Source organism: Mauremys mutica, chromosome 1 (genome assembly GCF_020497125.1).
Source record: "Mauremys mutica isolate MM-2020 ecotype Southern chromosome 1, ASM2049712v1, whole genome shotgun sequence".
Lineage (NCBI taxonomy): Eukaryota > Metazoa > Chordata > Testudines > Geoemydidae > Mauremys > Mauremys mutica.
The window spans coordinates 135,407,214-135,479,302 of record NC_059072.1 but is presented as its reverse complement, the minus strand read 5'-3'; the positions used below and the strand labels follow the sequence as shown (position 1 = coordinate 135,479,302).

Here is a 72,089-nt window from a genome sequence, read left to right as displayed (position 1 = left end):
TAAGGGTTCCTAACATTGTTAGCTTTTTCTGACTGCCACTGCATGTTGAGAGAGAACTCCCTATAATTTTGTAAGGTTGTTCATTTCTGTCCTTCCTCCTTCCCACTGTGCCCCGGAAGTGGCCCACCACCTTCCTCTGTAGTCTCAGACCCTCACCTCCCTCCTGTCCCAGGAACCTAGCCTTCCCTACCCAAGGCTCAGACTCCATGAGCAGTAGCCTCTCTTGACCCAAAGTCACTTCTCTTTGGAAGAGCCTTTGAATTCTTCATGCTGCCTGCTGCAGTGTTCCACACTCCATCCAGACTTCTGTTACCCCTTCCCACTCTGTCTCTCCCTTTGTTTCCTCTTCCCACCTCAGCCTCCTCTTCAGCTATTACTCCTACTCCCCTTCCCCACCCAATTCTTCATTCTCTCCATGCCTCCCTGCTTCACCCACCATCCTATTCTCCTTTATCCCTCATTTTGTTGCTTCCACTCCTGTCTTACCCTCCATTTCTCCCACCGCCCCATCTCTTGTCCAATCCTCATATCTGCTGCTACCTCAAACTAAACCTCATCACCCTTTCCGCCCTCCTTGTTGTCTTCCACCAGAGTGGATCCCCTGCACCTTCAGACATTTTCCAATCTCCTCTCCATGGCTGCTGAATCACCCACCATCCCATCACATTCAGCTCCTGTCAAACTGGCATGATTCATCATCTACTCAGTGGCAAATCCTACTTTGCCCATGACATTATCACAGACACTGCCACTGACACCTCCTGCCTCAGTGACATCTGGCACTCTCCCATGGTCCCCTCACTTATGGAAGCTACCTCCCCAGGGCACCTCTGACCTGATCAGTCCCCTTGTTTGGGCTGAGGAGGTGATGTCACTAACAACCACAGCCAAGACTGAATTCACATTTTATCTTCCCACCCACCCCTTAATCTGAATAGCTCACTCTACACCTCTGCAATCTCAAGCTCTCTGTGGTGTTTCATCACCCCCTCACTGAGTGCAGTTCATCCTTCCAACCAGTGATGAGCTGCTAAAATCTTAACAACCGGTTCCCTATAAAAAGTTCTGATTTAAGGGATGTGCCACAGCATGTATTTTTTGTACCAATAGGGTTACCATACGTCCATATTTTCCTGGGAGGAATTTTTAAGAACTGAAAAGCGATTTAAGAACTGAAAAGCCTGACATACAGGGCCGGCTCCAGACCCCAGCGCGCCAAGCAGGCACGTGGGGCGGCATTGTCCTGGCAGGGCGGCATTTGGCTCCGGCGGACCTTCCACAGTCATGCCTGCGGGAGGTCCACCGGAGCCCCGGGATGAGCGGACCTGCCGCAGGCATGACTGCGGAGGGTCCCCTCTTCCCGCGAATCCGCTTGAGCTCCCGCAGGCATGACTGCGGCGGGTGTGCTGGTCCTGTGGCTCGGACGGAGCTCCCGCAGGCATGCCTGCGGATGCTCCACCGGAGCCGCGGGACCACGAGACGGTCCGCAGGCACTTCTGCTCCGGCCGCGGGACCGGGGAAGGGCGGCGCAGCGCGCCGCCCTGCTTGGGGCGGTGGAATTTCTAGAGCCGCCCCTGCTGACATATCCAGGAAAATACAGATGTATGTTAACCCTACCTAAAGTTCTTTTTAAAAAAGATGGGCCTGAACTAGAAATGAGCTCCTTTTCACATGTGTGGGTCCCTGCCACTCCCTTGGGGTGTTCTAGGGTGACCAGATGTCCCAATTATATAGGGACAGTCTCAATTTTGGGGTCTTTTTTTTATATAGGCTCCTATTACCCCTCACCCCATCCTGATTTTTCACACTTGCTGTCTGGTCACCCTAGAGAGTGCACGTGTGGGTCCCAGCTGCTCCCTGCCCTCCCTCATTGAAACAGGTGTGCAGGGTTAGTGCCCTGAGAACTGCAGGGCACCAGTGGACATGGGGCTGGCTGCAGACAGGGGCGTGGGGCAGGGCTAGCTGGAGGCAGGGAGTGTGACATGGGCTGGCTGCAACGGGCTGGCTGTGGGCAGGTGATGCAGACAGGGGCTGGCTGTGGGCAGGTGGTGCAGACAGGGGCTGGCTGCGGGTGGCTGTAGGCAGGGGGTGGGCAGGGGCTGGCTGCAGGCAGGGGGTGGCTGTGGGCAGGGGCTGCAGGCAGGGGCTGGCTGGGGGGGGGGCGGTACTCACACGGGGGTAGCGGCTGTGAGCAGCCTGAGCAGCAGGTGGCAGCCGGCGACTCACCAGGCAACAGCAGGAGCCCCAGGGCCAGAGGTCCAAGGAGCAGCAGCAACAGGGCCAGGAGGCAGACCATATGGCTCCTGCAGCGCAGCGCCCCCCGGCAGCCTGGAGGAGGAATTACAGGCTTCTTGGCCAGAGCCCATCAAAGCTTCCCTTGCAGGGAAGCCAGTTAACAAGCGGTTCTAAAACCGCTTCTAAATTTAACCGGTTCGTGCGAACTGGTGCGAATCGGCTCCAGCTCACCCCTGCTTCCAACCACTAAATGGTTGATGACTTCCTGCCTCTCCTTTCATTGCTTCAGCCATACTCCAATATGAATCCATGGCTAAGATCTTGAGCTGAACAGAACCCACTCCCTCTCCTTTCCTGCTCACGCCTAAACCAGCCATGCTCCCTCAACACCTTCTAAGAATAACTCAGTGGACAAAGTTACTATATTTTTGCTCCTTCAGCCAGCTGGATCCCCAGACTGATTTGTTCTCTCAGTCTTTGATTTGCTGGTCCTTCCTCCACCGCCCCTTATGCTGACACCTACAGTGCTCTTTTGCCCACTGCCTTTAAGTAAGTTTCTCCAATTAAAATATATACCATTCCTCTTGTTATACAGACCAGTTATGGCTCCTAAAGTGCACAAATTAGTGTCTTTTGTGAAACAGTAAAAACATGTCCCATTTCCATATTTGCCACCATTCGCCTCTTCAGATATTTTATAGAGACTCCCTCTGCAATCCAATGTCTAATTCCTACTTTTTCCTCTTTTGCAAAGCTCCTCTTCCATACCCTTCTCCATCCACCGATCTTGGCGTCTCCTTCCTGTCTTTTCCTAGCTAGGTGTGAAACCTTTGCTTTCCTATTTCACCCTAAGATGATCCTAATTCACAACAGTATCTTCTCCACAACACTTTCCCCCATCACATCCCATGCCTACTTTCTCCTTTTCATTTGCCATCCCTTGCCCATTCTGTGCCTTGTTGACTTGGACCCAGTCCCATAAAAATGGACACCTCTCTTGACCCTCTCTCTTCCAACATTTGGTCCTGCCATGCTAACTCGTCCTCCCTCTGTCGCTTCAGTTCTAAACTCACTTCATTTCTAAAGTCTGCCACTGTCCAGCGTAACAGAGCCAGCACAGCACATAGTAGGATGTGTAGGAGCAGAAAAGTCTGTAGCAGTGGTGTGAAAAATTCTATATCTCATAGACTCATAGACTTTAAGGTCAGAAGGGACCATTATGATCATCTAGTCTGACCTCCTGCACAACGCAGGCCACAGAATCTCACCCATCCACTTCTATAACAAACCCCTAACCTATGTCTGAGTTATTGAAGTCCTCAAATTGTGGTTTGAAGACCTAAAAGCCAATCTTCACTGAAATGAATAATAAAAGTTGAGAAAGCAAAATATTTCTAATATCATGCAGCCAATTTCCGTACTTCACAGGTGGTGAAGTGCATGAGACAAGGTTCTCCCAAAAACTACCAACTCTGCTGCTTCATTATTGGTTCTATCTGGGAGTCTGAACTCAGTTCAGTGGCCTTGGTAAAACATTAAACAAGGTGATAAGACCATTAAACAACAAAAGTTTCCTTTAAGCCTGAATAACTCGCTCAGGCTAAATACAACTATTTCCAAGCCTGAGCATCAGCCAGTATAGGAGAAGGCAAAGTGGAGGACCTATTTATATTGGATTTCTTTGAGGGATTACTAGGAAATGAAAGGATCTGGCAGAGCCGAGAGGCTAAGCTTTAGGGGTCTAATCATGCTCTGAAATGCAGTAAGAGAAATTAAGTGACATTATGTGTATCTTATACAGTAGGCGCCCTTAAAGTTGCCATTTTACCTTTTTATCATTATGAAAGGTATTTACGGTACTTGCAGCATTCCCTATACATGATATAGAGAATATTATAAATATCTTAACTGTAAAAAGAAGAATGGCAGCTCATCGTATCAGCACTTATTTACGATTGTTAGGTGCCTTAAAAATACAAACTAGGGCTGTCGATTAATTGCAGTTAACTCACACGATTAACTAAAAAACATTAATCACGATTTAAAAAATTAATCAAGATTAATTGCAGTTTTAATCCCACTGTTAAACAATAGAATGCCAACTGAAATGTATTAAATATTTTTGGATGTTTTTCTACATTTTCAAATATATTGATTTCAATTACAGAGAATACAAAGTGTACAGTGCTCACTTATATATATAAGAACAAATATTTGCACTGTAAAAATGATAAACAAAAGAAATAGTATTTTTCAATTCACCTCATACAAGTACTGTATTGCAAGTTCTTTATCATGGAAGTGAAACTTACAAATGTAGAATTATTATTTTCTGTACTCAAAACTGTACTCAAAAACAATACAATACAAAACATTAGAGCCTTTAAGTCCACTCAGTCCTACTTCTTGTTCAGCCAATCTCTAAGACAAACAAGTTTATTTACATTTACAGGAGATAATGTTGCCCACTTCTTATTTATAATATCACCATAAAGTGAAAACAGGCATTCACATGGGACTTTTGTAGCTGGCATTGCAAGGTATTTACATGCCAGATATGCTAAACATTTGTATGTCCCTTCATGCTTCAGCCACCATTCCAGAGGACATGCTTCCATGCTGATGACACTCGTTAAAAAAATTTATTTAAATTTGTGACTGAACTCCTGGGGGGAGAATTGTATGTCTCCTGCTCTGTGTTTTACCCGCATTTTGCCATATATTTCCTGTTATAGCAGTCTCGGATGATGACCAGCACATGTTGTTCGTTTTAAGTACACTTTCAATGCAGATCTGACAAAATGCAAAGAAGGTACCAATGTGAGATTTCTAAAGATAGCTACAGCACTCGACCCAAAGTTTAAGAATCTGAAGTGCCTTCCAAAATCTGAGAGGGATGAGGTGTGGAGCATGCTTTCGGAAGTCTTAAACGAGCAACACTCTGATGTGGAAACTACAGCACCTGAACCACCAAAAAAGAAAATCAAACTTCTGCTGTTGGCATCAGACTCAGATGATGAAAATGAACATGTGTCGGTCTGCACTGCTTAGGATCATTATTGAGCAGAACCAACACATGCAGGGACGGCTCTAGGTTTTTTGCCGCCTCAAGCAAAAAAAAATTTTGCTGCCCCCTACCCCAGTCTTGGGCTCTCCCCCGCACCTCCCTGCTGCCCCAGCCCTGCCCACCCCCGCACACACACACACACATCCTGCTGCCCCAGCTCTTGGCCCCCCCACCCGCACCGCCCCGCCGCCCCAGCCCTGGGCTCTCCCCCCACAACTGCACCCTCCTGCCGCCCCAGCCCTGGGTCACTGGTAACTCGCTCCCAAGGCAAGTCATTCAACAGGGATTTTGGATGTGCACAGAACACAGACAGGATTGGTTCCCATATGGTTACAGAACTGCAGTAAAGTGGAACAATTTTCAGCTTGTGTGACTGAAGGATATCTGGATGCATATTATAAGACTGTCCTACATAAATGAGGAAAAGTTGAGGTGCCTTTATTATTCTTTTGTTCCACTCTTTGTTTCTATGTGGAATTTACCAATGCAATATCACTGTCTTCCTTTTAAACAAATAAAACTTAAAAGGCAATGGCTGTTGAAAATAGCAATTCCAGTCCTAATAACCATTGGGAAGCATTTCTTGCTCAATTTTATCCTACTTTTTCTGCAGTAAGTTACACTGGATCAGTATATTTGATTTGGGAGAAATGAAGTAACAGCTGCCCAAATTGAGCTTGAGCACTCCTGAATTTTGAGGGTGTTCAAATCTGGAAGGCAGGTGCTAGATTCCCTTTCTGAATATTAGCTAAATCTGGAAAGGAAAGGTCAATTTCTGCTTCCATGGCTCAGAAGTGGAAATCCTACGTGCCTGGTACTGTATCTAAAGCTGCCCAGGTCCTCTAGCAGAGCCTCCCCTCCCTCACTTTTCATTTTAAATTCTAGTGGGATCCATGTACCTCCCTTGCTAGGCTTCAGATAGAGAGGTGCACTGTCCATTTAGTCCACCCAATTCTTTCTTTGGGGCTGCAAGGTGATGTCACACCAGTATCCCTTGTCTTCTCAAGGAGATATCTGGGCCAAAGCCTTCTACTCCTTGGGCATACTTGTTCCCCCATTCACAGTGCCACCCCATTCTAGCAGTGAGCTCTCCATTCATAGCAAGCTGCAGCATGAGGTCTCAGCTACCTCACTTCCTCCCCTCTCCCTTTCCTGTTGATCGCTGCCAAGGGAATGCTGGGAAATGTTCTTTCCCTGCTCCAGGGCTGGCTCTATAGGCAGGGAGCTAACCAAGGAACTACAGCTCCCATGCTGGATCCCTGCCGCCCCTGCAAATGTGCCACCCCAAGCACCTGCTTGCTTTGCTGGTGCCTAGCGCTGGCCCTGGACGCATGTCCCCTGGAATGGTGGTTGAAGCATGAAGGGACATATGAATCTTTAGCGAATCTGACAAGTAAATATCTTGTGACGCCAGCTACAATAGTGCCATGCGAACACCTATTCTCACTTTCAGGTGACATTGTGAACAAGAAGCTGTCAGCATTATCTCCTGCAAAAGTAAACAAACTTGTTTTTCTAAGTGATTGGCTGAACAAGAAATAAGACTGAGTGGACTTGTAGACTTTAAAATTTGACATTGTTTTATTTTTGGATGCAGTTGTTTTTTGTACATAATTCTACATTTGTAAGTTCAGCTTTCATGATAAAGAGATTGCACTACAGTACTTGTATTAGGTGAATTGAAAAATAAAATTTCTTTTGTTTTTTTACAGTGCAAATGTTTGTAATGATAAAATGAGTACTGTACACTTTGTATTCTGTGTTGTAATTGAAATCAATATATTTGAAAATGTAGAAAACATCCAAAATATTTAAATAAATGGTATTCTATTATTGTTTAACAGTGCAATTAATCATGCGATCATGATTAATTTTTTTAGTCATGTGATTAATCGTGAATAATTCTTTTAATCGCTTGACAGCCCTAAATACATGTATGTATCCTATAAATTCCTCTGTCTCCTACAGTCAGAGTGGATAAAAATTGATGTTTTCAAAAAATTAAAAAAATCTGATTTTTTTACATTAAATACAGGTTTATTTTTAAAAATGAAACTATTTAAAATTATATTTGAAACTGACACCATGTTAAGGTAAATTTTAATAGGTTACAATCATGTAAATTAAAAACAAAAATTATTAAGCAGTATGTTTGCTGCCAAGTTTTAGAGAATGACCACTGAACTGATGAAAGTCAAGCTGAGCACTTTGTTGAAGTGATAAGCCAGCTTTTGACAGCAGTAGCACCTTCTGCAAGTGTAGAGGGAATATTTTCTTACTTTCCATTTATTCAGCTAGCTCAGTTCAATGACTGGCATTAGGAATCATCAACCACACAAGAGAGTCGAAGCTACTAGTGCAGTATAAGTGAATGTAGGAACAAAATGGAGATCTGGGAGGCAGAAGGATGAATCATGTTCTACAATGAGATGAGGGATGGCCTCATTCTCTAGTTCTTTATAGCCTTTCATTTTAATGTTTCTACTTCTGTGTAGTACAAATAGGGTGACCAGATGTCCCAATTCTGTAGGGACAATCCCAATATTTTTTCTTTTTCTTATATATATCTGTCCTGATATTTCACACTTTCAATCAGGTCACTCTAAGTACAAATCAGGGCTGCAATGAAGCAAAAAGCTAGGGGGCATCCATACCTTCATCTTAGCAGAAATAGGAGCGGTCCAGAGAAGTGCAATGAAAATTATTAGCAACATGGAGAGATTTCTGTATAAGAAATTGAATTGATTGGAACTGTTTAGTTTAGAGAGGAGAAAAATTAAAAGGAGACCTAATAGATTTATAGAAAAATAGTTAATGAGATAGAGAAGGTCAGTCATGACACTATTTACCTTCCCAGCAAGAACAAGAGGACACCCAATGAAATTAAACAGCAACATGTTTAGAACTTAAAGGAGGGGTGGGGATAAAAAACAAGATATATCATTTAGCCATGAAACTCACTGGCAGAAGATACTGAGTCTCAAGACAATGGGAGCTACAGATAGCTCAGCACGTGTGAAAATTCAGGCTACTTAAAGTTAGGCATCCAAATATCGGCCCCCTCCAGTCTGAACACTTTTGGCATTATTGTTTTAGGATCTGATCCAGCTCCCACTGAAATCACATGGGAGTTTTGTTAATGACTCCAGCAGGAGCAGGACCAAGGCGCTTCCTGACAACTGGTCAGCACAACACACCACTGCATCACAAATATGTGATTGAGGGATTTACCGTAAGGGCTGGTTGATTTGTTATCTATTTCCCCTCTCATCCAGTACATGGCTGGTGGTGTTCCTTTTTTTCGTGGGATTTTGAAAGTCCATGGGTTTTAAAACCGCTGGTGAAAAGTTTTGCCTTTGAAACAACCAAGCAGAACAGAAAGTTCATGCAACCGCTCCCGCTGACACTGACCCCTTGACATTAAAAGAAAAGACGAATAATGCTCAGGAAGCCCACACATCCTGCATTGTGCAGGCAAAACGTGTCAAACTGCCTTTTCCCAGCAAAGCGTACTGTCTGTCTGACCTGGCTCACCCAGCTGATTTACAATTTTTGAAGCTAAAAATTGCATTCCAAGACTTTCACTGTTGTTACAAGTCCATGGTCGAGGGGAAAAGGGGGAACTAAGATTCAAGATAATGCCTTTGGCACCCACATCACAGAAATTACTGGTACATGCTGCAGTCCTAAGTCTAGTGGGCTGTGCTTACTTGATTTGCTTCACGTAGGTGAGCCTAGCCAGGATGTTTGCTTTAGTCGTGGGCTGTGTGACAAAGATGGGTCATCCAAATAAGGTCAGTACAGGATGTGTTTAACAACACTTTGGCTAAAATCTGTGGCAAGAGAGTACGCGTGTACACACACAATATTGTTGAGTTGGCATGTCATTATTCCTGGAATAACTGCTATAGAAACACCTAACCCTTCTATTTCCACCATCTAACACATGATCTCCCCAGAAGCAGCTATTATAAACATTCTATAGGAAGGGGAGGGAGGAAGATTAAAAAAAAAGGCTGGAGTCTCTGAACTCTTGGAAGACACACAGTGCAGTGGGGATTATTAAAAGGGACTTTTAAGCGCACACTTTTCTGAGATGATCCCAAATCAGCAACAGAGCATGGGCTCTCCTGTGGCTACGTCTCATATATAAGAGCTTGAAGAGCATATATATGAAGAGGGTGCCCCTTCTCCACCAAGGGGATGCAGATAATGCTGTTCCCAGAACACAAGGGCACCAGCAAAAACTTAACTAGCACCGCCACTGATGCAATGCCCGTGGCTCCATCCTTCTGCCTCCCAGCTAGGAAGGCACTTGGGAGAGCAAATACTACACCCATTTTACAGATATAGCTCAGCACACTCACCACACGGCCCAGGAGTGCCACATGCTGCTTTGCACTATGGCCTTTGTTTCTCATTAAACAACAACAGTGCAGGTGCTTCTAAACTTTCAAAGGTAGTCAACATTACCTGGATTTGCAAGTATATTTTTACTTACAGATAGATTTCTGGAAGATGATCTCATTATATACCCTAAAGAGATCTTCTTATGCTCACTTTAATCAGTCTGTTATGTGCACAAACCCAGGCAGACAGGACAAATTGCAGCTTCTTATAGTTGTCTGTTAAAAAGCATAAGAGACCTTTTAATCTTCCAAGACCTGAGTTCAGGGTTGATCTTGACAAAGTTGATTGAAGTTACTAACAATGACAGAAGGGAGCTGCTTGCACTAGTGGTGGCAGCAATCACATCAAGGAGAAACCACAAACTGAGGTTCTGGCAGGTAACAAGTAATTTTAAACTATATACTGCATCCAAAAAACTACCTTAAAAGAATATTAAGATTGCAAATCCAAACATTCAAAAGTTAAAGAAATGCCAGATTAAAGATGCCTGGGCAATCTTAAATCACCCTTGTGTATGCGCACTATGATACAGTCTTTAATTTTACATGACGACATTGTTTTCTCCCCAGGACCCCTGCCTCATTCAGTGCACAGGATGCTGGTGCTCACTTACTGAGCAGCTATTCAATATTTTGTTTTCTCCTTGTTGCTCAATGTGTGGCCATAGGCCTTATTTACGGCACACTGTTTAAACCCTCCTTAGAATATAGAATTATTAGTTTGCTTGTGGGCTTCTCTGCCATGCTCATTACTATAGTATCTAAGTGTTTCACAAACAATTATCTTCACTGAGATGACTGGGTGTTATCCCCATTTTACAGCTGGGGAATGGAGGCACAGAAAGATTAAGCTAGAAAGTGTTCATTAATTTGGGAGGCCCAATTTGAAATATCTAGGCGCTGGTTTTCAGAATAGTTAGCAATATATAGCTCTTGTGTTCAAAGCACAGCTCCCATTGACTTCAGTTGCAAGTGCTCAGCACTTCTGCAAATCAAATATCAGGGTCTCAGAGTGGACACTGAAAAAATGAGGAACATACAACTAGTGACTTCCTGTGAAAAGTTTGGTTTAAGTGACTTTCCCAGCATTACATAGGAACTCTGTGGCAATGACAAGGATAGAATATGATTCTCCAGGGTAGCATTCAACTGACTTAACCATGCAGCCATCTTTTCTCTTCCTGCAATCCCATCTCATTCCTGAGACACCTTCCAGCTTCTGCAACAAATAAAGCAGCAGTCCCATAGACAGTCTTCTTCACTACACAACCCTATTTCATTCTCATCGTGCAGAAACTTTTCATAAATATTCAACCCATGGCAGATACCTGGCATGGGTGGTTTCAGTCTGAACAGTTAAAGTTTGGCAAAGTTATAAGCAACTGAAAACAGGGGCTTATAATGGGAACTCTCGGAGAACCTTATGTTTATGTAGCACTACCACCTCAGACTATAATACTGATTTGTTGATTTGCATTTGAAGTAATCAAACATTAACTTTAGACACTCTACATTAAAAAAAATTAAAAGTTTGGACAGCACCTAGCACAATAGAATACTATCTTGGTTGGCTTCTAGCTACTATCACAACATGAATGTTAAATAATAAAAAGCTGACCTTAACAATACAGCTGTAATAGCAGCCTGCCATAAGAACAATAATAATCCCATCTCTGACCATTCCGTCCCTCAACTCTACCCCCTTTATAAACACTTAAGAAAAATACTGTTGCTCGCAAAATCTTACTTGAAATTTTTAATTTAATGGCTTAGAGGGGCCCTGCCCTATGTACTGTTACTTGGCTGAAAGACAGCAAATGATGGGCAAGAGACTGTTAGGGGTTTGTGCTTAGTTAGGAGGAAGATGTCCAGAATCAGAATTGGGTCCATTCTTATTTAAGAACTTCATTAATGAGTTACAAGACGGAGTAAATGGCACAGTATGACATTTGCAGATGATCTACCTTAAGATGGTTGCAAATACTAGCAAAAGCTAAAGAAAAAATACAAAGACGCACAAACATGGATGGAAAATATCAGAGAAAGGGAAAGTGATGCAGCAATCTGATCACGCAATTAAAGTAAAGGTCACTCAGCAATGTAGGAGAAGATCTGGTCATCTTTCAGAGAGAAAAGCACCATCACATGTGCCACTTGAGGAAGCACGCAAAGGTTAGAGTGGATATCAAGATGGGTTTCTTCTCCCAGAAAGTGACTGAGATATAGAACAGCTGGCTAAAGTAAGGTGATATAAAAAGTATTCCTGATGGAGACATGTTCATCTCCCAACAGTAGAATGGAGTTTGTAGAGCTGATCGGTCTCTTCATCCTAACAATTCTACATAATGTATTTTTGTAACAAGCAGCCTAATAATGAGTAGGACATTTTAGATGTATAGTGTAAGTAAAGTTTCAATAAAGGGTTTTCCCCCCTATATTTGAATGTTTATTCTTTGCCTCTTTCATCTGCAATATTGAAGTGTAACAGGCTCCAGAGTAACAGGCTCTGCCTCCTGTTAGTTTGTAAACACCACAAGAATGGCGTTTCTCAGAACACTTAGAGTATGTCTACACTTGGAGCTGGGGCTGTGAGTCATCGAGCTAGCATGCTAAACATAGTAGGGTAGCTAGGGTAGCACAGGCAGCAGTGAGTGGCAGCACAGAGTAGCTTTTATTCAACTTTATATAATTGTCATTGCTACAAACAAAGTCAGTTTAAAGGGTCCAGGGCAGTAGTGGCAGCCGGAGCCCCAAGCCCTATAAATCACTGCCCGAGACCCCAGCTGCCGCTGCTACCCCAGAGCTCCAGCAGCGTGGCTCGGGTGGTGATGTAAAGAGCTCGGGGCTCCCACTGCTGCTACCCTCCAGGGCCCGTTAAATCGCCACATGAGCCCTGCTGCTGGATCCCTGGGGTAGCAGTGGCGGGGCTCTGGAGGTGATTTAAAGGGCCAGGGGCTCCCGGCTGCCACTACTGCAGCGGAGCCCCGGGCCCTTTAAACAGGGGCAGCTCCAGGCACCAGCACTCCAAGCGCGTGCCTGGGGCAACAAGCCACTGGGGGTGCTCTGCCGGTCGCCGCGAGGGCGGCAGGCAGGCTGCCTTCGGCGGCATGCCTGCGGAGGGTCCGCAGGCTGCCGCCGAATCCTCGGGACCAGGGACCTCCCGCAGGCAAGCCGCCAAAGGCAGCCTGCCTGCTGTGCAAAATACCTAGAGCCGCCCCTGCCTTTAAAGCTCTGCCAGAGGCCGGGCCCCCCTCCAATGGTGATTTAAAGGGCCCGGGGCCCCGCTGCAGTAGCAGCAGCTGGAGCCCCGAGCCCTTTAAATCACCCCTGGGGCTCCCAGCCACCTCTGCAGCTGGTAGCTCCGGGGGTGATTTAAAGGGCCCAGGGCTCCCAGCTGCCGCTACTGCAGCGGAGCCCCGGGCCCTTTAAATCCTGATTTAAAGCACCCGGGGATTTAAAAGCCCGCCTCTTCTGGTAGAGGCTATGCCTCTTGCTGTTGAGGCCCCGCCCGCCCTCAAGGACTCTGGAGTACTGGTAAGTCCTCTCAGTTACTTTCACCCCTGCATATTGTCCTCAGTGTCATTTTCTTCAGCCACCTTCTGTCTGTGAATTTGAAAGCCATCATTCCTCTCTTGAATCCTTTTCTTCTTTAGCTGTATCATCATGGTTCTCTTTTGGGGACCCCCAGCTTGCTCTTAGAGGCATCTTCTTCAAACCATCCCCGTCTCTTGAGTACCTTTGAGTAGACGACATCTTTATTACCAAGAACACCTTCTGTACTCATTTTGGTGACTCCACCAATCACTTAATGGAGTTACTGGCCCTTGAAGTTAAGTACAAGAAGGAGCATTGGCTACTGGCCTATCCTAGATAACTTGGAAGGATTAGAAGTTACTTTGCCTTGAGGCTTCAAGGAGAGGAGATATTAAATAGACATAGGCCCTCAAGTCATTCTAAGAGGGCCTCAACAAGAAGTTTCCAGGTTGGTCCCAGCCTTTAGCAAAACAATGAAGGAGGACAACCCTTGATAAAAGTACATCCTTGCATCATAGGATAGCCAGGAACTCCTGTATGCCACATTACTGTGATTTTTAAGGAAAGCAGCACTTTAGTACATTCTACCCCATCAGGTAGGTGAAGCAAACAAGGAAATAGCCATTCAAGTCTAACCTCAATTCTTGCCTATATTTTGTGTTACTGTTTTTCTTTTCTCTCTGAACTAAGCCAGCAGTTTAAATCCAAGAAAAAATAGAAATGAAAGTCAGGAGAGGAACAAAGACAGATTGCAAAAACCAACCAACCTATAAAATTGTTTCTATCAAATCAAAGGAGAACCACAACCTTAAATACCCCTCTTCTTACTGAAAGCTTCCAGAGCCTTCTGGGTACTCACATGAAAACTGGGAAAAAAGAAAAGATAAGGAAATAGGAAAAAGATTTTTTTTTAAAGTAGTAATTTTGTTATTCCAGTAAATATTTAAATTAACTAGCAATATATTAGGCCAGCCCTCTTATTGGACTAATCACAAAACAATAGAGGAAACATGATCCTATGCTTAAGACATTAGCCTGGGTCTCAGAGGATTTTGTTTCAATTCCACTTTTTGTTACAGACTTCCTGGGTGACCTTGGGCAAGTCACTTAATCTCTTTGTGCTTTAGCTCCCCATCTGCAAAACAGTGGTAATAATACTTTAGTCTTTCTTGTCTATTTAGACTGTAAACTCTTCAAGGAAGGGACTATTCCTTACTGTGTCTGCACACAGTGCCTAGCACAATGGGGCCTACATCTCAGCTGGGGCCCCTAAATGCTACCTTAATCCAGATAAATATAACAACAATACTGAAATTCAGAAGCTGTTGGAATTTTCTGTTCTCAAACTCAGTTAATTTTTTTTCTTCCCAAAAAACCATTATGATCCATCCCTTTCCCTTTCCAAGACTCTATAGCTCAGTCTTTATATACTGTGGTGATTCATTTCTCTCTTTCTTTCTCGCCTCTGTCAAACACACCAAAACTACCCTAGAGAGCTCAAATAGTCATAGAAACTGACATACAAAAGTTCAATGTGTTGGAGAAGCAAGTAAATTACCAACATACAAAGTAACAAATGATTCAAAGCTGGAAGAAACAAAAAAAAGGGAATAAACTGTTTTAATAAATAAATAAATAAATAAATAAATAAAAACCCCTCCAAACTTACACTCCAATTTTTTAAAACAAAAAATATTGTTTTAAAAAGCAAAAATCTTAAAAAGCAAAATCCACACTAACAATATGACAGAAGAGACTTTAAACAAATTTGCTTTAGCCTTGGAGCTTAAACAAGCACAGCTAAGCAAAATCAGGGACCAGCTGGCACTATGGAAACCTTGCTAAAATGGCAAGGGTTAAGCACGGAGCACAGAGAGAATGGGATAGCTGATGATATTCACTGAGGTGGAGCATGGACAGTCTCTCTTTAAAAATGTAGTTTAATTTGAATTAAAGCTAATATACCAAGAGAGACGATGTTTAGGTGGATACCAAGAATATATAGTAAATACTGAAAAAAGTTTTATGAAGGTTATAAATTTTCATGCTTTGGGATATGAATCAATCTCTGACTAGTAGAGGTTAGGAGAAAATTTTCCAGGGCATAGTCTATCCCACATTTGCTTATTACAGGGTTTCTTGCACTTTCCTCTGAAGCTTCTGGTGCTATATCCTCCCCCAAATAGTGGTCTGGGCTAGATATAACATGGGTTGGATCATGTATGATAATTTTTATGTTCCAAATATCTGACTAAAATAAGGGAGTTGAGATTTTTTTTCCTCACTGTACAGCTCTAAAAATGGATAAATCCCTTTAATATAGCTTTAATTAAAATGATTTAGTTAAAAATGTAGCTCGAGAGAGAGAATATAAATCCTTACAGTCATTATACCATACCACTTTCTAGTATGTATGAGTACTATGAGCTAGATCTTCACGTGGTATAAACCAGTCCAGCTCCACTGATGGCACTGAAGTGTTGCTGGCTTACACCAATTTAGGTTCTTGCCCTTTAGGCCACATTTTGCTCTCATTTACACAGGTGTGTATATAGTGTTGGCAATCTAGATTTACACAGGTGTAACAGAGCAGAATTTGGCAGAGTTGTGCTAATTCAAACAATTATTGAACAGAAAAAGAACAGGTCAGATTCTGTTGTTAGTTACACTGGTATAAATCTAGGATTAATCTCCTTACTTTGATGGCAAGACTCCAGATTTCCTTAAGAAAATTAAGAATTTGGTGCATCACGTTTAAAGGTATACTGCCAATTTAATACGTTTTTTTTCTGAAAATATTGTGCCTACTATTGTTAAAAGTAAAACCTCTGATTTCTGTAAGTGAAATAAATTAATCTATTTTTCATTAATTCTTCAGATTATTTTGTGTATTTGGAAGCAACTTTTGCATAGTCCAGTTTCAGAGATTCACGGTCAGTTTCTCCCACCCTGTTTGTGTGGGATTTTCAAACAGCAAAAGATGACAGAAAAATGTTTTGTTTCTTTTTAAATAGGAAATTTTGCCTAAAACCACAAAAATTGGCAGGACAGCTGAGCAGCATTTTGCACATCTGAAACTATTATTTAATTAGAGCCGGGTGAATAATGGATTTTTTAGGTTTGTTGGTAATTTTGAAAAGTCAAACACAATTGTTATTTTGGGTTGAATGGACCATTTCTACAAAACAAACATTCTATTTTTATTTCAAACATTTTTTTAAAATTTTAACAAAAAATTAAAGGAAATTTGGAAATGAAAAGTAATTTCAAACAAATACATTGAAACATTTTGTTTCAAAATGTCAAAATAATATTTCAATTATTCTGAAATTGTTTGGTTTTGAAACTATGTGGCAAAATAATCACATGAATTTGCCATATGTTTGTCACTGACTGCATTTTTTACCGAAAAACATTTCAACCAAAAAATTTCTCCCAGCTCTACTTTTATTTCTTTTCCCATATACTAGGTTTTACCTTGACAGCTTCCTTTACATGTCTTTTAGAACATGCTTGCTATATTTCCAGTACTACAAAATGCTCACAGGTTAACTATTTCAGATTCACAAAGGCTATTCCGGTTAGTAGACCTAGAATCTGTGAAGTGAGTGCTACCTAGCTGCACAGAGCAGGAATGGACTACCAGAGTCTCTCTCCAATAGTTTTATAAGAAGTTTCCAGCTACTTCACCACTTTAAAAGCAAATCATTTAAGTGACTCCAAGTGAAGAACTCAAACAGGAAGAAATAAAAGGAGAGCTGATGTCACCGGGCTTGATTTGCCCCCGACTTAGTGCAGTTACATCAGTGTGACTTTAATGGAGTTACACCAACATGAAAGGAAAATCAGGCCCAATGCATTTGCAAAATAGGCTTTTAATGGATTTGGACACAAATTCTGATCTTACAGAAGTGCAGAGTGCTCTTGACTTCCTTTGACTTGAATGGGAGTTGAAGGCACTTAGCCCCTCTAGGGAGGTACTCTGCATTTTTATAGGATCAGGCCCTAATTCAGAAACACTGGAAAAATAAATCTGGAGGAAAAAATTAAAAATTTCAATTTAAAATGTAATGAATTTTTCCCAAAACAATTTCTGTACAGTACAATGGGCTGTTTTTATTATTATTATTATTATTATTATTATTATTAATTTATTGGTGGGGGAGTGGAAAGCTTTCAGATGTCAGAGTTTTGCAGATGACATTATTTGAAGGCATGATTAGTTTTTGAGAGCTGTCTTTAGAAACCTTACATTCCCTCCAGATATCCTACGTGCATTCCTTTTCCCTGGGTCTTTGAGGTCTCAGGACACTCCTAAAAATGTTGCTTTGACAAAACCAAGGATGTGGACAAGTTTTTCCTGTGTGATGTCATTCAGCTGTCCTTTATAAGCCGCTGCAAAAAAGTAGGGGACCCATCTGAGGATTCATACTCCAAATATACGCAGAGAAGGCAAAGAGAGACACACACAGGAGTGAGAAAGTATCAAGTTTCAGATAACTGCACTAGCCACTAAGGAAGGAGCACCATGTCACAGCCCAGTCAGTGCAGCTGCCTGGACTTCATGCTGTTTGTGCTATGCAGCTTCAAGGCTATTGCTGCCTTTCCTAACTTCTCTCCACTGCTGAATCCCAGCTGGGGAAACACAGACAGCCTGATGCACCTGTACACATCTACTGAGAAGAACAGCTTCCATCTGCAAATCAACCCCGATGGTTATGTTGATGGCACACCTCACCAATCCATTTACAGTAAGTAGTGTACTAGTCACACAGCCGCCTCCCAAACAGGGGAAAGAGCTCAAGACTTTTTATTGTGCAAGGTCTATGGAAAAAATCCAAACTCAGGTTAGACGGGGAAACAGATGACTATCAGCAGGAGACTGAAAGTACACTGAGCTAATATTAAGACCATATGCTGGAGATGTATTCAGACAATGATAGCAAGGATTAATGAAATGGTTGCATTGCCCCCAAGTGACAAATAGAATGTAGTTAAAATATTTTTGTTTAAAAAAAGTTAAAGTGGTTTAAAAAATGTAAACTATGTGATCATTTAATAGTAATAATGTACTACAGATCCTAGTACCTGTAGTGCTCTGCAGTCAAAAACCATCAGCAGCATCCTCTCTCCAAAATATATCATTAATTTACTCTGCAGGGGTCCAAATTTAAGTCAGATGGTGGCATGTTCAGTGAAGCCACTTATGCCTCTAAGGACCATATTTTTCAAAGAAAAGCACATTGAGTAAATGGATGCAAACTGGTTGTGCCCACAAAACCTGCACTGGTGGACACAGAAGGAGAATTGCATCTATGCAACTGCCTTCCTAACTGCTTATTTGCAAGGACATCTATGGTTCTTTCGCTGAAAATTTGCTCAAGAGACAAGTTTTAGAAGTGGGCATCTAATGTGTGTGTGTGTGTGTGTGTGTGTGTGTATAAAGCACACTTTTACATATAAAATGGGTAGTTGCACATGCAACTGCAAATTAAATAATGGGAACTTGAAAATGGCCAGATGGTGATTGGTGAGTAGTTAAGTCATTTGAGTTTGCCTTATTGAGTTCAATGGTATTACTCGTGCAAATACCTGCTCTCCAGTAGGGTGACCAGATGTCCCAATTTTATAGGGACAGTCCTGATATTCAGGGCTTTTTCTTATATAGGCGGCTCTTACCCGCCACCCCCGTCCCGATTCTTCACATTTGCTGTCTGGTCACCCTACTCTCCGGTGGGACTAAAAGGTTCATAATTTGGCCCAAGGAGATCTATTTTTCTTGCACAATGGAGCTACACTTTGGTTGTTGAAAGGTTAGCCCTAACACCATAGCTTGTGAAAGCCAAAGTACTTTATTCAGGAGTCCTTAATGCTATTTTAAAGGGGCTCTGCCCATTTCAAAACAAACTCTGATCTTCTAGGAATATTGAAGATTGTTTAACATATTATTAACCCATTGCAATTCTACTCATCAAGAATGAAAATCTTCCTATGGACAGGGAGGGTCAGGGGGAATGTATAAGAAAGAGAAAAATTTGTTTTCTGTTTATATAAAAAGTACTGAGTGATAAATTATGACTGTTTTGATCAAACCAGGAAGCAGAATGATTGTATGTGATTAACTCAGTTTGGACTTGTTGATTAAAGCAGATACAAAAGGGCGTGCATCTCCTCTCTGTTATGCCAGTTTTACATTGATATTATTCCATATACTTCAGTTAGTTACCTGGCCATAATACTTGTGCGACCAAGTGGAGAATAAGCCTCAATAAGATTACACACTTTGTTAATCTTTTGATAACAAAATTCACCTGTAGCAATGAGGTGAGCAGGATGGAAAGTGACAGTAAATATTCAGGGTGCTGCAGTATCGCTAAGATATCACGATCTCCCCTGGGGTGAAGTGCAAGATGTACAAATTAACTTTGCACCTGTGTTGTGTGCATTCAGCCAATGAATCCCATTGCAACTACACTTTCCTTGTTATCATGGCATAAAAGTATGCTGCATGCTCTAGAGAGAAAGAAAGAGTGGCTTAAGCAAGGATCTCCCACTAAGGGTAAATACTGAACAGCTGAAATCCAGATGTACAGTGGAATATGCTCAGAAAAAGGGTTCAAGAAATATTAACAAAGGTAAAGCCAAAACAAAAATATGGAAAATGCTCTGTGTATTGAGCTTACATTTTTAAAGAATAAGAGAATACTTTGCAAAACTGTAGTTAAACTCCAAACACAAGAAGTGGATTCAAAGAAACAGTCAGATCAATTAATACTAAAAGGATCACCTATGCCCCATTTAAGACATCTACATTTTTCTAAACAGGTGCCCTAATGATCAAATCTGAGGATGCTGGCTATGTGGTGATAACAGGTGTAAAGAGCGGGCGCTACCTATGTATGGATGTTAAAGGAAATATCTTTGGATCGGTGAGTGCTCCTAACTTTCTAAGACTGAAGTGCAATGCAGAGCAGGTCTCTTATTATTACAGGGCCAGCTCCTTAGCTGGTATAAAGTTGCATATCTCAAGTCAATGGAACTATGCAGATGTACAGCAGTTAAGGACCTGGCCCTTGGTTTAGGTTAAACTTGCTCCTTTTAGTCAGTTATATTGAGCTTCATTCTACCACACTGGTGCAAGTGAAATCTCCACAAAAGCCACGGGTGTGACAGTGGAGTAAGCAAGGTCAGAGTTAAGTCAATAGTGATCGGCCAGAATTTTTGCTGTCTGCCGTCAAGGCTGGGAAGTGGCTTCGACAGGAGAGCCTTCATAAGGATAGTAAAATATGTATCTGACATTCCTCTTGTATCTCAGAGTTCCTGAGAGGTTTTCAGCAAAGATCTTTATTCAGATAAAACTAAATTGTTACCTAGTCTCAATCAGAGACTGGTGAGAGATAAGGGTCAGATCCTGAGTACATCCTAGAAGGAACTAAGCACCTCAGCTCCCACGAGAGTCAATGAGAGCCGTTTAAAACTTTACAGGTGGCCTTCCGCATCTTGCAGGACAGGGCCTTAAGAATAGCGCTAGGCATATATATATATATATATATTTTTTTTTTAATGAAAAGGTGCAGATTCAATTGACCCAAATGTTTTATGAATTCAGGTCAAATTGTTTTTTGGGGTTTTATTAGAAGTGGAGGGGAGGGAATTATTTTTTAAATCAAAATGTTTGATTTTGACATTTTCTAAATTAAATGTTTAAATTTGAAGCACCCTTTTCATTTTGAATTTTACTTTTTTTTTTAAAGGTTAAAAACACAAAAACAATTTTTAAAAACTTTTCAGTTCACTTGGGGAAAAAATGGGTTTTGGTTGACCCCATATCATATTTTCTCTCACTTTTTAATTCAGCCATCAAACTGAAAAGTCAGTTACAGATGCTCCCCGACTTACGCAAGCGTTCCGTTCTGGAACGCCTTGCGTAACTCAAATTTTGCGTAAGTTAGAAATGTACACCTGACCATTACAAAAAAAACACCACAACTATTTCTAGCTTATGGAACTTTTTCCATAACTGCGGATTTGCGTAAGTTGGATTTGCGTAACCCGGGGATGTCTGTATTTGTACAGCTCTCCCTAAGGCCCTTGTCAAAACTGAAAAGTCCAATCCTGTACTCCTTTCTCTCACAAAATGGCCGGTTCAAGCCAGTGGGACTACTCCCATGACTAATGGCTGCAGGATCTGGCCCATCACCTTTGCATTTTGTATTGACACTTATTAACAATTAAATCCTTCTAATAACAATTGTTCTATTTTTGTTTCCCAAGCATTACTTCAGTCAAGAGGACTGCATATTTAAACAAAGAACACTAGAAAATGGATATGATGTGTACCAATCTCCCAAGTACAACTTTCTGGTCAGCCTGGGCAGGGCTAAACAAGCTTTCTTCCCTGGTATGAATCCACCACCGTACTCCCAGTTTTTGCCCAGGAGAAATGAAATCCCTCTGATCCGATTCAACACACCTGAACCCCACAGGCACACTAGAAATGCTGACATTGATCCCCTCCAGATTTTGATCCCGCAGGGAGAGGCCTTTGACACAGGACCTCAGAGGTTGCAGACTCACTTTGCTCACCTGCCTAGAGAACCCATGAGAATCAATCCAAATGATGTGGTCAATCCAGATGATCCACTCGCCATGATGGATGTCAGAAGGAATGGAAGTCCGCGCTTTTACATTACAAGATAGCCAGGGCCATGCCTCTGCAGAGAGGAGACACAGGTGAATATGTTAGAGAGAACTGGATAGAGCCCTAAAATCTTTTATATTCAATATCTAACTTTCACAAGGCCTGTTAGAAATCTGAAAAGCATTGAAAACATTTGAACTCAAGCTTTGTTCTTGTAGATGACGTTGCAGGAACATGGAATTGTATGTTATTTTACAGGTGGAGCTTTATTTTACTTGAAATAAGCTACATTTGCAAGGTATTAACACCAACCAAACATTTTAGGGTCTTGACTCTCCTCTAGCTTACATTAGCGTTATTCCACCAAAGGCTGAGTCATTGACGTTATGCTACTGACGCGGCTGACAGGAGAATTGGGTCCTAGAATGTTTAGAACTCTAATGTAGGCAGGGAAGTTTGCTTCTGACCTACTCTTCAAACTTTAGGTCAGGAGGCTGCACAAGCACAGCCGTTTTAATTAGTGATTGTGTATTGTACAGAAAACGTTATTATGTACAAGATTAGAGCCTGAGTCTCCTCTCATACCAGTGAGAATCAGGAGTAACTCTGTTAAAGGAGTTACACCGGTGTAAAAGTACAGTAAATGATAGGAGAATTTGGTCTTAACTGTCATACTAGTAGGGATACAATAAGAACTGGCTCAAACTAAACCCAAACTGAAATTACTTTGAGATTTTGTTCATAGCTCCCTCTATACTATACAACCAGGTGCCAGAACAGAAGTGCACAAATACAGAGAGAAGAGTTATATTCTTAGAATTTCCAACCCAGAAAGAAATCGGAAATACCAGAAATAACAAATTGTGATAATACTGCGTTGGACAGCTTAGCACCCCAAAGACTTCTGTTAGAAAGAATCACAGCTGCCCACCTGTGTGTCATAGGCCCCAAAATGCTAATAGCTAATGGAGATTCTCCTCTAGCTGGAATTGTCAGGGTGGGTGTTTTAGGAATAGGACGGACCTGAGTTCTATCTCTGCTGTCTCCATGATATTCTGAGTGATCATGAGGTGCTCTAGAGTGATAGCAGTGAAGTCCCTACATAGCCCTGTGTTTCTTTATACATTCCTCTTAAGCGCTCCAAGTACTAAGAACAAAAGCCAGCCTAATTCTAGACCAGAGGGGTCAGTATACATTATGGATATGCTTGCTCATTGGACTTGCACATCCACCCACCTTGAGTTTTACTCATCTTTAGTTAAGATGTGGATGCACCAAAATCTGTAGCTAGTAAATTCAAGATGAACACACCTCAAAAGGATCAGGGGGTTGATTAGGTCTAGGTAAAGTCTGGATGGGCTGTCTGAATTTTATCATAATCGTCTTGGGCCTTCCGGGCTGGAAAACTCATCTTTCATGATGAGATTGTCTGGTACTCCCCGAGTCTGGTTAAAGCAGAAAAGCTCTAAAATTAATGTGGAAGTTCAGCTGTGTGCCCTGAAAGAATCAAGAGCAGAAGAATGAATATATGGAAGAAAAAAATTGAAACAAGTATTCAAGCCTCCAAAAAGGCTGGGTTCTGGGTATGGATGATGGTTCAAGACAGTTCTTATTTTATCAGAATTCTAACATGGGGAAGCCTGCCTAGACATGCGGTAGGAAAGGACTCAACTGCAGCAGGCAGCGTTCTCTTTCCTAACTCAAATGGCTACCTATGCAGATGAGGGAATGACGGACTGATCCTGCTTTTAAGTGTCTTCCATCGGGCAGAATCAAGTCGCTAGCAGACAGATGTGGAACAAACCATAGCATTACCTGCTAAAATACAGGAATGTTTCAGGAAGTTTCTCAGGCCGGATTAATCCATGATATAAATAAACTGACTCTTATAGCAGGGATGAATCTGACCCTGCATCTTTAAACTTAAAGGAATCCGTGAGATAAGAGCATTGACTCTAAGCCTCGCTTTGCTTTCCTGTTGCTACTCCAGCCACAATGAACACTTAAGAAATGAGGCATAAGGAAACCAGCATGGAGTCATCACAAGATCAACAGCCTTGCTAGTGCTCATCATCAGAAGCTTGTTTTCTGGCTTTGGAAGGGCCTTTACATGAGAGGAACTGCAGTGCAGCGCTTTTCATTATAGATTAAAGGTCAGATCTTTGGTATAGCTCCACTGACTTCAACAGAGCTAAACCAGTTTGCACCAGTGAGGATCTGGCCGAGTGTCTACATATAGCTATTTTCCCATCTCGTCATTCTTACTGGACCTGATTCTGATCTCACTTACATGGGTTTTAAGTCCATGTGACTGCATTGGAATTACTCTTGATTTACACCAGAGAGAGATCAGAATCAGGCCCAAAGTGCTCTGCAGAAGAGTCTAATGTAATGGATGTTTAATGTGTTTTTATTTGTGCATTTTCTCCTCCAGATGCAGATTTATCTGCATACTATATTTATTAAGTGCATTTAATAGCCCTTTGACATCCTAATAACTGTATAATAGTCTAGACTCTAGCGACATCTATAAGATATAGCAGGCCTGATTCTGATCTCACAACTGTGAGAATCAGAAGTTAACTCCACTGAAGCAATGGAGTTACACCACTCAAGTGGTATCAGAATAAGGACCACTGCTTTCAGTGGAATTGCTCTGGATTTACAAATGAGCGCAGGATCTGTCCTGCTGCTGTCTTTTAAATTAGCTTTCTCTTTCTTACATGCCTTTACCATCAAAGTTTGAGCTGGAACAGACATTGGGCCTGTTTCTGTTCTCTCAATAGTTTTACCTCTGTGTAAGTCCACTGATTTCAGTGGAATTACTCCTGATTTAGACCAGTGACATGAGAGCAGAATCAGGTCCAGTGTACCAAGACTAGGAAAATTCTTTAAATCCACAACAAATATAATTTAGCTTTAAAAGGTAAACTCAAGTCTAAAAGGATGTTGGAGAGGTTCTTACCATCTACGTTTTAGCAGGACTCTCTCCCATGCTGTCTGTACAATGGTCAGGCATGACTATTTATATATTATCTTTTTAATAATTCCACTTGATTCCTGTACCTTTCTGATTGGACTTTGCTCCCAGAGAACTCTGGACTGCAATAGTAGTTATGAGACAAAGACTACATGCACATTGGTGCTTTTCCAGAACCTTTAAGTGGAATAAACACTTGCAATATCCAAAAGGAAAAAATCATTCTCCCTTAGTGAATTATGCTGGATTTAAAGCTGAGCATTAAGAATAAATGTATATTCTCATAGGGCCCAGTTCTCCTCTTATACCAATGTAATTCCATTTGCTTTAGTGGAGTTACTCCTGATTACACCAGGATACATGAGGAGAGAATGAGTCCATAATCTAAATTAAAGGCAGATACTGCAGCCCATAGTCACATGAGTGATCCTGCTGAACTTAATGGGGCAGATGTTTAGTTGTGTAAATTATCTTAGCTCCAGTGACTACAAGGGAGTCTCCAGGACTTGAGTTAATGAGTGTAAGGACTCATGTAAGTAAGGGCTGCAGGACTCCACCCTTGTGTAATGCTACACTACAACCATACACACAAGAAATGGTGGGGTGTTATTTGGTATGGAGAAAAAAGGGGTTGTTTTAATAAATTATTCTCCACCAATGGTCATGAAACGTAGAATGGCTTTTACATCAAAGCATATATTCAACCATACAGAACTGAAGAGGGATTTGAGAGTTCGTTGTTTGAAGGAGGTGCTGGCCATCATCAGCTTTTAAGAAGAAACTACTTGTTTATATTGCAGTATTTATTTATTTATTTGAACGGTTACACACGTGGCAAAATATTTATAATGTATTCAAAAACGGTTTCCTTTTATAAAAATTCCAATAAACCTTTTTTCTCAAATGACAGCTATTGCCTTTTCTTCAGACTTCTGCTTTCATAAGAATCAGAGGTATGTTTCCCAAGGGATAAACAAATCTATACGTAGCAGCTGCCATACATGCAAGAGCTATGGATCCAAACACCTCAGGCATAGGTGCGAGAACTAGGGGTGCTGCTGCACCCCCTGGCTTGAAGTGGTTTCCATCACGTACAGGGTTTACAGTTTGGTTCAATGGCTCTCAGCATCCCCCCTATACAAATTGTTCCAGCCCCCCTGATCTCAGGTCTCACTCTTGCTACCACTGGCCTACATGAGATGAGTTGGGAGTTCCCAGCCCAGTTCCCATGGGATATGTATCCACATCATAAGACCCGTTGTAATTCTTGACAGAATGGCCAAGTATTGATAATAGCTCATGGAGGTTCAACAACCCACACACCCTCCTCTGAGATGACCCCAGGGCCAGATTGTCCATAAGCCATCTGAGGCCATTCTTAGGGTTCAGAGTGCTTTAAAGCACCCCACCCCAAAAGCTGTGACTGTCTCAGTCTCCTTGGCCCTGCCCCAAGCAACCCAGCCAAGAGTTAGCAGGGAGCTCCAAAAAGGCAGGCAGTCTTTGGACCTAAAGTACACCTTCCCTGCAGTGCCAGTGCCACTCCTGCCCACCCCCACATCCCCAGCTTACACTCTGTACACCAAGTGATAGGTACAGCGCATGGACAGGAGAGAAAACTGTTAGTGCTGCAGGGTTGCAGCACTTATGTAACTGCTCCTGCCACTCATCCCCTGATTAAAAAGAGAGTCTCTCACAGGTTAGGGAACTAAAGCCTGGAAGAGGTGGCTGGAGTGAGAGCCCAAGAGAAGGACAGAGAAATGGACAGGTGTGGTTTTATTTTTTTCCTTTCCCTGGTCAGCAATTTCTCTCTGTTGTTTTGGTGTGATGTGAAACTTATAGATCTTAATCTGAGGCCGGGAATACACTGAACATGGAGAGAGACTTGAAAAGCCTGTACTTTTATGGATTGGTGAGGTGTTATCAAAGGAGTTATTTCTATGGAGTAACCTAAACTATGGGCAGATCATCAAAGAGCTACTTTAGCATGATGTTGTCGAAGGGGACTGTATGTCTGATTATGCCATAGAATGATCAACGAGAGCTGGAACTATGTTGCTGGCTCAGGTGCTCTCCTTGCAACAGGCATCCCCTATAAAGTAATGCACATGTTAGACTGAAGCCTTTATCCCTGAGAAGGGGGTGTGACCCCTGACCCTAGACCAGAGGTATTCTGGGAAATGTAGTTTAAGACCATGCAGCTATTTTGTCCTACATGTGTCTGTTTGTAAACGACTAGTTACAGAATGGAATTTTAAGAGTTATGTATAGTATTCAAATAGCAAGATGGGGTAGAGCTGGGCCTACTTTGTTCTTTATGAAATGAAGAGGACATTTAACTCTATTAGGTGTGGAGATGGTGTGCAAATTGGAGCAACAAATGACAGTATCAGGCCCATGACATTTATGGGTAACATCTGCCAATAAAATAGCTTGAGCTGAACGGTTAGCACAGGGCTCATGTCCTACTGAAAGGAACGTGGGAAAGGGTAAAAAAGTCAGAGTCTAGCTGTGAGGCACACACTTCTACACTCGTTTGTGATACAATCAACAGGGGAAACTATTTATTTTAGATCTTATTGGGTCCTCATTAGCACAGTATCTGAGTGCCTCACAATCTGAAATGTTTGTATCCTTGCAACACTGCAGTGAGGCAGAGCAGTGCTATTATCCCCATTTTACAGATGAGGAACTGAGGCACAGAGACAAAGTGACATATCCAGGGTCACACAGGAAGCGTACAGCATAGCTGGATATTGAACTTGGGTCTCAGGCTAGCTCCCCAGCCACTAGGGCATCCTTTCCATCTGCCCCTGGTGCTGGCTTCTTGCCACCTTGCATTATTGAATGGAAAAATTAAAAGGAGAAATTAAAGTTCTTGTGTTCACTTTCCCAAGTTCCTTGATGAGATTAACCAGCGTCTTGCTAAATTGGAGGGAGCAGAAAAGCAGGAGAGATGGGTGTCAGTTTGCCAGCAGTCAGCTTGGAGACGAACAGCTTATTCCTCCTGGTTCTCCATTGCCCTGTACCTTGCATAGGCATTTATACCAATGCAAAGTGGCTGTAAAATGTTACCAAGTCAGAATGACCGCTATCCACCCACTCTGCACTGGTGTAAGTGAGTGTACAAGGTGCAGGGCAAGAGAGACTCAGGTCTCCAAGAATACTAGCAACAATCACCTAGGAAGGATTCTAGAAGGGCAAAGGGAAGACTTCACTAGTTTGCTGGCATTTGTCTTCCCCCCAACCCTCTTCTTAAATGTGGTCTACTTAAATTCATATTGTTGGCAGTAAACTCTGGATACTTTGGTTGATTAAATAGTGTTGCCTTGGTGAACAGCTTCTTTTTCTTTCTGAATGCACAGAGTGCCCACAGCTCCAACAGACGACAATGAGAGCCGCAGTGCTCAGCCCCTCAGAAAGTCTGGCCCTTGGTGTCTCAGGCCAAGCATCCAAAAACTGGAGGCACTCAAAAGCAGAGGCAGAAAAGTGAAGAAGCCAGGAGTGGAGAGAGAAGGAGCCATGGGGTGGGGAGGGGAAATGAGGCAGAAGGGGAAGCAGCCATGGAGGGGAGGGAGGAGAGATGGGGAGGAAGTAGAGGGGTAATAAGGAAGGAAGCAGCCATATGGGTGAGGGGCCATAAGAAGGAGCCATGGGGACAAAGGATAACACTTCCATGGGCAATTTTCCAGCTAAGCTGAGGCCCTGGGATGAGATGGAGGGTTTTCTGAACATTCTGCAGTTTTAAGGTTATTTTCCCCTGCCTTTTTCTACTTAAAAAATTAATTTAAATCCATCAGAATGTGAACACAACTGTCTGGCAGCTACCCAGAGCCCCCAGTTTACTTGGGGAAACATCTGACAAATTTCTTCACATAGGTTTAGAACAAACTATAGAGACCTAGAAATTCACTGCTATTCCCCTGCTGACACCCAGCCACTTCCCACTTCCCCTGGTTTGTGCAGAGGAGAATCCTTCACCCTTCTACTGGAATTGATGGGTTAAGAGAGATTCCTGGACAACACCAGTTACATAGACCCGGGGATGCCAGTGATTCTGAATCACCTCACCCAGCTCTGTTGCACTGTTCAATGGGAGTGAGTAGGCGAGATGGAGCACTAAGCAGAAGAGAATGGAACAGAGTAGAAGAGCAAGTTTGTTACGGAGCGCAAAGAGTGCAGATGGCATAAGTGACAGGGATGGGAATAACGAGAGTCATCAATGGTGAAGGTGAGAGAGAAAGCAGGCAAGATCCAAGAGGAGAAGAGAATAGAGCAAAGGAGAGAAAAAAAAAAGGAAGGAAGACAGGGAATATATTGTATTAAATGTTTTTTATTAAACACACCACTTAATAGATTTTAAATATCTTGGCATTAAACTAACTCTATCAATTGGCAAATATAGGAAGCGGAGACACAATATTCCACACATCCCTACAGCAGCTTACCTATGGCAACAAAATGATTAGGCCTACACTGCTGACAGATAGTTAAATGCTCCTCAGCCCTCTACAGCTATCTCATATACCTAATAGTGCCAGACACATTTTTCAGTAGGTTTGGCTTGGCAAGAGAAGGGAAAACTTATCTGCCTTCCAACCACTGAGTATTGTGCAGAGAGAGCATTCTGTCACCAAGATTGTGAATCTGCAATATATCCCTCCTTTTGAGGCTCTGATGAGAATTGCACGGTAAATGATTCAGATGAGAAGCCACTGCTTTCTGAGCCAGTAACTGTTTGTGGGCGTATTTGTGCAGTAATAAGTGTTCTGGCAAGGCATGATAGTCAAACAGCCAAAGCGTGCACACACATACATAAAATAGTATGGAGAACTAAGGACCTCTCTCTCCAAAACAGACAAACCTCCATCACTTGAGCTACCAGGAGAAATTCCATTAGTTCTCAGTGGCAAAGGGTTTACACTACTGCAGAGGTTTTAAAACTGGGGGTCGTGACCCCTCAGGGGGTTGCAAGATGGTTACATGGGGGTTGCATGCTGTCAGCCCCAGTACAGCCAGCCCAACTCCACACCAGCCCTGCTCTGCCTCCAAAGGACACCAAAATAGAAGTTCCCCCAGAGTGCCATTTTCCCTAAGGCCGACCCTGGGATTGAGACAATATAAGAGGGCTTGATTGTTCAGCATCTGAAGAGATACATTAAACGCAACTAATCAGAACACTGAGATCAGGGGGAGAGAAAGTAATTTATAATGTAACAGTCAGACACACGGGTGCATATTTTCTCCTGAAAATAATGGTCACCTCTACTGCTAAAAAGCTAAAGTACCTTGAGTCTTACATTAAACCTGGTTTTACCAGCATCATTACCTCAGTTATTGAAAATCCACAATGCATCATTTGCTGCGAAGTTTTGTCTGCTGAATCAATGAAACCATGCAAACTGCAGCAACATCTTGAAACTAGACATCCTGAGCATAAACATCAAAACATGGATTTTTTCAAACGTAGAGAAGAAGTGGCCAAGAAAGCCAGGCTTCATGCAGGTGGAAGTTTCTGACAGCAAATGTCCTCAGCTGTGGAAGCCTCTTATGTTGTGTCTCTACGAATCATTCATGCCAAGAACCCACATATGATAGGTGAGAAGCTTGTTCTGCCAGCATGCAAAGATATTGTGTCGCTTATGTTTGGCAATGATACTGCCAAAAAGCTTAATATGTTTTCTATATGAATGATACTGTGAAATGCAGGATATGTGAGATGTCTGAAGATATCAAAGAACAAGCTGTGCATGAAATTAAACATTCTGCTTTTAGTATGTTCAGCCAGCAACTTGATGAAACTACTGATGTTACTAATTGCGTACAATTGATAGTTCATACAGTATGTTAATGCAGGGGATGTTAATGATGAATTCTTATTCTGTGAACAACTTAAAAACAACCATAACAGCACAGGATATTTTCAATAAGATGAATGCCTTTTTCAAAAGCAATGGCATTAACTGGAAAAATGTTTGTGGTATATGTACTGATGGTGCTCCAGCTTTGATGGGTGCACAGTCTGGCTTTCAGAAGAAGGTAAAGTGCATGTCACCTAATGTGATTGTCGCTCATTGTGGAATCCATCATCAAGTCCTAGCTGTAAAGTACATTGTCAATGTATCTTAATGATGTAGTGAGCAGTGAACTTCATTAAGGCATATGTTATGAATAGTCGTCTCTTTCGAGTGCTCTGCAACGACATGGGTGGTGAATACAAAGTTCTGCTTTTCCACACTCAAGTCTGATGGCTTTCTAGGGGACGTGCATTAAAGTGCGTTTTTATACTTCGTGAAGAGATAGAGTTTTTCCTGCAAAAAAAGAAACAAGAGCTTAACAAAAAGTTCAGTGACAAGAAAATGGCTTCTCTGCTTGAGATCTTTGATAGGCTTAATGACCTCAACCTGTCACTTCAGGGAAAATATTCAGCATTGATAGTCCTAATAAAATCAGAACCTTCCAATTGAAGTTGGATCTGTGGTGCAGTTGGACCCAGATATGGCATGTTTCCGACACTTTCCTCATTCAGCGGAGAGGAGGAAGTCAACATTGATAGTGCTCTCAAGTCAGCTATCAGTGAACATCAGAGAGCCCTTCATTAAGAGCTCTCCCACTATTTCCCAGTGCTACCAGAAACACTTCATTCTCCGGTGGAGAACCCTTTCACTGAGCAGTTACCTGCTGAAGATATTCACATACAGGAACAGTCTGTCGACATGATCAGTGATGATGGAGCAAAAGCAAAACTCACACAGCTGCCTCCAAACTAGTTCCGGTGTTGAGTTGTAAGTGAATACCCACTGGTGTCTGAAATGGCCCTGAAAGTCCTTCTGCTATTTCCCACTACCCATAAATGCAAGAGTGGGTTCTTCAGCCTTCCCACAATAAAGATGAAATCCCGAAACCAGCTTGATGTGAAGGACAACATCAGATGCGCCCTTTCTAACACAAGGCCAAGAAAAAAAAACTTCTTGTGCCAAATGAACAGCATCATCCATCTCACTGATTTTTTTTGGCTGCAATGATTAATTACTGTCAAGTATTAAAATAAAATTCTACTTAACAGTAACTATTGATAAGCAGAAAAAAGTTATTTTTAACAATAATTTGATTAAAATGTGTTGTAGTCTTAATTTAAAAGCGGTGAGAAAAAGGAAATTAATTTTAAACAACAGAGATATAAATTTAGCATTTAAAATAGTGTTAAAGATAAAAAAGTGTGTTTGTAATTTATCGGGGCAGGGGAGGGTCACACTCAGAGGCTTGCTGTGTGAACGAGGTCACCAGTACAGAAAGTTTGAGAACCACTGCCCTACTGCATAGCCTCTAATGGGACTAGAACCACAAATACTTCACAAGATTGAGTCTGTCCAGCAGAGGGCAGGGTTGCACATAAACATCAGCCAGCACATTACAATCTGCCTGTCAACTTTTCATGTGATTCCCTCCACAGCTGGGTCTGTAAAGTTCTTTTCCTCTATTATCTCTCTGTCCATATTCCCCTCCCAAAACTAATCACACAAAAGGATCTCAAATTTCCCTTTGGCCTCATGCTCTCAGTGTTACATTCATTAGTCCTCCTTCATAGAACCAATTGTTGATTCTGTATTCTGTGCACTTGCTTTCCACTAGCCATTCCAGCTCACAGCAAAGCCCAGCTGTGAAGTTGCTCATAGAAAAACTTAGCACAGCTATCATCTAAGTCTCTGACACCCTCCTACATGGAATTGTTCAGACTGTTCACTGTTGCTTCCTGAGATCCCATAACAACAACATTTGTTACAACATTGCTATGTGAGTTTGATTTTACAGATTTTCTTTTCATGCATGACTATGACTTCAAAGGAGAGAATAATGGGAGAGGAAAATCAGGCCCAGTTTGTTTAATGCTTCTGAATAATGTTTCTTTTGACTTTCATGTACATCACACCCCTAAGACATAGCTTATACAAGTGAGCTCTGATATGTGAAAGGGGCCATTTTCATGTTAGCTGTACATGAGTAGCTACGTGCTAATTATATGGCATGTATACATTACACATAGAGTGCATATACCTGAAGTTACCAACTCAACCCCACCACCAGCCTGTGTCTTACATGTATGGCTTACATACATTTTTGTTCTGTAGGCACAAATCAGGTCAAACTCATCTGGTCTGGGTTCTCATTACAAGCTTGAAATAGCCCAGGTTCGTTCACAGGTTCCTTCTTAGGGTTGCCAGGCGTACGGTTTTCGACCAGAATATCTGGTCTTGTCAGGGAACCTGCCTTAGCGCCGAGCCCCCGCTGTGCGACTCCTGGAAGTGGGCGGCAGGTCCCTGCAGCCCCTAAACACATGGGCAGCCAGGGAGGCTCCATGTGCTGTCCCTGCCCCAAGGACTGGCTCCACAGCTCCCATTGGCTGTGCTGTGGCGCCTGCAGGCACGAGGGCAGCATGTGGAGCCTCCCTGCCCGCTTCCACAGCTCTCATTGGTCACAGTTCCCGGCCAATGGGAGCTGCAGAGCTGGCCCTTGGGGCGGGTGCAGCGCACAGAGCCTCCTGGCCGCCCATGTGTCTAGAGGTTGCAGGGGCCTGGCACCCGCTTCCAGGGAGATGTGGTAAGTGCCACTGGGACCCTGCACCCCAAACCCTCTCCCACACCTCAACCCCATGCCCCAGCCTGGAGTTCCCTCCCGCACCACCCAAGCCCTGTGCCCCAGCCCAGAGCCCCCTCCTATACCCCAAACCCCTTGTCCCCAGCCCCACTCCAGAGCCCACACCCCCAGATGGATCCCTCAGCCCCCCATGCACCCCAACCCCCTGCCCCAGCCTGGAGCTCTCTCCTGCACCCCAAAACCCTCATCCCTGGGCCCACCGCAGAGCCCTCACCCCCAACCAGAGCCCATTCCCTGCTCCCCCCGCACCCCAACCCTCTGCCCCAGCCCCATGAAAGTGAGGGTGGGGGAGAGTGAGGGTGGGGGAGAGTGAATCATTCATGCCAAGAACCCACATATGATAGGTGAGAAGCTTGTTCTGCCAGCATGCAAAGATATTCTGTCGCTTATGTTTGGCAATGATACTGCCAAAAAGGGATGGGGGATGGAGCAAGCAGGGGTGGGGCCTCAGAGAAAAGGCAGGGCCTTGGGGAAGGTGCGGGGCAGGGCAGGGGTGTTCAGTTTTATGCTATTAGAAAGTTGGCAACCCTACTTCCTATATTGTTCCTTGTTATTCCATAGCACCCTGTAAATGAGATCACTCACCACTAAGCACCTCCTCACGGCCAGGCATGGAGTAGCAGCTCTCTCGCTAGGCTAGTGCCCCCTACTGACGGTTGCTCCTACAGTTCGTACAGAGCCTCAGTCCTTTGGTCGGGTCACCATCTTAAGTCCACCCCTTCCGGAGTCAATTGCCTAACCTGAAAGTCCCCAAAATGTTTTTAAATACAAACTAAAAAATCCTGCCTCTGCTCTGAGGCTCTTCTTCAGCCTGTCTTCAGCTCAGCCTGAAGCTCCCTTGCTAGGGTTAATAACCCCTACGCTGGATTTTGGCACAGGGCCCTGTACTCAACAGCTAGGTCTGCTCTTTTCCCTGTGACACAATTATCCCTAGGCCACTACCTGCCCAGCCTCTTAAATTCTCCTCTGGGTCTCTGTCTCTTCCCTGTTTAATCAGGTTCTCTCCCAGGCCTTCCTGCCTGAAGAGCTTTCCTTACGCTCTGAGCTTTCCCTCCTTTTGCCAGGGTCTCTCTCCAGCCCTTTCACCAGCTGGGCTTTATCACCACTCAAACCTGCCTCTCATTCTAATCATTAGAGCCACTTTTGGCTCTTTATGGGGAATGTTCCTGATTCCCCTCAGGTGGCGCTCATTGTGCAATCAGGTTAGCGTAGCTCCAGACTCTGCAGCCCACAGGGCACTTCACCCTGCTACACACACAAAAGTACATTAGGTGCTTCCAAGGCAAGTAGGGCCTAATTTTCCCCTGCCTTGCACTTTGGGTCATCATTCATGCCTGAGTAAAGCAAGTGTAAATAATGACTCCAGTGTGGAAGATTGGAGAATTCGGATTTGCTAGCATTTTACATGCACATTACACAGGTGTAAATGGCGACACAAGGGGCGAAGCAGGGGAGAGTCCCTGGAATGGATGGCTCCAGTCTCTACCATATAAATCAGGACAAAGGAAGGCAAAACCCAGGGAGGGTGGAAGGGCGTGGAAGGGATGAGAGACACAAAGAGAAGATAATTTGATGGCTTGAGGTTCTGCGGAAGGTTGTGTTTTCTGGCTGTGGGGGATTTTTCATTAAAGGTTTAATGGTATTTTAAGTTGCATTTGTATGATAGAAAACGGGGATAGGTGCACATGATACAAAGAGAGGTTTGGGCAGGACGGGAGCAAGGAGGAGGAGGTGGTAAGGGAAGGGTGCAAGCAACTGGAAGGAAAATGGAAGAAGAGAAAAAGGTGAAGGGAAGAAGCAGGAGGGCACAAGCCAGGCATGACGACACATAGGGCATAGAGGGCAGAATGAAGACACAAGAGTGGAAGGCCGTATAGGCTCTTGCTGGGGCTGATGGAAGGGCCTTTGATATAGGGAACCGATGGGAAGAGCTTCTGTCACCACTCAGGCTCCAGTTCATGCCCTGGCTTCTCTGAAGACTAGTGACCAATATTTAAGTGAAAATACTAGTGTGTGATCCTAGGCCTAACTGCTGAGCTACCGTAGTGTAAATTCTTAGGTAGATAGCAAGTATGGGAAGGAACCTGGGCCAACTTTCAGTTTTGTATTGAAACAAGATGCAAGTCTTGGGAAAATGAATAGGGGAAAGTTGGTATTTTGAGCTGAGATGTGAGTGACAGTTTTGCCTGAGTAAGGAGGACAGGATCAAAACTGCAGTTTTGCAACTAATAAATATGTCAGACATTTGCAATGCAGTGAAATATACCGGGCTGCTTCTGTCACCTTCACTGGGTTTTGAAATCACAGATGTATGACTCCTCAGTTTATCTTTCCACCTCATTGAGCATCTGCCCTTCCAGTGACACTGTCTTCTTCAGCATCATCACATTTTTATCACTGCCATAAAGTCACAGCCTAAGGAGGCAACTTCAGGGAATAGGCATTCTTCTGTTTGTTGTTGGACTTTGTCCCACGCCAAATGCAAGCCACTTCATTGTCTGCATCACTCGGGTCATGATTCTGCAAGCCACCCGTGCATAGAACTCCCTTTGACTTCAATAGGTGAAGGAGGCCTTGCAGCATCAGGTCCTTAAATCAACAAGCCAGACCTAGCTCATCCTTCACTCTGCCATGTACAGCAATACCTAACAGTAGTGATAGTGCATACATGAAACTCAGAGCCAGTGGATTTCTGCAAAGTGAACTTCATTGAATTCCGCCCCAATCCCTCACCACAGATTTTTCCTGAGGAGGGATGCTCTGGAGGTTGTTAGAAAATTGGCTGCTATTTGGTAGCATTGGCTCTTCACTGCCTTAGGCACAGTGAGAAATCGGCAGCCCCCCCTGTCCCTACCTAACACCCAGACACCTACACATCTGCTAAACAGTTACCAAACATTGTGCTGGTCCAAGCAACAACCCTTTCGTCTGTTCTGCCCTCTCCATCAATGTTGTTTGCAGCCAGCTGCCCCATCCAGTTCTTCCTTCATAGAGTCCCATATCTTGCACATCAGAGAACTTAAAAAAAATATATATTTTCGGCCTGATTGCATCCTTTTTTGGAGATAATGGGCCCTCATGGAAAGTCCCTGCTTATGTGAGGAGGGAAGGGGCCGATATGGATGATTTATGCTGAAACAGCAAGACAAAGTATCTTCTGCACCTGTTTCACTTAAATTCTCATGATTCCCACACGGATGAATGAAGCTTTATTTTTACAAGTCTGGTGCATTTGCCTGTGAAGCATGAGACCAGGCTGGAATGTCAACCATAGCACTCAGAGACTGGGAGCATTCTAAAGGCACAGATGGGCTGTAGCATTAGATAGCATAGAGAGTGCTAAATGTACTGGCTTGTGTTAATTGGTGTACTCACAATACAGGAAGATAGGAATTGCCATATTGAATCAGACCAGTAGTCCTCATCTAATCCAGTATCTTGTCTCTGACAGTGGCCAGAATCAGATGATTCAGAGGATGGTACAAAAAACCCTGTGGCCAGCAGTTATGGCCCTCTGAGAAGGATTCTTCCTGAGTCCTATGAACTATTCCACCTTGCCTTGTCTTCCAAACAAGAGTCTGGGACTGGGCTGGGCAAAGCTAGGTAAGAAGTGATTGGTTTTGGAAGAGCGTAGAGCTATTTTTACACAACAAGAAATTGTAAAAATATTAGTTGTATTTAGGCCTCAGTTTTTTCATCTTTCTGGATTCATTGCTCAGGGTGAAATGACCCTGTGCTCAGGTCTAGCCAAAAGGTCTATGCAGTCCCACTTAAGCCCTATTTTGAAGATTTAAGGGGGGCACAGGACTTGTGCTGACTCTCTGCACAGAAGTGAATTTCACCCCCACTGAGGAGCTTCTGCTGAACCCTTAAGGTGAGTAACATCCCCCGGGAGGCACAGCCTAGAGACAAGAATTACTTACACTTTTCCTAAGTGTAAAAAAATTGTGCACTCAATCCCAAGACTACCTGCTACTTCTCTGGTTGGATAGCCAGAGCCACAGTCAACCCCTTCAACAATTCTTGATGGGCTTTGTAATCATCAAGAAAGTGGAGCCACAGCCTCTATCACCACCTCAGTGGGGAATGGAGAAGAGGAAGCCAAGGGTTAGTGAGGCTGAATCTCTTCCAATTCCTCCAGGGGTGACTCCTGAAAGCTAACAGCTTCACGCATGCAACTAGGCCTGGAACCGAGGGTGGGTTGACTTTGGTGCTCGCAAAGTGCCGCTAAAGAAGTGGTATGTGACATGTGTGGGGATGACCTAGAATAAGGAGGGAAAGCTCAAGGGTTCCAGAAAGGTCACTGATATGGCACTGGACCCCAACTAAGTCTGGGCCATGCATCCTTCTGACATGGGCTATGCTTAGACTGCAGCTGGTACCATGGTAGATGAACATTTCACTGGGGCTGCTGAGTGTCTCTGAGCTGTGACACATAAGCACCAATTTTGGAGTCCAATGAGTGTCTGCCTCTTCTGACTGGGGGAGCTGACCCTGTAGGTACTGGGGAGATAGGTTCAGAGCCTGGAAATGGAGGTTCTTCTTTACAGGATTGCACATGTGCATTCCACTCTCGGTACATGCATGCACTTAACATAGCTGCCAGACATTTTTCTCTCAGTGGTACCTGTTGGGGTGGCTTGAGCGCCATGCTCATAGTGTCGGTAGAAAGGCCCCAGCCAACCCCATGCCCCCTCAGTTCCTTCTTACTGCCCTTGATGGTCACTGGAACTGCTATTCTTGCTTCGGCAAGCTCTCTCTATTGGTTTTCACGGTTACAGATCTGTACATATTTTTAGTATGTTTACTCAGTTTTAGGGAAAGTTTTAAACTTAGAGAGTTAGCAGAGTTTTCATTCATTATCCAGTGCCGAAGCATGCCTCAGTCACCGGGCTTCAAGCCCTGTGCCTCCTGCAATAAGGTTATGCCCCTGAATGACCCACACTGAAATTGCCTAAAGTGCCTGGGAGAAGCTCATGTTGGGGGACCATGGTCGGATCTGCAGGGACTTTAAGCCTCGCACAAAAAAGGACTTAGAGGCCAGGCTGAAGTTTTTGTTCATGGAGCTGGCACTAAGATCTCCCTGTGGGCCAGGCCAGTCTCACGTGGCCCAGAGTGCCTCGGTGTCAGCAAGGAATGCTCTTTCTACTGTACTAGAGTCCCGGCACCCTTCACCATCCTCAATACCTAGGAAAAGGCACATGAAACAACTGGCCGAGAGGAGTTGATCCCCGGCACCAAAGATGGCCAGGCATGGGGACCAGAGTAGAGTGCAACCTAAGTCAGGCCACTCCTTTGCTTCAGTACTGCAGAAGTTAGTACCTACGCAGGCACTGTTGAATCCAGTATTGGATGAACCATCTGTGTTATAGCACAGTACCGATGCTATCTTGGCGCCAACCATGCCGGAGGCGTTCGCTGTGGCCAGAGACCTTCTAGCGCAGTCGGTACTGGTATCTCCGTCAGTACAAGAATTGGTGCTATTGGTGCCGTTGGGCAGGATGGAGCCTGTTGCTTCAGGCCATCGTTGGCACTCGGCCCTTCGGTACCATCAAAAGGAAAACCAGCTATGATGGCCACGGTACAGGTATCTTCACCACAGCACTGGTCTCTGGTACCGGTGGGAACCGCACCTCCGTGGTCACCGGACAGAGCCTCTTCATCCTCTGAGTCAGAGGTTGGGTCTTATTCCTCTCACCCGAGGAATTGTTCCTGCCACTCCCCAGGACACTCCTACCCTTACATGGACCGAGGCACAGGGATTCCATTGAGTGCATGGTCAAGTTGCCACTGGGGACCTATGTCTTCTCAGTGGCCCTTTTGGAACCTCTGGGGATTTCCCCCGTTTCAGGAGCTTACTCTAGGTGCTTCTATTTAGTGGCCTCACGACACAGAGCACCAATGTCCCATCTGGCAGCAGCTGATCTGGACTCTGGTACTAAGCCCAGCACAGAACTTCAAGAGCCAGCCCAACACGAAGAATGTCCACAGCTGGTGCTGGTCTCTTCCTCCTCCCCTTACGAGGCTGTTTCAGGAGCGGATGTGTCGCCTCCCCTGGTTGACTATAAGGCACTCTAAGAACTGCTGAAAAGGGTGGCCTTAAATCTGGGCATACAGATGGAGGTAGTAAGAGAGTCCTCCCACATCTTGGTTGATATTTTAGCTGCTGCAGGACCTGCAAAAGTAGCCCTGCCTCTTAATGAGGCCATTATGGACCCTGTTAAAGCCTGATGACAGACCCCCCCTCTTCTCTTCCCCCCTCCCCCATATCAAAAATGGCTGAGTGAAGTACTTTGTTCCTGCCCAGGGTTATGAGTTATTGTACAAATTCATCCCCTCTCCCCCCAAATCCTTGGTGGTATCCGCGGCCAATGAAAGAGAAAGGCAGGGTTATCAGGGTGCAATGCCAACAGCAAAGGACTCCAAGATGTTGAACTTATTTGCTAGAAAAGTGTATTCTACTGGGGGTTACAGCTCAGAATTGCAAGTCAGTAGTGAGGGCCTCGCTGTAAGCTGCATTGGATGTGGCTGATTTGGCAGTAGCCACGCATAGGAATTCATGGTTGCAGTCCTTGGGACTCTTGCAGGAGGTCCAGCAAACCATTCAGGACATACCCTTTGAAGGAGCTTCGCTCTTCTGAGAGCAGACTGATGCAAAGCTTCATGGGTTAAAGGACTCTAGGGTGATCCCTAAGTCCCTTGGTTTACACAACAGCAACTTCAAGGAAGCATTACAGACCCCAACAGCACATTCGGTTCTCTGCCCTGCCTGTCCATCGGGATCTGCAGAGAAAAGAGACAAGGGGTTTAGGCATAGACCACCACCCTCCTTCTACTTCAGCGTCAATGTCTGCCCCACCCAGACAGCCAAGGGGCTCTAAGCAGACCTTTTGATGGGCTGGTTGAGAAAGTCATACTAGTTCCCATGATGCCAGCCCGTTTCCCCCTTGTTTTCATATTTGCCTCTCCCACTTAGTACATGGCCTCGTGTCACTATGGAACATTGGGTACAGTGGAAGTGAGGTACAACCTCCTTCACACTCTCCCTCCCCGTTCCTCTTCAGGGACCCCTTTTATGAAGAACTTTTGGCCCAGAAGGTTCAATTTCTCCTTTGGGTGGGACTGTGGAAGAGGTTCCACAGAATTTAAGAGGGAAGGGGTTCTACTCCCGTTATTTCCTAATCCCAAAAGCCAAGAGAGGTCTCAGACCAATTCTAGACCTACACCACCTCAACAGCTATCCTCAAGAAAGTAAATTTTCATATAGTCACCCTGGCATCCATTATCCCTTCCCTAGATCCTGGGGACTGATACGCCGCCCTCAATTTAAGAGACGCTTATTTCCACATATCAATATTCCAACATCAGAGAAGGTTCCTCAGATTCGTCATGGACCACGCACACTACCAACTGGCCTGTCTGCAGCCCTGCAGGTGTTTACAAAACGTATGGCTGTAGTGGCCTTTCTGAGAAGACTAGGGTTACAGGTCTACCCTTATCTAGCCACTGGCTAATCAAGGGCCAATCCAGGGCTTGGGTAGAATTCGGCTCATCCAGTCAACATTCACGGCCCTAGGGCACCTGATAGATGCTGGAAAAAAAAACAAAAACCTACCCTCACTCCAAAGCAGAGGATAGAGTTTATTGGAGTGGTATTCAACTCCACTCAAGCCAGAGCCTACCTACAAAAGGGTCAGTTTCAGATAATCATGTCCCTAATAACACACCTCAAGGGCCATCCATCAACAACAGTCAGAACTTGTCTGAGGCTTTTAGACACATGGCCTCATGCACATATGTAGTGCAGCAAGCAAGGCTGTGCCTCAGGGCCCTTCAGTCTGCTCACCAAATTGATACCATCTGGACTCTGTACTCACAGTGCCTTCTCGGGTCCTGGTCTCCATCAATTGGTAGATGGACCCATTTCCCTTCATACGGCCTCTACCATCAATAACTCTGATCTCAGACGTGTCATCGCTAGGGTGGGGAGCCCACCTAAGGCCCCTCAAAACTCAAGACTTTGGTCTTCAGAGGAACTCTCTCCACATCAATGTCAGAGATCTCAGAGCAATTCTCCTGGCTTGTCAGGCCTTCCTGCTGCACATTACGGGCAGACATTTGTTTTCATGGACAACATTGCTACCATGTTTTATCTCAACAGGGAGGGAGGAGCTTGCTCTTCCCGCCTTTGTAGGAAGTGATTCAACTGTGGGAATTTTGCATAGCCCACTCACTCAGTCTCGAGGCCTGGTACCTTCTGGGAGCACAAAAGGAACTAGCAGATTGCCTCAGCAAGTTCTTCTAGTCATGAGTGGTCTCTTCACCCGGATGTGGCGAGAAATGTTTTCCAGCAATGGGGGGGACTCCCCAGATAGACCTATTTTCAACCCGGCACAACAGAAACTGTCACCAATTCTGCTCTCTGCAAGGCCACAGTTTGGGGTCTATCATGGAAGCCTTCATGCTACCATGGATAAAACACCTTTTCTAACAACTTCCTCCACCTCCCTCATCCAGGTGGGTTCTTGTCTTCCCTGCTTTTAATCAGGCGGATTCCTTCTCCAGACTACCCAGGCACCAGCAGGGGTGGGCATTCAAAGCACAGGTGAAACAGGGTACCTGCACTCAGTTCTGGTGCCCAAGCCTGGCTCATGGCAGCCCAGAGCTGCAGCTGAAAGGAAAATCCTGCTCAGGCACCTGCAGCTTCTGGCTGGAGCATGCCCAATGCACACAATCTCCTGGGAATGTAGTTGTGAAGCTCTAGCAAGTCTCCACTGAGCACGTGTGCACCACAATTTTTCAAAGACTAATAACTTAGCCAAATTTGGGCAGATGGCAAAAGGCACATCCCAGACAGTGCCCCTACCCTCACTGCCAAATTTCAAGTCCCCATTCCAAAGCATGGTGGCACTAAAGCATCTCAAAAAGATTTTTTTTTATAAACCTGGGCAAGACAACATATTTTTCCCTACTCTTGTTCTCAGAAACTGCTGAAGAACTGTTTCTGCTGAAAAAAAAAATCAGCCTGAGGCAGACACCCAGCATGGGAAATTTCTACGTGAACAGGTAAAGTTTGGCAAAGTTATAATCAACTGAAAACAAGGTCTTATAATAGGAAGTTTCAGGCAACCTTATTAATAGGCATTACTACCAGCTGAAGCTGTATCCAGTGGTTGCTTTCTTTTCCTTGGACCTGATTCAGCAAATACATATAAACATGCTCAACTTTCTGCACATGAGTAATCCCAATGAAGACAAAGGGACTAGTCACATAAGTAAAGCTATCTGCATGTGTGGCTGTTTGCAGGATAAGGGCCCTAGTATGAAAGATAGTCACCTGGGAAGCTATGGCCTGTCCCTTCATAGACAATAAAATGCTCATATTCCTTTACTCCTGCAGCCATACTTGGACTACAGTTGAATTAGATGTCATCTGCAACCCTGCCTGCCTTCCCTCCCACACTTAGCATATCTCCTCCCTCACTCTCCCACTCCTTTCTACAATCTGGGTTGGATTTGTCCAACTTTTTAACTCATGGAGATCTGGACTGTAGCGACTGAAAACATTGCAGGGCCAAGATTTGCTAATCTCCACTACTTCCTACTCGTCCCATCATATGCCAGTCCTGCTGTCACTTCTCCATGCAATACTGATCACCTGTCTCCTTATACAATGCAAAAATTCACTGTGCATCCCAGGAACATATCTTGTAAGCACCTGCAGTATTTGTCAGCCAGCTCTGATCATCTTCTTGTCCATGGAGCTACTGCCACTGTAGTCTGAAGTGGAGGGAGGAAGAAGAGGGCAGCTGAGAGTAAGGATAGAGGGCACCAACCAGCACTCAGCTGTAGCTGCGTCTCTAGTGGAGGAAAGCAGAAGTGTAGCAACTTGTAGAGTGAGTGGACACAACTTTGCAGCAATACCTGATCAGCTAAAACAATATAGCTCCTGTTTGAGTAAACAAATTTGTAAGCATAAACTTGACATTTAATATACCATTTATATGTACATGGACTAGCCAGATAAAAATCAGTCCAGAAAATGTATGTATAGCTGCCTCCCATCAGATGAGCACTGTTTTTGCTAAACTAGAGCTTGATCCTGTAACCCTTACTCCCATAAGCAATTCTTATTCTCACTGGCATGAGATTAGTCAGAGACCACCTGTGTAAGAATTCTCTTGGGAATAAGTAGTAGGATCAGACACTTAGTTGGTACATTTTGATAAATAAATTCATTTGTGACAATAGCCACATAGACTAAGTAGAAATACTCAAGAACCCTTGGCATTCTTGAGTCTCGTGAAATTTTATTTGGTATCTCAACTAATATTCTTAATAGCGTTTCAGCTGTACTATTGGGAAAGCTTAGGTTTGGACAGAAAAGAGGCAATGGCAGTTGAGATCTTACTACAGGATATTGTGCCAACACCAAGGAACATAAGGCAATTAGATCACCTAACGGGTGTTGAGTATGAGATTTAATACCATAATTCCCCCCCCCCCTTCATTTTCTCACAATCCAATACTGAGTATAGCCTACTCTCCCAATCCACTAACAGACAAAAACAGTAGGAAAAATTCTCCAACTGTAAACATTCAGCCAGACACTGTAGGTATTTAGATAGCAGTTCCATAGATATTTAAGGGAGGATAAAGTATATTGACAAAGAAGAAAAGTCAGATGCTTATGGAAAGGGATTTACCAAATAAAGCAGTAAGATATTTGGCAAAGAGCTAGTTCTTTAATCTGTTCTTAGATTATTTCAGAAAATTGCTGTGAAGCAAATGACCCCATAAACCATCCAATTTCTGCAACTGCATCTGGTAGCTACTGGCCAGATTGTGGGGAATGAGGATCCTTTTATATTTGGGAGGAATGTACAAGAGTCCACAGTGTTTGGAAATATGTTTAACAAAGGTTACAATGACTTCTGTAGAATACAGCTGGTTTCTACTTGGGGCTTCTATTTGATAAAACCTTACCTGTAAGAATTGGCAAACTGATAACTCAATTACTTGTGGCATTGAAACATATTAACACAACATGCTGGAAGAAAAAAAATAGACCTATTGTCAGCTGGTGGCTGACAAAATATAGGACATGGAAAGCTCAACCTATTTAAAGCACCAACAAGAAGGAAATTCTCTTGATATATGGCAACCAGTAAAGATGACCACCACTTAAAACAAGAGTAAACTCTCCCTGGTGCTAAACATTTCTGCTTTCCCTAGCAACTAACACCAATCTAGTGTTCAGAAACTCTTTGAAACAGTATATTATAGTCACCTGTTTTGGACTTCATACAGAACTTCCCTCTCTCTCTTCTACACTAGTTTTCCCCTCAAAAAAAAATTCACGAATTTTTGTATGAAATATTGTATATAGACAGCATGTCAATCTACATTTTAATACAACAGTCACCATGTTACTGACTGGTTTTGTAGTTATCAATAAATGGTTAATACATTAATCCAGCCTCCAGGGGAATACAGTGTAAATTAGCTTGTGAAGAATTGGCTCATACATGGTGCAAAAGGAAGATGTAGATTAAAAAGAGTTAAGACAAATTTAAGTGCTTAATTGATATCCCTAGGAAGATGGGGAGGTTATCATTGCTGATGAACAGGTATCAGGTTCTGGGTAGAGCAGGGTGAACTGAGGCAAGTACTCATGGAGGTCCAAACCACTACACTAGAGTCTCTCTCTCTCTGGCCCAATGACTATTCAGCTGTTTTTATAAAAAGAGGAACAGCTTCAGCAGGAGATACAAACTAGGGGCTCTCACATCTTAGGTGAGTGCACTAACCACTGCACTAAAGATTGTAAAGATGGCAGTGGCACCCATCAGCACCTCCTCTTGCTCCCCAGCAGCTGTATGTTGCGAATGTAGCCCTTTACTTACTTTGATTTTGTTAAAAATATGACTTCTCCAAACAATTTTTTTTCTTTCACTAGAAAAATCCCTCCAAAATTCACTTTTGATTCAAGCTTTTTTTCCCCCTAGAACTGCTAGCACAATGAAAAAAAGTTACTATTCTTCCGTAACTGTTGTTGTTTGAGATATGTTGTTCATATCCATGCCACGACCCACCCTCCTACCCCTCTGTCAGAGTTAACCAGCAAGAAGGAACTGAGATAGGGTAACCATATGTCCCGTTTGGGACAGTCCCCTGTCTTTACCCTCCCGACATTTTTGGCAAAAATGGGCATGTGTCCCATTTGCTCTTGCCAACTTGATCAGTGGTAGCTCTCCACTGCCTTCCCCATACTTGTCCTTCTGCATCGGTGAGCACCCTCTGTCAGTGTGAAGCTTCTTGTACTTCTTCCTTGGCACTGGAGCTAGTGAATGACACTGGGAAGAGCGCGGCGCTGAAGGAGCGCTTTGCATTGAGGCTGAAGTGCTCAGTACAGAATCGGAGCGGCGTGGCTCTGAAGTTGGTCAGAGAGCAGCTTACAGTAGGATAGTCTTATTTCTCTATCCTTTTTTGTGCAGGGTCTAAAGTCCTCACAAATCTGGCACTTGTCCCTCACATGAATTTCTCCCAAGCACTTCAAGCAGCTGGAGTGCGGGATGCCCAGGGATAGGTTTGCCACAGGAGGCACAAGGATTGAAGCCCAACACATGCCTGGCCCCTGGGGCAAAGAGTCCTTTAACGATAGGGACTGTTTACACTTACACTAAAACTATACTTAAATTAAACTATGAATCAGAGTCCAAAAACCACTGAGAAGAAGCCTGGCCGAAGAGGGGTAGTTCCACCAACTGTCACGGGTGGTAAGAAGGAACTGAGGGCTTGTCTACATTACCCGCAGGATCGACGGGCAGTGTTCAATCCAGTGGGTGTTGATTTAGATCGATTTCCCTTCTCCTCCAGTGTAGACCAGGCCTGAAAGGGTGCATTGCCAGCAGCACGCCTTATGCTAGTGCATGAGTGTGTGGCACCAGAGGGCACTAGAGCTGGCCTGATGGATACCACTGAGGGAAAAATCTCTGGCAACAGTGCACATGGCACACACACCTAATGTGGAATCAATGAGAACAAGTACTCAGAACAAGAAGAATCAGTTATACACCCAGCTCCAGGTGTCAATATGGGCACTTATAAAAGGATCCCACAGTGGCCACCTGTGAAAAGCTTTGGTTTAAGTGACTTGCCCAGTATTACACAAATTCTGTGGCAGAGACAGAATCCAATACTCCAGTGTAGCATTCAAATGCCCATCCTTCCTCATCCTTATGCTACCTGCCTCTTTTATGTTATACCCTCCACATAAGGCAGAAGTCCTACAGAAAACAGCTTCATTCACTATACAATCCTAATTGGGGGGGAAGGATAGCTCAGTGGTTGGAGCATTGGCCTGCTAAACCCAGGGTGGTGAGTTCAATCCTTAAGGGGGCCGTTTAGGGAACTGGGGTAAAAAAATCTGTCTGGGGATTGGTCCTGCTTTGAGCAAGGGGTTGGACTAGATGACCTCCTGAGGTCCCTTCCAACCCTGATATTCTATTATTCTAATTCATTCCCTAAGCACCATTCATCCCATGCAATGAATGAGACAAGCACCTGTGGAAAGATAGTCTTTGATTGCATATGCATTATGCTAGCATGAAATCGAGGGGGGTAACTGATAGCACAGACAAGTTTGAAACTGGCATTACCTATTTTTGAGTAACTGTCTTTGTATTAATGTGCTTTTAAATTACATTTTAAAAAAAATCCATCTTAAGTTTTTAATAAAGTAAACAATTTTTTTCCATCATGTGGAATCATACTGACACCCCAGCTGGGTAATCTGCAAGGTTCTAGCCCAAAGCACAGATTTCTACCAGCTGAGTAATGTAGCCATTATATCCTCTATGCAGATCAACACTAGCCTGGGAAGAAATTTTTGTCAATAGGTTTCACAGCTATTTGCTAGACAGCAAAGGAATGTTCACACTCAAGAATCCTGGGTTCAGTTCCAGGTTCTGGAAGAGATTGCACTCTTGTGGTTACAGACCTTTCTGCTCATGTCCCATTCCACCCTTATCCCCTTTAGTCTGAGTCTTCCACTCCACTTGGTTCTATCCCAACCTCCTTCTTCCAGTCAGGCTACTTCTTTCTCAATGCAACCTGGGTACCACAAGGAGCACCACTGAAAGCACAGAAGAGACCATCTCCATGCTCATTACCACAGCAGCCCTTAACAGCCAGTAGAAGCTAAAGCAGAGAGCCCCGCTCATCCCTGGCATCCCTGGGATGGAGAATACTCAGTCACTCTGTGGGGATGACACATGGCTGTGTGGTCTGCCCAGTGGAGCTCTGTGGGGATGAAACACATGCAGTGCACACAGAATCTTTGGAGAATTTAGCTGCCAGCCTCTAACAAAATTACTTAGCATGTGCAAATCGCTATTTCTCCTCCCCCCCCCCGCTGCAAAGTTATAACTTACTCAAATTTGGGAGGATTTTCATAGGGACAGCAAGAGACACCCCTGACACCAGGGTAACCTCCTCCACCCATAAAGGTTCAAGTCTCTGCTTCAAAGCAAGGGTGCATGAGAACTTCAATGATGCAGTTGTAAGAATTAGAAAAGATACAGGCAAAACAATGTATTTTCCTTTAATTTCATTTGTTGAAATGGCTGCATCTAGTTTAGATGAAACTTCGAAAAAGATTAGACCGAGCCAGACCCCCACCTTTGAAAGTTTCAGCCCAAAAAGTTAAAGTTGTAAGCGGCTTCAATTTTAAGTATTGCAACATTAAATAAAATTCTATGGTAATGCCTAGGTGTTAATTGGTAAAGAACTTTGACATATACAGGCCCCTTTAAAAGACAACTGACTAACATGTTAGAAAGTAGCTCCATTTTGAAGTTATACAGTCAATCCGAGAGAACACCCTCTAATAGTTCCAATACAAGAAGATACAGGATTTGTACTTAGTCTTGTAGAATAAGAATCAAAAATAAACCTTGGGGATGACACATAGCATGCTGAAAATCCAAGAAATTCTACACATAGGGCTTTAATGATTTTATTTACAATCTTTTAAGATATGCAAATTGCAAGAATAGTTTTACTACGACATATATAGAGGTCATTACATGTGCGCTCATACATGCAAATACTAAAGACACCCCAAAAGGTGGAAGAAAATACAGTATTATCAGTAACCATAAGCACTCACTGAGTGCTTACAGAAGCCTAGACCCTGCAAATGTAACCACTCATGAGAGTCCCATTTAAATCACTGGGACTCTAGCTGGACACAATGTTCCATGTGCAAGAATTCCTTATCAGGACAGAGGTCATCATTTTGGCAATGCGCAAGTTAGCGCTCCACACCCTATTAACAGTTTTAAACAATCAACACTCTGCATTTGTACAAGGATTTACAGCAGAGGATCTCAAAAATGTTAAATAACCTGAATCCTCACAACACACCTGTGAGGTAAGTTTCATCGTCCCCATTTTTGCAGATGGGAAAACTGAGGCATGGCGAGATTAAGAGACTTGCCCAGGGTCTCACAGCTAGTCAGTGACAGAGCCAGGTCTTCCCCAAACACCTACTGTTCCATGCTCTCCCCACTAGACAATACTCCCTCTACTAAGGTTATACTATTACATTAAAATAGGAAGACATTTACATTTATAAAAAACAACTTAAATATATAAAGTTACAGCACAGTAGGTTGGAGAAAAAATTAACTTCCTTAGTTACAGTATTTCTAAACTTTTTGCCATGTAATACTTTTTGAAAAACAGCTGATATCCATAACATTTTTGGTAGAATGGTAAAAAGATATTAAATTAAAAAAAAAAAAAAAAAAAAACACTACAGCAACAAGTATCCAGGAGACCTGAACAGTAATATCTTTAAGTTCCTGTTCATAAAGAATATATTTTAGTATATTTTTTTACAATACTGAATTACTATCCAGCACTAAGGTCATCTATATTGTGTATATTATTGTAAAACAGATTATTACACTTGTTCAGAATCTTACAGTATAGTGCCAAATAACTGAATTCAAGTCAACCCAACTAACTATTAAGATCAATTTTCCAAATAGAACATGAACTTAGTCAAGACTTATTTGCTAATTAAAGGTATTTTTAAAAATAATTATTTCTCATGCTTAAATAACTTAAGACTAAAAATGCTATATAATACATTTAATATTGCTAACATTTTAATTATTTGAGCTACACATTTTCAGTATTCACATCTGCTAAATGATCGTCTCGATTAAGACAAATACAACTGATTTCAGGTTTAATCACATCTCCATTTCCAAGGTTTATAATGAAGTGACTCACTCCAGTATTAGGACTCTCAGAAGATAACTGAGACTTTTTTAAAACTGATGGTAAAGTGCATTTTAGATCCAAAACAAAATAACCAAACCAGTTTCTCATGTATGCCCCATGACTCACCACCAATATATTGGGATTTAACATTTTTGTATCTTTGTCAGTATCAGAATTAAGTTCAAGTCCACAGCAGTGGTTTCTCAAAGGGAAAACTGGTTTTCCTTCTAATGTTTCCAAGCCATTGCCTGCCATACCCAGAACAGCTTGTTCTTTCTGACACTCTTCTTCAATAGAAAGTTGGCACAGAAATTCAAAGAAATTCTTTGCACGTGCCCTTACCTAAAGTGTTAGGAAAAAAGAATACATTTGTGATGACTGCAATAACTCTGTCCAGTGAATTTACTGTTTGCTTTTTATTGGCTTTATAATTTCATATGTGTTAAATAAATAATAAAATAAATTAATGGAGATATCCTATCTCCTAGAACTGGAAGGGATCTTGAAAGGTCATCAAGTCCAGCCCCCTGCCTTCACTAGCAAGACCAATTACTGATTTTGCCCCAGATCCCTAAGTGGCCCCCTCAAGGATTGAACTCACAACCCTGGGTTTAGCAGGCCAATGCTCAAATCACTGAGCTCTCTCTCCCCCCTGTAGAACAATTGACAGTAAATAACATAACCCACAAAGACTGACTAGAAAATGTAAGTAGCTGTATCAGAGAAAGGTAAACGAGCTTCCACATGGCAATTACAGTAACAGGTCAAAGTAATAAACATGGAGACAATTATTAGTTCTCAGCCCTCTAAATCCAAGGAGGCTGACAGTGAAGGTAATTTCTCATTTTCATTAGGATAATAAACTGATTTATCATAAAGCTATCCATGGGCTAATTTTAGATTTAGGGGGAAAAAATCCCAAATCAGTTGCCACTGCCATCAGGTCTAGTTGTTTCAGGATGATGTAACCCCCCAAATAGGATAGAAAACAGGATTAAAAAAAATAAAAAACCACAAACCCAACCACAGTGCGTACACACTAAAGGTACCAAACCCAAAGTCAACTTTGAGCTCAACAGGTTTCCGTGCTTATCACTTGGGACACAAAGCTTTTTAAATTCACATATAGCCAACTGACAGCTATCAGCATTATGATTCCAAATAAACATATCAAGAGTAAAGGAGAACAGAAGGGCAGTATTTAAATCCATTCTATTAAAAGGGAACACTGCAGAATGGAATTGACAAAAGACACCTCTGGTTGAGCTAAGCCTGCAATAGAATAATTTACTCCTGAAGGCATTCTGCGCCAAAAGAATTAAAATTTGTGCACAATCTTTTAAAATCCTGCAAATTTCATTTATCAAATAAATGTGGAGGCTCCAGCATGGCATTGGGGAGCACAGGCCACTGGCTGCACAGAGGTGGGAGATCACTGTGTAACTCCCCACTGCCCTCCCTGGGACACAGACTCAGCAGTGAGGCTGCATCCAACCCTGATATAGCACAAGCACCAGGCCTGCCCCAGAAACACCCCAGGGCCCTGCCCCTCCATACCAGGTATGGGAGGAAGGCTCAGCAAGGCAGGATCCAAATATAGAGGGGCTTAATGTGGGGTGATTCAGGTAAGGGTTGAGAGGGTTCTGTATGGGGCAATCTGGGTGTGGGTGGCTCAGTGGGGGATCTGGGTGTGTGGGGGATCTGGATGCACAGGGGCTTGTTGGGGAGGGGTTCTGGGTGCAATGGTAATGGGACTCTGCAGGGGGTGAAAGTGGTTGGGGCTCAGCAGGGGGACCCGGGGGGAGGGATCCAGATGCTAGGGGAGTGGGGCTCAGTGGGGTGGGGATCTGGGTGCCTGTGGCTTGTTGGGGGGGGTCTCAGTGAAGGCAGTGAGGCTCAGCAGGAGGGTCTGGGCATCAAGGGATCTGGGCGCATGGGAGTAGGGCAGATGGGGGAGCAGCTCCCCGTTCAGGGATCCCTCCCCCTGCAGCTGAGGAGCGATGGGTGCAGGAAGTTTGTGGAGCTTCCTGCAGCCAGGGAAGAAATCTGAAGGTGGGTCTGACTCGGCCCTGGATGCGATGCAGGGGAAGAGGAAGTCCCATCCTCCCCAGCCCAGCCCAGCCCAGCAGCTGAGCTCGGCGCAGGGTAGGAACCACCAGTAGGGTCTTCCCCAGTCCCACCTCCTGCCCCACAGTGATTTACCTTTCTGCTGGCTGCCCTGGGCACCCAAAACATATTGCTGGGGAGGGTTGCATGACTACTCTTGTGGCTTCCCTGTCAGAAAGCCATTTTTCTGCAGGGAAGCAAAGAAATCAGCAGGGGACATAAATTCTGCACATGCGCAGTGGCACAGAATTCCCCCAGGAGTAAGAATTGCATTCTTTCATTAACAATACAGAGGTGTCTTCACTAGTATAAAGGAAATGTGAAAGGTAACATAGAAAATGGGGCCTGAACAAACAAGTGGTAATACCATACCTCATCTAGTGTTTCTCCTCCAGATGGTGTAAACAAAGGACATTGCTCTCCAGCAGCCTTTGCCATTGCCTTTAGGTCACTCAATGGCCTTCCTTCAGCAATCCCATATTTCTAGAAAAGACCATTTATAGAAAAGGATTTACTTAATATCAAGAAAAATTCAGTCATACAAATTCAAACTCGAACTTCATTTAAAGATTCGGTTTCTGTTTTCCTTTTAACATAGGCAACAGGATGAACAGCACTCTCATTCCACACCAAATGTCTGAAGCGGTCTGTATTTGTGCTATTTCATTTACTGTTAGTTTCTCCAAATAAGTCATTTTAAAGTAATCTTGCATTTCCAATTTAATGAAAGAGTGAATGTTTCAAACATTAGCAGCTATCTGATATTTATCTTGGGCTGTTCTTGATCTATGTGCCAGAATTTTTCTACCATTCTTGGTACAAAAAAATCCCAGTAAAGGTTACAATGACCTATGTAATGTTATAATGACCTATATAATGACCTGTTTGTAATGTAAACCTTCAAAGTCCAAACAGAAAGCATTGGGATTCTGCTGTAGCTAAGTGATACTCAACATACAGGGATATTTTCAAAAGTACAAATGGGAAATGGTCACCCAACTATCCGCTGTGCCTCTGAAATCTCTCCCATAATTCACAGAATAAAAATCAAATTGGAAAACTGGTTATTGGGATTTTTCTAAATATGAGCACTTTAGCTGTTAAAAATACTCTTGGAACATCAAAAAAGGCTATATTTCACAGATATGGACAGGTTAGTTTCGGTGAGGTGTTTTTTTAAGATGGGAAAAATAAGTACTGTAATATATATATATATTTTTAGTTCTCTGACCCTAAGAATAACCATGTGTTAATTATAATGATTTGGCTGGAGGTTATAAGTCTCAAATGCTAAATTCACAGCAGGAAATGCCGATAGAATCCCAAGCACATACCCCCTGGTTTCACAGTGAAACAGACCAAACATCACATTGTAAAAGTAATCTTTATAATTTTTAGTGGATGTTACATACAGACATTCAGTTTATAATACACATTGTATTATACGCCTTATATTTATAGAGCATCTTTCATCCTGAAGGTCTTTACAAACAATACAGGAACCAATTCATCCACCCCTAAGGTGGAATGCAACACCACCACATCCCCACACTATATCACAGTAAGTGAGAACAGATAATGTATTCAAATGAAAGACAGGTTAGTTCTCTGTTACTAGGCACTATGATGGTGAAATTGCTGTAGTACTGCTTACTATTTTGAGAAAACAGGCAGGGGACGCTACAAATTTTGAAAGAATGCACAAGGGTATAATCCTTCCCTCAGTTATACAAATCCCTGCACTCTACGTACATAATCACTACAGTGATTTCAATATCACTGCAGTGAACAAGCAAGTCTCCATTACTTACTATAACAGCTCTTCTCTAATTAATTCCCGTACTCAGAATTGACGTTGTTTGCTAGCAACTAAAGGTACCTCAATATCTTACTCCCTTCAGCTGAAGCAGAAAGGCTCAAAATTGTCCATGAAAGAATTCACAAAAGCAAAGCAATCAGGGCTCTGAAACTTCTGAACAGAAAGACATTTTACAAAGTCCTTAAAAAAAATCCTTTAAATTTTCCTCCTTCCTCTGATCCCTTCCCTCCAGTAGGGTTTATCACCAGAACAACTGGTATGTGTACTGTGTATTTGAAGAATGCAGCCTCCGGAATACGACTACATTGCAGCCATTTAGGGAACAAAAGCCTTCCTGATTCTTCAAGGAAGAAGAAAGGGAGGAGGAAGTGAGGAAATGCTACAGCTTTTTCCTTCTTTTAATATGGTTACGTTTGGCCGTTTCCTATCTTATTTTTTTTTTTGGTAGTGTCTCCTTTCATTTAAAATTAAGCTCAAAATACCAGTACTATGACAACTTGAGTACACTTCCTGTTAACACTAACAGCCATAACCTAGATTAAAACATGCCCCAGACTCAGTTTATTCAGTTCAAGTTATAGTTAAACTCATACAAGAGGTACAATTATGCATTTGTGTGGACAAAAATAATAAAGATTAATCAGGTAAGTAAAAGAGTCTGCAGGTGATTATAAAAGTTAGACTTAAAGTCAAATTCTGCCTAGTATGACTGCAGAAAGCACTGAAGCAAATGAAAGCCTTAGTATACCTAATGACAGAAATACAACTTTCATAACTATAAAGGATGAATTACCAAGCTATCTAAGCATTCAGATCAATGAGAAATTTAAAATATTTGTATCGTAAGTAGTAAGCTACATTTACAAATTATTCAATTTAAAGACAGGAACTAGTAACTTGGCACTTACCCTCTCTCGAAGTCTTGCATCATACTGTATTACAATATCTTTGCAAAACTTATTCTTTCCTATAATTGTGGATGCAGTCTGAAAAAAATCAATGTACAACATCATATAAAACCACCATTTTTGGATGTTAAAATGTTCCTCGGGGGGGGGGGGAAGGGCAATTAATTGTCAGGAAGGAGGTGGTTAAGTGATTTAGACAGGTTCCGCCATACAGCAGTAGATGCTTATAATACTAAGGGCTGGTCTACACTGGCGGGGAGGGGTCGATGTAAGATACGCAACTTATAGCTGAAGTTGACGTGACTTACCTCCTGTCCTCACGGTGCAGGGATCAACGGCCGCGGCTCTCCCGTCGACTCTGCTTCCGCCTCTCGCCCTGGTGGAGTTCCAGAGTCGACGGGAGCGCTTTCTCGGATCGATTTATTGCGTCTAGACGAGATGCGATAAATCGATCCCCGATAGATCGATTGCTAACCGTCGATCTGGTGGGTAGTGTGGACGTACCCAAAGTTGTGATGTACCAAGCAAAGCAAACATTATACATGACCTAACCAATATATTAAGATTGCAAACTTAAGCACTCAGAAGTTAAAAAAATGCCTGAATTAAGGCTGCCTCTGCATCTGCATTATGATATAGTCTTTAATTACATTATTGCATTTTTTCCCATGGGACCCCCTCTTCATTCAGTGCATAATATGGACAGTGTTCAATGATAAAACAATATTGAACAGTTGCTTATTAGTGTTCAATATGTGGCCCATGCCTTATTTACTGCACATTATTCATGCTCTGGTCTGAAGACAGAATTATTAATTTCCTCATGGGCTTTTCCATGGCACTCATCTCTACAGTACTTGAATACTTCACAAACATTTATTTTAACAAAACCTGCAAGATGAGGGGGTAGTTTTATCCCCATTTTTACCACTGAATTCAGTTGCAGCTGAGAGTGATCAGTACTCCAGAAAATCAGATCCAAGACCCTCAATTCAGGAGACGAGGAATACGCAATTAGCAATCACCAACAAAAAGTTTGTCTTAAATGATTTGATTAGCATCACATAGGTACTTTGTGGCAGAAGTAGAGATGAAATCCAATTCTCTAGGACAGTATTCAACTACTAGGATCATGAGACACTCTTCTCTTCCAGAAATCCCATGCCTCATTCAGGACACACCTTCTAATCAGGCTATCCTGCATCGTGCACCAAATGAGGTGGGGTTCTGTGGAATACACAGTATGTGATTATGTAATTAAAGACTGTATCATAATGCACATGCACAAGGGAGACAGATTAGGGTTGCAAAGGAAGCCTTAATTCTGGCATTTCCTAATTTTTTGAGTGTTTGACTTTAGCACTATGAGTATAAAAGAATATTTAACATTAGTTTCCTAGGTTTTTAAAAACAAACAAACGGAAAAAAAAAATTCCATCATGTGGCATACTGACATCTACATTATTCATCAGCAGGGTTGGAACCTTAAGACCCACCACACAGACTGCTGCCACCTGAGCTAACTGTGTAACTGACAGTAGTACGTTGTCATCCACTGTGTGGACCGGCCCTAGGGGGTATAAGACACACTGTCAGTGTGTTTCACAGATAACTGTTGGCAGCAGAGAAATGGAGAGACTCAAGAATGTTGGGTTTAATTTCAGATTCAGATAGGTAATGTGCTCTAGTGGACACAGACTTCTGCCTGTTGCCTCCAATTCATACCTGCCTCTTTCTCATCCCTGTCTCCTTGTCCTAATCCCCTCCTCCACTTCCGGGCTCACTTTCCAATTCTCAATCTTTCCCCCACCACTCCCAGCCTGGCCCAGTTCTTCCCTTGTACCCAGGTCCTTTGTCAGATGTCTCCCATCTCCCTGCACATGTTCCTCCCCCTCCCCATTGACTAGTTCCTAATCCCAGCCTCAGCCCATCCAGTTTTACTCCCATCCATCAACCAGCTTTCAGTCCTAACCTTCCATTTCCAGTTCCTCTTCCAGTCTGTCCCTCCTCTTCCCCACTGGCTCAATCCTTGCCTCCCCCTCCTTCATAGTCCCAAATTTCTCTCTCTGGCCCCCCTTCAATTCCAGTCTTACAAGACTTCTTGTCCCAATCTACTTTTTCCCTCCTCGATGAGCTGGCTTTTGTCTTCTTCGCATTTAAATCAGACTGCTTCCTCCTCCATGCTGCCTGGGTGCCAGCAAGTTGGGAGAGAGGGCACTGAAAACAGGTTCCCTGCTTTCACTTCCTGTGTCTGGCCCCACCATGGCCTGCCACAGCTCAGAGCAGTCATTGCAGGGAAAGTCCAGCTTTGCCCCTGTAGCCCTAAGGCTGGAGCATGTTCATTACTGCATAGAGATGGCACATGTGCATCTGTCACAGGCTTATAACTTGGCCAAATTTGGGCAGATTTTCACTAGGATGGCCATAGGTTCACCCTGACATAAAGGCCACCTCCTGCTAAATTTCAAAGGATAGGAGTGCTAGAGCTCCACAAAGAGGTCATCAGAATCCCCCGACACACACACACACACACACACACACAGACAAAAAAAAATATTTGTCCCAGACTTGTGAAGCAACCAGGTATTAAAGTTAAGCTTGTTAGACTAAAAAGGTCCCCCCTTCTGTTCCTTCTCAAATAGGTACTAATGTATATTAGTCTATTACCAGTCACTTGGGAATTCAATCCATTCTCCACAATTCTCAAAGATACCTGGCAGTGGTTTGGATACTTAGAGCCCTGCACAGACAAAAAATTTATATCCACAGATGCAGATATCCATGGATATAAATCGGTATCCACAGAGCTCTATGGGCTTTACCGGGAACCACAGTGGTAAAAGCAGCAGCAGCATGTCAGGCCACCGCTCCCAGGAGCCAGCACCCTGTGTTGGCAGCTCCTCCAGTGTGACTGTACCACCCCTCAGCCCTGCCCACTGGGGCAGGCACCAGGCTCACTGACAGCTGTCCCTACTTATGCTAGTGTGTGCAAGCAGCTCGCATGCTCCCAGACAGGAGTCCCTTCCATGCAGAGGTCTGAGTCTCCTATCTGGGAGTGTGCGAGCCATTTGCACACATTAGCATGACCATGGACAGCTGCCAACGCGGGGTGCTGGCTCCTGGAAGCAGCGGCCCGATGTGCTGCTGCTTTTGCTGCTGAGATTCCTGGTACAGCCCTGCAGCTCCGTGAATACTGACTTATATCTGTGGATATAAATTTTGTATCTGTCCAGGGAGCTATAGATACTATCTCTAATAAATCCATTAGAGAGTGAAAAATTGAATCTTGTTGTGTCCTACTGTCTTAATACCTTCAAATTATCTAGGTACTGTATATTTTGTAACCTTCTCTTTTCTGCTTCTAACGTCTCCTCTTTCACCATTTTGTTACTGGGTTGAATATCCTTTATCAATAATATATAGTAAAGATGGAAGTGTCACTATTAAGCTAAAAAACTGATGTAGTTTTTAAATGTAAGCCACTTCTTAGAGTATTTTTCAGAATTAGGAAAAAAAGATCTTAGAAGTTCCTACATAGTGACAGTTGTTGCCCCTGGACTTTTTGCTTATGGTGTCTCTCAGTTAATTAAAAACATAATGAGTTACTATTGGCAATGTCAACTGTTGGTCGTCTTATAAAGAAATTTTCCTTAAACATCCACCATCATCACAACCAGATTCTCTTGAGTTCTTATCACCACTATCTGAGAGGAACTTATGTAGCAGCATTCCATGGTTATGTATATTGAAAAAAATACACTAGGCCCCTAATGTACAACATGCACGGAAGATGCAAGTCATGGCTGATGTATGTTAACTCAGTAGATTCTTTTAAGCTTCATTCATTCTATGGAGAAGAGCTCATCTTCTACATAAAAGATTTTAGTTCCAAACTTACCCCCTCCTTCAAAATTGCCACTGCATTATTTTGCCTCAGCACCCCAAAATACTGAGATTTAGATTTACTTTCAATTGCCTAAAAAAGTACTTGCCTGCTTCGCTCGAAGGAGGTCACTTGAGAAGACATGAGTAAACTTTACATTACTGAGAAATATACCAGCAGCATCTGCTTGTCTGAAACCAGTTGCAGAAAGGGGCTCATCCACACCTTGTCCTGAAAAATAAAATTTTCCCAATTTAACATTTGAATTTTAATTAATTTATTATTAATTATATGTAATGCAGTAGCATTCAGCGAATCCATTCAGGATCGGAGTGCCATGCAAACATGAATACAATCCCTGTCCCATTTCCCTTTACTGTGAAACTCAGAATTCAATCATCATGCAAACTAAATGGGAAAGAACAATAGTAATAACTCTAGGAACACACTGAATGATTATTGGTACAGTATTTAAATTACAAAACAAAAAAGTTAGCGTACATATATCAAAGTAAAAAACATATATGCAGAAGCTTGATTTTTCAAGAGTGACTAGCGAATTTGAGTCCCTTGGCATCCATAATCGGTAGCTATTTTAAAAAGTTTAGGCCAGAATGTTCTCAAGACAAAGCCAAGATAGTTTGATTTGATTCCCCCCCCGACACACACCATTAAAAAAAGATTATTCAAAATTCTGTTTTCCTGTGTGTATTCTGTAAATACATTATACTTTCCCTGCTGTCTCCCACTCTTCTGACACCAGAAATCCCTCTTGAGGAAGAGCAGAAGTAAGAAGAGTTTCCATATCTGAGGAAGGTAGCCAATAGGTGTGTTAAGATGACCAGAATGATCTAAGGGGGGAATTTATGATGCGATGGGGAGTGGCATTTCCAACAACCCCAAGCCTCATCTCCTTCTCCCCGGTCCACACTCTTACCTGAAAATGGCATTTGGGGTCCAGAGGCCAGGGTATGTGTCTTTTCTGTCAGATCAGAATAAGTGGAAAACAATGCTGCAGAGGTGGTTCTCGCACAAAAGAAATCCACCAAGATTGCATCCTCTACGCCTTCAGTGGCAACACAGACAATAGGACCACAAGAGATTGCAATTTGGTTTCTAAATATCTGTATGCCTGTATTTGGCCAAGTGAGAGCTTATGATTTTCATTTTTTTTTGCAATTTTGATAATTATCAATTTTTATTTTAATTTTTAAAGTTGTAGTAAGTTAAGTGGGAGTAGGATGGGGACAGGATGGTGCTGACAGCGGGGCTGCAGGGGGCTCTCTGTGCAGCCAAGGGGCTCAGACATCAAGGTGTAAGGTGCCAAGACTGCAGTCTCCTCCACACAACAGAGCAGACCCTCACCCCACCCCCAACCAGGGCTGCAAGGAGTAGGACAAGACCCTGGCTGAAGGAGAGACCACCTAACTGCTGAACGGTTCCTGTCCAGGGACAGCTCCTGCACTCCTGGCTGGTGAGTGAGTGGGGCCATGACAGTGGAGCTGCAAAGGGCTCTCCACATGGCCGGTGACACCAGATCCCTACAGGTGCAAGGGGCAGGTGGAGGCTGTGGTCCTTGCCTGGTGGAGCAGACACACCCCCAGCCAGGGGCATGAGGGGGAGACCACAACACTACTGAATGGCTCAGTCCTTGGGCAGGAGCCATTCAGCAGCGGGGTGGCCTTCCCCGCAGCCAAGAGCTCTTCCTCCTCCTCACAGCCCTGGCTAGGGGTCTCTGCTCTGCCCCGCCAGGACCATAGCCTTCCTCACACCTTGTGCCTGCAGGGATCAGTGTCACTGGCCCTGCCACAGCACAGGGAGCCCTCTGCAATCCTGCTGTCACGATCCCGCTCTCTTGCTCCTGTGACAGCAGGGCTGCAGTGGGCTCCCTGCACTGCAGCAGGGCCAGTAACACCAGATTCCTGCAGGCACAAGATATGTGCCCCAACTACTGCCAATGGAATTTTTCCCCATCAATTTCAGTGTCAGCTAAAACGGATGTTTACCAACCTCCATCTATTTAAAGTGAACCTTGCAAAGCCTAGTTATGGCCACAGCTGTAGGTTTTAAATATTAGAAGATTCTCTTTAGTTGCATGTGGGAAGGGGACCAAATAACAAAGTGGTAATATCCAGTATCCAATTTAAAAACTAGTGAACAGTAAAAAGAGGTAGTCTAAACAGCAACATCCAGATGTGGCTGGAGACAATCAATGTGCTATTAGATAGTGCCTCAGCTGGTATGCTGTTTCTTTTCCATCAAATACACCTCTACCCCGATATAACGCTGTCCTCAGGAGCCAAAAAAATCTTACCACGTTATATCGAACTTGCTTTGAACCACCGGAGCACGCAGCCCCGCCCCCCGGAGCACTGCTTTACTGCGTTATATCCGAATTGGTGTTATATCGGGTCGCGTTATATCGGGGTAGAGGTGTATCTATGAAAGTCATCTTATCAGCAAATTTTTGTGAGCAACTTAAGATAAAGTTCTTACTAAGAATATGAATCTGAAGAACAGTCACAATTATATTTATATTATATACCACAAGATATGTTACAGGAACTTCACAGTTGCAAAGTAAAACATTCAGAAATAAAGAAATGCTAGAATTAAGGTTGCCAGCACAAGCCTAATTCAGCTCCCCTTATATGCATGCATTATTATAGTATGTGATCGTGAACTTACTCTATTTTTTCCACCAACCCCTTCCTCCGAGTGCACAGAATGAACAGTGCTCACTTACTAAGCAGCTGTAGAATAGCTTGTTTTATACTCATTGGTCAACATATAGTTCTATGCGAAATTTACTCTACACTATTCAAACCCTTCTCTGAATATAAAATTATTCATTTCCTCATGGGTTTGTCTACAATTATCATTTCTCATTTTTAAGTGTTTCACAAACAGTTTATTTTCACAACACTCCTGTGAGGCAACAGGGTATTATATCCCCATTTTACAGATGTGGAGCCAAAGCACAGAGATTAAGATCAAAAGTATCCACTAATTTTGGGTGTCCAATATAAGATGCCTAGGGCCTGGTTTTTCAGAGTTACCACCATTATATAGTTCTTTGTGCGCTCAAAGTGCAACTTCCATTGAATTCAGTTGCAACTGTGAGTGCTCAACACTTCTAAAAATCAGACCTCAGGGTCTCAGGTTGTGTTTCTGACTATCTGAATGCACAAAGTTAGTGGCCACTGCTGAAAAGTTTGGTTTAGGTGACTTATCTAGCATCACGTAAGAACTCTGACCAGAGACAGGATCCCCTTCTCCAGGATAGCATGCAACTGCCTTAGCCGTAAAACCATCCTCTCTCTTTCTGCAATTGCCCTCCTCATTCACTATACACCTTCCATCTTGTGCAACAAACAGCCTCCCTCACTACACAACCTTTATTCAACATCCCCGACCCTATAGTTCCTTGCCTAGCCAGTCCCAGTATTCACCCCTCTGGGCTCCTCATCCTAGTCCCAGTCTCTCCCTCTAAGCTCCAAATCCTAGTCTCAGTCTTCTCCAGCCCAGCTCCCATTTCTCACCACCCTTCTCATCCGAGTCTCTCTCCTCGCTCAGTAATCCCAGTCTTCCTAACTGCCTCTCCCCCCAAATCTCATCTCGGAATGTCAGTCATTTCCCCCCTCCCAGGCTTCTTACCTCAATCTACTCTCTCCACCAATACATCCCTTGCACTGTCTGGATCTAGCTGTTTCCGCTTTCCAATCAGGCTACTTCCTCCTTCACTGTGCCTGAATGCCTACGGGTGAAGCACCCAGCACAAGAGTTTTCCTGCTCTGAGTGCCTGGCACCAAAGCAGTCAGAAGCAGCAACTACAGGGAGTCTTGCTCAGCCCATGCAGCCTTGGGCTGCAGTATGCTCAGTACAGTTAGAATATTCAAAGACAGTAGCTGCCAAGCTAACAAGTCTCTGAGCACGCGCAAACTGATTTTTTCACAAAAGCTCATAACTTGGTGCTGCCATGGGGCAAAAAAACCCTCCTAACTTTGGCAAATAGGCACATCCCTGGCAAAATTCGATTTTCTTACCAAATTTCAAGCCCCTTGCACCAAAGCATGGAGGTAAGAGAGCTTCTCAGCAAACAGTCATAAGAATTTTTAATATAAGCAAAACAATGCTTTCCCCTCCTCAATTTTCTGATGAACGGTATAGTCATATCTCCAGAAACTCTTAAAACAAATTAGCCTGAGACAGACACCTAGCATGGAAAATTTCAGCATGAATGGCTGAAGTCTGGCAAAGTTATAAGCAACTGAGTTACAAGCAACTCTTATGATGGGAAGCGCTGGGCATCCTTAGATACCCTTGCTACCAGCTCTGCCTATAATCACATTACTATTATTCTAAAGCAGAATGTTTAAGTAGAAAAAAAACCCAATGTAGTCTCTTCATGACTCAATTAAAAAGAAATGAACACATTACCTAATGTCCTGGAAGTTACCATCTCTATTACAGTCTTAAACAGACATTTTGGAGGTATATGAACTCTATTGAACTCTGATAGTTCAAAGTTGGTATAAGTTATCAAGGCACAATCCCAACCCAAAAGATAGGTCCCTTACCATACACAATCCTAACCCAAAAGATAGGTCTCTTACCATACACATTATTTGGTATAAACAAACAAACTGATAAGTTAACTTGGATGTAGTGATCAGGTTTGACTGATTTAAATCACTAATTTAAATCTGAGTTTATTCATGATTTAAAACGAGCACAAAACCTTGACTTAAATCAAGGATTTTAATCTTGTTTTGCATTTGTAGTTTATTTTCCTAAGGTTGATTCTCACTGATTAGCAACCATTAGAACATGTTGATTTGCAACTCAGTATAGTCTTTATACTAATTTTAGTACTTTTTGCCAACCAGGAGGATACTTAAATAAATGTATATAGATACATTGTAATTACATGGCTTAAAATAAATTTAATTTTTACATTCATTTTATTATGCTGGAAAATAGTGAATGACATTTACTAGATGATTCATTCTTTTTTAACACCTGATTTGCCTCAACCTGCATTTGGGTGCAAATTAGAATTCAATTAAAAATGCATTAAAACAGGTTTTTGTTTTAGTTAAACCACTGGATACATATATAATAAGTTGATCAAAACATGTTTTGCATTTGAAACTAAATGATTTTATTAAACAAAGGACTTATTATCTATAGTTAGTGAATTGAACTGATTGTTTCTGATCAGGATGCCCTTTAAAACTCTAGAACAAGGAGAGCTCATCCTCTCACACCTCATTTTTATTCATAGACTGGGAGAGAAAAACAAGCTTTTCTGCTTTTTTCAAACCCCCCAAAAGTTTCTCAGCTTTGAAAGAACCAATAAGTAATTGAACTGAAATAAAATAAGAAAATATTCTCACTGCACCTGCAACAGAGACTACTACTGTTACAGATGCTTAAACAGTTACTTCCACTAGTTCAGTGGTTTGACTTCCATTAAAACTTGGGCTTCAAACATATACTGCTTGTATTTTTTTTAAATTTAGTATATATTAAAATTGTTTAAATTACGCTTAGGCCTTGTCATAATATTGTCATAATTTCAAATAGGCTTATTTTTAAAAAGAAACATGTACTTAATTTAAATATTTAATTTTTTTAAGTATCCGTTTTTATCCATCCTGATATTGATAAGATTTCAGTTAACCATAGGCTGCCCTCTTGCAGAGGTATATGTAATTATTTAATCTCTAACCATCTAATGGTCATAGCAGGATTGACACTAACCTTGAAGTATCTTGTCTTTGTTGTATCTTGTTTCTCCACTGAAAGATAGAAATATTTCAGACAAAGAAGAACAACCTTGTCTAAAAATAGTGTTAGTCAAAATTTAAAAACATTTGGATAGTAGATGTAAACACCGCATCAGCTCAGTACTATAATAAGGGGACCACATTGCTGTAAAGCACAATATCCTTTTCAGTAAGATGTGCTTAAAACTCTCACAGTAGCACTTCAGAAACTTTTTAAAATAATTAGTTCCAATTACTCCTTCAGTGTTCATTAAGAATAAGCTTCTTTGGAATCAAGGTAAATGTAGTTGCTTAATTTCATAGTTAACTCAGCACTATTTAGTTATCTATTAAAACATTATCTACATTTTAGTTTCCTCCTATCTCCATCCTAAAATAGCGATTTTATGGAAAATGCACACCACTGCATTTTTTTTCCAATCAGATGCCTATATTTTGAAAATGAGCCTACACAAAAAATAATAAAATTAAAAGTATGAAAACCAAAGAAGGAAAATAATGTAGGGGTACAAAAAGTGGAGGGACAGAAATAGGATTAAAGAAAGGAAAATAAAAGGACTTGTCTACACATGAAAATTAATCCAGAATAAGGTAGGTTGTGAATCTGAAGCAAGTGTGTGGATGCTCTTATTCCAAGTCCTAAAATATCATCAACAACACTTTCCTGATAGTGGAGCAGAAGGAATCCTGCTTTGATCACTTAAATATATACTAGAAAATGCTTTTGAGTATTTTATGGGTAATCTTGTTTTGGCAGAGGGACAGATTAAGTCTTTCCATTCTCTTAATTCTATATTTTTACTTAGATCACTGGATGTTTTTTAAAATAAAGAGATGGGTACAAATAAAGCCCTCCCCTCCAGACACCACCACTTAAGCATATTGACTTCAATGGACCCATCACATGAGTAAAATGACACATGCCTCATCATTTGTAGGATTAAAGCCAAAGAAAATGCTGACTTTCCAAACAAAGAACTATTGTCAATGCTATAACAGGTTCTCAAAATGATCTGGACAGATGGTTGGTCACATAAGGCTGGCTATTTCTCCTCAATAAATTGCACATAAATACTTTCCACATAAAAAAAAAACTGCTGAAATTGCCACAGAGTGTATGCGATTCTAAAAAGGAGGGCATCTGATTCACAAGACAATCATTCTAATAAAATATAGTCAATACTACAAGACAGTGAGAACCCCCCACAACAGCACATACAATAAGACTGCCAAGTAGACAGCGAGGATGGGATTTTCAAACATGCTCAAAATCAACCTAAATCTGTTCCCATTGAAGTCCATGGGAGCAAAGTCAGACCAATGCAGAGTACTTTTGAAAATTCCACCATAATATTTCAGATTTTCTAAAGAGAACAGTGGTTTCAATCTGGTGTATTTTCCTACTGACCAAAAAGGGAAGACTGCAGCTGGATCACCAAATCAGTGGATTTACATTTTTAAAGGAAAAACAGGAATAATTCAAACCAGAGGAAAATAATTAAAATCCACATTTGGGTTGCATTGTGCAAGCATATTATGCAAAGTAAACAAAAATTACTTTCCCCCCAGTATTTACAAATATTTTGTTTGACAATAGCCTTTTAACATCTGAATCAGGGGTATGGAGGTGAAATTTGATTTTGATTTCTCCACACACACATGCCCACACAAGACAGTACACTATTCATATTATACAGAAGTCTGTTCACAGAGATCCACTGTGACTGAAAGAAAAAGCTAGCGCTATATGTTCTGAAGAAGTCAATGATGTCAGTGCTTGTTTTAACATTCCACAGTACTATCTTATTACTAAATGAACTCTCCACCACTGCCAAGTCAGAGTATTTTTGGCAAGAGGTAGGTCTTATGACCAACCAAGCTGGTCTATAAATAGCCTTAACTAGCCTCACGTGCAACAGTGCCCATTATGCAACATCAAAAATCATTGATATAATCAGTCTTTATCTTAATGGGTTACCAAAACACAGAAGAATAATTTCAAATGTTTAGTTCTAACAGAATATTTATCAGATGCAAAATTATTAAAGTATTTCCCAGAATGTTACCACAGAGGTGTCACAAAATGTATTATAACAAAGAATTATGTTAGGTTTAATTCCAAAACAGTTATGTGAATGCTATATGAAACCACTGCATGTCATCTTTCTGTATCACAACATTTTATTCTTGATATGCTGTAAATACAGAAAGGCAGACATCTGCATTTCAGTCCCTTCTGAAGCAACTTTTGTTAAGTTTTAAGTCCTGAATAAAACAGAAGTTATCAGGAAAAGCTCAAAAACATAACTCTTTAGAATTATAAAATAATGTACATTTGATTCAATCAGAGTAGTTTGTAAAGGAAAGAACCCCCTCCCCTCCCCGCCCCCCCCCAAAAAGGATGTCAAAATTGCTAAAACTTATGCAAACTTTAGCAAAGTGCTAGAGAAGATAACATCTTTAAACAGGCATTCTGTCCTTAATGCATGTATTTTTTCTTACTTTTGGCCTGGAGTTTAGGGGTTAGCTAATAACCGCACCTAAGTTTGCGTAGATGGAAGGATTATTATAGACTTATTACATTTTAAATGCCTACTATATTTGTTAAAGTTCAAGACTTAATGAAGGAGTTAGAGACATATATACAATATGTTCAATTTTATGGTAATTAGACATACTCAGACCCCAGCAAGTCGCCAATGCCATCTTCAACTGGGCAAAGTTTGGGCACAGGTGCTCTAGCCATAAATTAATTTTAAGAACAAAAAAGTCTCAATTAGGAGATAAAAGGTGTCTCTCAGAATACAGTGTAAGAGAGAGAGACCCAATGATAATCATTTCACTGCTATGTCGCTATATTGTTACCTTATAGTTGGAGAATAAAAGCTCTCTATTGGGGTTTGAAAAATGTTCATTTTGTCATTATCTGATTTAAGTGCCTCTCAGTGTAAGCTTCACATTTCTTAAATAATGCACTTTCCCAGGTATTTAGAAAGGAAAAAACATGGAGAAGGGAATTACCTATATGCTTCTCTGAAGATATAGTTTACTTAGAATCCTACCCCTGAAGCACAAGACAGCTGGAAACTTCCCTAGCACTCAAACATGTTTAGACTTTATGGGGATTAATAGTTATATCTCATGAACAGATGAAACGTCATTATCTTCAAAGTCAGAGATTATAAGGCCAGAAGGGATCACTGTGATCATCAAGCCTCACCTCCTGTATAACAAGGCCAAAGGACTTCCCTGAATTAATTCCTATTTGAAAACATTCCCTTCAGTTCACTGGTGAGTAGGATGTAAAAAGCTTCCTAATAACTGTATGACAACTACCAGAAGCTGTAAAGTAATTTTTCACATCCCACCTCTAACAGTGGGAAGGTAAGAATCCACCCAAATACCTCAGTATTGCACGTGCCCATATTTGAGCTTTGCACAAAGTGTAACAAGCAACAGTACAAGAAATACCACACTTTCAATTCCTTAATAGTTGTCCCTACCAAAGACAGAAGCAGCACTGTAACTGTTAAGGTCAGAAATAGAAATTGCCTCCAAAAAATATTAAGATAAGAATATCAAGTGATTCAAAAAGTCCCTAAAATAATTAACTAACGAGTTTTAATTTTTGATAGGCAGGGGTAGTTGGCCTAACATCGTTACTAGCTCGCTCACATTTAGGTCAGCATGAAGGATCTTCTGCCCACCCTTCAGCACAAAGTTACTGAAAGTAGTAACATGTTCTTGGGAGCATTCCATTGAATAATGGATGTGACACTACAGAAACAGCAAGAATCAAGATTCCAAAATTTTGCTTATCCACAAAAGAAGAAGCTCCAATCAGTGTTTATTAAATATAGAGAAATCATTTGAGGACAGAAATTAAATAAAAGTACCACTTTATAGTACAAAAGGAGACTTCAAAGTTATCTTGATCCCCAGCCAGAAAAGAAATTCTGTATAGTCTCCTCTGAAGAAATCAACCATTTTGAATTCCCTCCTCAGAGAGTGGTGGAGAAAGAAAGGGGCAAAGTGTTTGGACATTAGCTGAAATGTAAAGAAATGAGCAGATTGCCAGATTCAGGGTCAGGCACCCTTAGGGCACAGAAGCATGGACTTTGTGTTTCCGGCACTTTCCAGGAGTCCACTGAGATGGTACAAAATTGTCATTGAACATTATCAAATGTTTATTTCCTGTAAATAAAGGGGGGGGAAGGGGGAAAGAATGGGTAAATCCAATGGTATCTTAAACAGTGTGCATGCATCCAAAGCTATTATGTCTGGGAATCTTTGTAACGGGTAACTACGATGCTAACAACTACTACTGCAGAAACTAATGGATGAGGGAACATCCACTCACACTAGTGAGGCAAAGCTAACACCTAAACAAGGTGCGACTCAGGATACATCTACACTACAAGTGCTAGAGTGGCACAGGTGGGAATTCCTGGGGGAATTCTGCACCACTACATAATTTTGCAGAAATTAAGGTTGTGCATGCAGAATTTCCTCTTCCCCTCCACCCAAAAAAAAAAAAAATGGGCTGCAGAGATGCCAGATGTCCCTCCCTATACCTGGCAGAGCCCAGCACACAAATAGAAAACAAGGGGGGGGGGTGAGCCTGGAGGGTTCCCAGCACACCCTGAAGAAAGGAGGCAGCGGTGCACAGGAAACCCAGTGCAAGCCTGGGACCCAGCATCAGGCAGTTTCTTCCTCTGGATATTTGGGCTCTGTAGAGGAGGATGTGTGAATGTCTTGGGGGGAGGGCACAGCTGGCACCTGGGGAGTAGGGAGTGAGAGTATCTGGGCTGGGAGGGGCCACGGCTGGGGAGAGTCTGGGCCAGGGAAGGCCCCAGGGTTGGGCTCTGTAGGGAGAGGACTGAGAAACAGGAACTGGGTTATCATAAGGGTTTCTTCAACTCTTTACTCCCAGGGGAAACTTTGTGTGTGTCTGTATTGTTGCAGACATACTTGCTGACAGGTATTTTGAAATAAATTACCAAAATAATTTAAACCCATGTGATTATATAGTGTTATTTTGACAAAATTTGCAAAATTTCAAAATATTCTGCACAGAATTCTTAAATTTTTCAGCACAGAATTCCCCCAGGAGTGTGGGAAGGGGGTTTTCTGTAGGTAGGTTAACAGACAAATTCTTCCATTGACCTAGCTGCACCTATACCAGGGGTCCGGTTGTCCCGATTTTATAGGGACAGTCCCGATTTTGGGGGCTTTTTCTTATATAGGCTCCTATTACCCCCAGCCCCATCCCGAGTTTTCACACTTGCTGTCTGGTCACCCTAAAGGTCTTTCACAGCCCTGCCGAGAGATGCAGCGGGAGCGACGTATTAGGTGCTGAACAAGCCTCCGTTTCCATCCCCACAGCCAGTCACACACCCTGTGACTCCCAGCCCTGCTCTGCCGACTCAAACGCTCCGTCGCCTCCTGCCGGGAGGCCGCAGCGCGGCGTTGGCGAGGGACGGAGGGAGAGGCCGGAAGCTCCCTTCTGGCAGGGCGCTGCAGGCAGCCCAGCCAGGAGCCCCGCCAGACGCCGGCCAGCGGGACGCAGCGGCGAGGGGCGGGGGCGGTTCATGGCCAGACTCGGGGCCTGAGGCCCCCAACCCCCGCTACGGGCCCGGGCCCCTTCTCCCCCCACAGCCCGCGCCCGCACCGCAGCGTGTCCCCCGGGGCCCCAGCGCGCGGGGGGGGGTGAGCCGAGCAGCCGCCCTGCCATGGGGACGGTGGCGCGGCGCCTCCAGGGTCCGAGCCGGAGCCCTGGGACCTGCCTCGCACCGCCGGGTGGGGGGGCGGTTGGGGTCCGGGCTCGCGCCCCGCCCCCCTCCACTCACTGCCGAACGATGGTCAAAGCGAACCGGACCATGATGCGGTGAGGAAACAGCCTCCGCGCGCTCCCTCCAACCGGCTTCTTGCCCCCGCCTCCTTACACTGCGACGCCCACCCCTCGCTCGCCTATTGGCAATCATGCTGCCTGACGTCACAGTTCCCTTTAAGCGGCTCCACCAATAAAACGTCTCCTTCTCCGTGCCGCTCGCGCGCCGGTTTGATGAGATCCCGCGCAGGCGCAGAGCCCCCAGGAGGAGGAGGAGGAGAGGGTGCGCGCGCGCATGCATGGGGGGGCGCGTGCGCGCGCGCGCGCAGGCGGAGGTTGGCGCCGCTGCCGCAGTAAACGGTGCCTGTGAGCCTGAAAACTGTCGTTCGCCGCCGAGGAGGCGGGGTGGGGGCGGGGTCAAACCGCCCCTGCTGCTGGTGTATGTCACGCCTGAGGGCTCGGTAGTTATCAAAGGCAGCAGGCCCGAGCCTAGTCTCAGGGATCACACACCTGTGCCAACTGTCAAAACGACCCTGTGTGGAGCAAGCGCTCCTTGGTGTATGAAAAAACCACCCAGCTACACGCTAAGAAAAACTACTCATTTACCCCGTGGGAAACGAGCTCACTAATATTTGTGGAAACCCATTTGCCCATGGAAACACGTTTAGCTTTCGTATGCAACTGAACCACCCCAACTCGTGTATGCTTAATGCAAAACAGCTATGTGCAAAACTCATTTGAATGTGCATAAACACCTGTTGGTGCATGAACACTCATTGGACAACGAATTGTTGCATGTGCGAAAACTCAAAACAGTCACAAGCAGGTGCCTAGGAGCACAGTTGTGTTGGTGTCCCTAGGCCTAAGTGAATCAAAGTTCTTCCATGCTGTGAACTTTAACCAGCCTAAGATGCTAATAAACAGCAAGCAAAATGTGTAACTGTCAGCTTTCTTAGCTTGCAGCTGTAGGACAGCTTAAAACAGCAAAAACCGGCAGTGAGAAGGGGGAGGAAAGTCTGCATGTGTCTGTGCTGTGAAGGCCATAGATAAATATGCGAATGAGAACAGTTCTAACAAGCTACATTATAGTGTTAAGTGTAACTGTTGCAAGGGGGAGGGAAAAAGGGGGAAAAACAAGGGGGGTATAAATGCTGGGACCCCGCCTGCGTGCGGGTGTGCAGGATTTGAGCATGCTTTTTCTCCCTGGCACCTTATTTGAGCTCAAATAAACTTGGTTTGCTTCTCCACCCTGGTGTGTTAATTAGTGCGACGCACACCGGGCAACGAACCCCGCTGTTACTCCTCCTCGGGCCCTTTGGGCTGGCAACAGTTGCACACACGGCTTTCCCAAGTGACCATTTCTCAGGTGTATATATTAGCCCAGGGGTCGGCAACCTTTCAGAAGTGGTGTGCCGAGTCTTCATTTATTCACTCTAACTGAAGGTTTTGTGTGCCAGTAATACATTTTAACGTTTTTAGAAGGGCTCTTTCTATAAGTCTATAATATATAACTAAACTATTGTTGTATGTAAAGTAAATAAGGTTTTTAAAATGTTTAAGAAGCTTCATTTAAAATTACATTAAAATGCAGAGCCCCCCGAACCGGTGGCCAGGACCCAGGCAGTGTGAGTGCCACTGAGAATCAGCATGCGTGCCATAAGTTGCCTACCCCTATATTAGCGTATGCACAGAGTGCTCAGCCATTTGATGGCATCATCAGTCAGGTGGAGAGCCGGTAGCCTGCCATTGAAATAAGTCAGTGGGCACTCGTCAAGGATATGTGACATAGTCTGAAATTGACCACAGCTGCATCACAGGCCATCGCACCATCATTGATTGGGTGGGGAGTTTGGCCAGGGCAATAGCTGTGATAGACAAATTGTATTCAAGTGAAAGTTAACAGAAATTACAAAGAACTAACCATGGTGTCTCATTAG

The 72,089-nt window shown here is 43.1% G+C and overlaps 2 protein-coding genes across 5 annotated transcripts; one reads left to right on the top strand and one right to left on the bottom strand.

Annotated features, from left to right (window-relative positions):
- Positions 1-17,683: 17,683 nt before the first annotated feature.
- Positions 17,684-25,775, top strand: FGF23 (fibroblast growth factor 23). The gene is made up of 3 exons (XM_044996987.1): positions 17,684-17,996; positions 20,071-20,174; positions 21,520-25,775. Exons 1-3 carry the CDS (start codon positions 17,774-17,776, stop codon positions 21,943-21,945), a joined length of 753 nt encoding a protein of 250 aa, XP_044852922.1. The 5' UTR covers positions 17,684-17,773; the 3' UTR covers positions 21,946-25,775.
- Positions 25,776-29,475: 3,700 nt separating this feature from the next.
- Positions 29,476-70,311, bottom strand: TIGAR (TP53 induced glycolysis regulatory phosphatase). 4 transcript variants are annotated; one of them, XR_006574875.1, is made up of 9 exons: positions 70,172-70,311; positions 64,297-64,334; positions 58,640-58,761; positions 54,648-54,725; positions 52,293-52,403; positions 46,330-46,541; positions 43,237-43,378; positions 40,134-40,301; positions 29,476-31,174 (listed from the first exon to the last, which is right to left on the bottom strand). XR_006574875.1 is itself a non-coding variant. In XM_044996962.1 (8 exons), the coding sequence occupies exons 1-7, from the start codon at positions 70,201-70,203 to the stop codon at positions 43,249-43,251; spliced, it is 723 nt and encodes a 240-aa protein (XP_044852897.1). In that variant the 5' UTR covers positions 70,204-70,311; the 3' UTR covers positions 39,940-40,301; positions 43,237-43,248. The 4 variants fall into 4 exon arrangements, 3 of the variants coding, with proteins under 3 accessions (XP_044852897.1, XP_044852910.1, XP_044852888.1); XM_044996962.1 differs by lacking the exon at positions 29,476-31,174 and having other exon boundaries at positions 39,940-40,301; XM_044996975.1 differs by lacking the exons at positions 29,476-31,174; positions 40,134-40,301 and adding an exon at positions 40,338-41,895.
- Positions 70,312-72,089: the final 1,778 nt, after the last annotated feature.

What these genes read in the sequence shown, in the direction of transcription:
- FGF23 (XM_044996987.1), top strand. Translation starts at nt 17,774, where the DNA reads ATGTCACAGCCCAGTCAGTGCAGCTGCCTGGACTTCATGCTGTTTGTG. An exon ending in ACCTCACCAATCCATTTACA is followed by an intron (nt 17,997 to 20,070) that starts GTAAGTAGTGTA and finishes TTTTCTAAACAG; the next exon opens with GTGCCCTAATGATCAAATCT. An exon ending in AAGGAAATATCTTTGGATCG is followed by an intron (nt 20,175 to 21,519) that starts GTGAGTGCTCCT and finishes TTGTTTCCCAAG; the next exon opens with CATTACTTCAGTCAAGAGGA.
- TIGAR (XM_044996953.1), bottom strand. Translation starts at nt 70,203, where the DNA reads ATGGTCCGGTTCGCTTTGACCATCGTTCGGCA. An exon ending in ATGCAAGACTTCGAGAGAGG is followed by an intron (nt 52,404 to 54,647) that starts GTAAGTGCCAAG and finishes GGTCTTTTCTAG; the next exon opens with AAATATGGGATTGCTGAAGG. An exon ending in GAGGAGAAACACTAGATGAG is followed by an intron (nt 50,157 to 52,292) that starts GTATGGTATTAC and finishes CTAACACTTTAG; the next exon opens with GTAAGGGCACGTGCAAAGAA.